Below are 72,089 nucleotides of genomic sequence, written 5' to 3'. Positions count from 1 at the left end.
GACGTTCGGCGGTGTATCTACAAGCATGGCTCTTCCGAGGGAAGAAGAGAACATGAAGGCGGTAGAGACTTAACACGTGGAAAAGAACGTCGACAAATGGGTTTAACAATGCGTTGTACACCCACTGACATAGACCAACCAATCAGAAGGGTACAAATTTTTGCTGCAAAATATACAAACTCAATTGCATAACCGTATATATATAAACTATAGATTTTATAATGGAAAATTTGATATTAATAATCCCAAGTATCAACTATTGGTCAATAATAATCACAACTAATAATGTGACCGGTAATAATCCTAACTATCAGTTTTGTTACCAATAACAATCCCAGTTAAACAACACAATTAACTCTGTTAATTATTGATGACATGGCGCGTGACATGGCATGTGACTGCTAAACAAGGTGGTTATTGTTCAAACTTGGTCGAGCCTGAAACTTCTGAACGGGTTGAAAAATATAAATACAAACTACCGGGCTAATTTTCTTTGAGAGGATTGAAAGATACAGAATGATTAGAAAAGCTGGCTGTAGAAAAGAATTTGATCTGTATATTTAAGATTTAAAATAAAATGAAAAAGTACACCTCACCCGCCAAGTAATCACCACGTCACGCGCCATGTCATCAATAATTAACAGAGTTAACTGTTTTATTTAACTGGGATTGTTATTGGTAACAAAATTGATAGTTAGGATTATTACCGGTCACATTGTTAGTTGGGATTATTATTGGCCAATAGTTGATAGTTGGGATTATTAATATCCAATTTTCCTTTTATAATTTTTTGAGTAAAGTGTCATTTTCGTCCTTGTGGTTTGGCAAATAATGCGAATTTAGTCCAAAAAGTTTATTTTTTGCATATGGACCCTCCACGTTTCCCAGTTCTTGCCAATTACATCCAAATCACTAACCCCGTTAAATTTAATCGTTAAGTCAGGGGTAGACATGTCTTTTCACCATTTCTTTATTATAATACTTATTTTAGTGAACTGCGGTTTTTGTCCTTGTAGTTTGTCCAAATCTGCGGTTTTTGTCCAGTACTTACAAGTTTGAAATTTCTGTACTTGTAGTTTCATTTCACTTGCAATTAAACCCGAATTTATTAACCTCGTTAATTTTGGTCGTTAACCTATTTCCGTGCCTCTCACGTGACAACCGGTTTTGTCGTTTCTCTCCCCAAATAAACCTCAGTCCTAATTCGTAAGCCCCCTCACGTGAGGGACTGGGATGTATTTGGGAAAAAAACAAGGAACAAATATGCCCCTCACGTGAAGGGCACACTGATGGGTTTAACGACCATGCTTAACGATATTAGGGAATTCAGGTTTAATTGCCAGTGAAATGAAACCATAGGGAAGGAAATTGCAAATTTGAAACTACTGGACTAAAACTGCATATTTGGACAAACTAGAGGGAAGAAAACCACAGTTCACTAAAATAAGTATTATAATAAAGAAATGGTGAAAAGACATGTCTGCCCCTGACTTAACGATTGAATTTTACGGGGTTAGTGATTTGGATGTAATTGGCAAGAACTGGGAAACGTGGAGGGTCCATATGCAAAAAATAAACGTTTTAAACTAAATTCGCATTATTTACCAAACCAGAAGGACGAAAATGGCACTTTACTCTAATTTATTTGTTTTTGTCTTAATATATAGTCTATTCATAACGTAGTAAGAGGTAAATACTATAAATAAATAAAAGAAAATCATATACAGTATGATTTTACATCATTGATGAATGATGATCACCAAATGAGTTATATTTTAAAAACTATGGTATATATCCGCGTGACACGCGGGTGGAATAAATTGTCACTAAACATAATCAACTTAAACATCAATTTAAACAAACATAATGTTTCTTTAACTATTAAAACTTAATAGATTTACATTGTCACTAAACACATCACCATACCAACCAAAAAGTAATAGATTTACATTGTCTAAAACCTTCAAATTACAGGAAGTTAATTTGAACACAACAAACATAATAAATTTAAACAACAAATTCAAGCAACACAATACTTCTTCAAACTTTCGGACCAAAACGTTAACCATTTACATTGTCTAGATCTTAAAAGTCAAAAGTTACAATAAGTTAATTTACATTGAACAACCAAAAAACATAAACAAAAGACATAAACATGTACTTTCATATTAAACCGCCATCAACTTTTTTAAACATTCTACCAAAAGAAACTCATTTTGCTTCACCACCTGAAAATATAATAAAACATTAGCATCAATATTAAGTATATTTAATAATGAGTAACATTTAAACATTAATAAAATTGTTTTTATAAAAACAAAATAACATACAACAACAAACAAAGTAAAACGACAACATAAAACATCTTTCTAACTTAAACCATTAAACAAAAAACATATATCAATAAAAATCTTTTTTGGCCGTAATTTTATACATAACAAATTTGATACTCATTTAAAACAACCCGTTTTGAAATATTTTCAAAATAGTTACAAAATATAAAAAAATTGGAAGTAGTCAACTTCAAAAAAATTATGATTTTTTTTTTAGTTTTGACCAATCTTGCAACAAACTTTTAAATCAATGACATTAATATTTTGTTAAACTTGCAAAACATAAAAACGATTTACAAGACATTAATATTTTGTTAAACTTGCAAAACATAAAAACGATTTACAATAAATGAATTTTCAAATAACTTTGGAAAGATTAAAAAAATTTATGTTGACTTTGAAAATATTTAAAGGTGAAAAAACATGATACAAAAATATATATACCATATATACATGTATTTTAATAAAAAAATATATTAAAAACGTGGAAATTAATTGTTATATTTAAATGAGAATATTATTAAAGATATTACTAACGAACATATATGAATATCCCGTACAAACAGAAAATGTAATAAACACGTATTTAAGATATTGACATTTTATGTTGAGTATATATTAGGAAAATGAATTAAATTAGAATATATTAAATGGTCGATCAACAATATTAAATAAAGTTATTAACTTTAAAAATTTTAGAAAAAACCGACCCACATTATAGTCAATTCCAAAAATAAATAAATATATTATACTCAACTTATTTATTTGAAATTCGAATTATTAATTTGAATACACATAAAAAGTAATAATTATAAATAATGACTTTAAACTTTATTATATGATTTGATTAAATTAGAATATAATAAATTGTTATTTAAGTTATAAATCGGTTTACCAAAATTGTTAAACGAAATTTGTTATAGTCAAAGATCCTAAATACAAAAAATATTACAAAAATCATGGCATAATGTAATATTGAAATTATTACTTTTTTAGTCGATCCATAATTAATATTATTTTATTACAGTAAAAGAAATATGCATTTAATTTTGTTAAAAACCCATTATCATTAATTGTGATATTTATGTCTAATTATAAATTGGTCAAACATATAAGATAGGAAAATTGTGGAGATTGAAAACTAATAAACAATAAATATTAACATTGGAAACAAAAATTTTCCATAACCAACTGTAATATATTTTTTTTAGAATTCAAATTCAAATAATATTGTAAGGCCCCGAACCCGGTGACCCTACTTTAGCGTCGGATTTACTCACAAACACAGTTCTTCAAATCAGAGTTTATTAAAACTTTTCGCGGAATATAAAACATCAATCATTTGTTACAAAATATTAAATCTTTTCTTTGATACCATAACACAAAACTTTATATTTAAAACATCTTTACTTCTTTCTTCAGATGCCAGCCGTTCAATCCATGCCGTGTGTCATCCTCATGCTAACTCTATAATCAGCTCACCTGCGTGCATACTAAAAGTCAGCTACGCTGAGTGAGTTCTAGTTAATCGAACGCCATACAATACATACTCATACATACATATCTGTAGATACATATCCATACTTCACTAGTTACCCTTCTGTTCTACATACATACTCGCTACCATACATACATATCTACAATCACTAACCTCAGTCTACCGAGAGTACGTTCATAGTTCACCGTCTATACCTGTACTCAAGGTCGTGAACACGTACAAGGTTCGCAGTCCTTACCTATGTTCACCATTTATGGTACGTACAAGGATCGCGGTCCTTCCCTATACCATAGTACATCCACAACACGTACAAGGTTCACAGTCCTTCCCTATGTTGCAACCTAATTCATAGCACGTACGAGGTTCGCAGTCCTCCCCTATGCTACAAAATCAGCACGTATAAGGTTCACAGTCCTTTCCTATGCTGAAATACATCCACAACACGTACAAGGTTCGCAGTCCTTCCCTATGTTGCAACCTAATTCATAGCACGTACGAGGTTCGCAGTCCTCCCCTATGCTACAAATACAGCACGTATAAGGTTCACAGTCCTTTCCTATGCTGACGCCTATTTACATTACGTATAAGGTTCGCAGTCCTTATCTACGTTTACATATATCATCTACTTCACGTATAAGGCTCGCAGTCCTTAACTACGCCATCACCAGCCGAGTCTATGTCCGACAGAAGCTAGAGGGATTTGCCATCCTAACTTACTATGTCGAACGTAGAACTCACATGCCATTCGTGTACCTATATACACATACTTACATTATAACATAAGAACACTCTAGGCATTCCTTACCTCATTCATTTAACAACCATACCCCTTGTCGTTACGTGCAATATCCGAAGATCGTTCACGCCCCGACAAGTATTCATTTGAAATATTCATACATCTTCGATATATAATATTCGTACCTTTATTTTTAACCTGACAGTACGCGCAATATCCGAAGATCGTTCGCGTACCGACAAACAATCATTCATATCTATCACACATATCACATATGACATACACTTATCACTTAGGATAAATGTATTAACAACACATCGAGTATGCACACAGCCCCGAAAACATAACAAGGAATGGGGCTAGAAACTCACCTGAACTCTGCTTCTTTCTTCTGATAGCTGTAAATCCCTTCTTTAACTGAGCTCGGCTGACTGTACAAGTTACACGTATCAATACTCGCCTGATCTAATCTGGTGGCCTAGTATTAGCTTACTTTTACTTATCGCTTTTAATTTATTTCCTAATCGAACTCGGCTTTAGGCGAAGTTACCAGCTAGGCGAACTTAGATTTACAGCGAAGTTGCCATCAGGCGAACTTAGCTTGCAGGCGAAGTTAAACCTTAGGCGAACTTAGCTTTAGGCGAAGTTAAACCATAGGCGAACTTAGCTTTAGACGAAGTTAAACCTTAGGCGAACTTAGCTTTAGGCGAAGTTAAACCTTAGGCGAACTTAGCTTTAGGCGAAGTTCATCAGGCGAACTTAGCTTGCAGGCGAAGTTCATCAGGCGAACTTAGCTTGCAGGCGAAGTTGTCGTCTGCAGGTTCTGTTCGCTCTTAAATCCTTCGTTCCTTAACCAAATAACTCGATTTAGGTACCCATGGAATCGTCTGACCAGCGCCTACAAACCCCAACTATCAAATCGACCTAACATCGATGTTTAGAGGGTGCGATTTAGGCATATAGGTTACGGGTCCTTTTTATCAATCGATTAACCCATCAAATCATAACCATTTTCAGTAAGTTTAGCTTTGTTGGATTCGTTTTTACCATACAAACTCAGATCTACCATTTCTCAAATCAAACCGAACCTATACGAACGATTTCTAACCATAAACGTACCTTGAACGAGTCGAACTTACGAACACGAGCTGGTCTTGTTGCTTTGGTTCGTCACGACGATCTAGCACCAACTAACGTTTACTCTCTCTCGGATCCTGCTCGTTTATGGTGTGTGTGTTTTTGAATGTGTAGAGATTAGAATGGAAAGAGATGAGGTTTAGGGTTTTATGGTGGTTTAGGGGATATTTATATCCCTTAAAGCCCATGGACCTAAGGCCCATTCTCATTTAGCCCATCTCAAATAATCTAACACTAGCCCGACTCATACCAACTCCTACTCTATTATTTATTTCCCGAACCCGAGTCAACTTTCCCTCTATTATTAAGTAATATAATTAATATCATTTTGGGAAATTTCGGGATGTTACAAATATTTCGAATTTTTATAGGCATTAATTGTTACAGTTTCCATAACCAAATGAACACTCATTAGCATTAATTGTGACATTTATGCCTCATATACATTGGTCAAACAAAAAAAATAGAAATTTGTAAATGTTAGAAAATATAATGTATCTTACAATATAATAAAATAATAATGTTTTAAGTCAAATATATTGAAATATAAACTTGGTAAGGAGTAAATATTTATTATTTATGTCAAAATAAGATGTAATAACTAATTAGAAAAGGTAATAAATTAATAATAACAAAATTACTAAAATTATAATAATTATTATAAATTATAGAGATTATCATTAATAAATAGATAAATATAAGATACAAAAATAAAATTTTTCTTTAATATATCGGTTCTGATTAAATTATATTAAATGGACAAAACCAACAACTATATATGATTGATTATATGAAAATCAAATAAATTACATAAATTATGAAAAACTAAATACATGAATAATAACAAAAATATACATCAATATTAAACAAAAAATAAGATATCTTATCAACAAATCTTCAACCCATGAAATTAGCTATATCAAGTTGGGAACATAACCTGAAATGAGAAAATTAAATATTAATATTCGTTTTACAAATAATAAATTTTAATCGTGGTAATGTTACATGTTATGAAATATTTACCCAGTAATTCATAAAATTCAACTTTAATTTAAATTTGAAAATTTATAAATTTTAAATTACATCATTTTAGAAATAATAAATTTTAGTGATGGTAATTTTAGACATTATGAATGTTTGTTTAATCAACCATTTAAAAAGTTCAACTTAAAGTTAAATTGAACTTTAATGTTTGACCAGACAATTTAAAAATGTTTGACCAACTTAAACGTTTGACCAACAATTAAATAAAAATACCAACTTTAATTTAAATTTGGAAATTTAAACTTTTTAATCAAATCGTTTAACTTACCAACTTAAACGTTTGACCAACAATTAAATAAAAAAATCAACTTTAATTTAAATTGGGAAATTTAAACTTTTTAAATCAAATCGTTTGGAAATTTAAACTTTTTAAATCAAATCGTTTAACTTACCAACTTAAACGTTTGACCAGCAAGTCAAAGCAATTAAATAAAAAAATCAACTTTAATTTAAATTTGAAAATTTAAACTTTTTAAATCAAATCGTTTTAAAAAATAATAAATAGTAATGATGGTAAGTTTAGACGTTTTGGAATATTGACTTACCATTTACAAATTTCAAATTTAACTTAAATTTGGAATTTAAATTTCGAAATTGTAATCGTTTTAGAAATAAAAAAAAGTAATCGCGGTAATGCTATATGTTATGGAATGTTAAACCACTGATTTACAATTTATTATTGGCCTTACCGGAAAAAGAATAATGATAATGTCCATGGATGAAACTTTTTAATTGGAACCTTGAAGAACAACATGTAAAAGAAAAATACATGAAAAATATAAAACAAAAACGGAAAACAAAAACTTACCGGAAAACCGTAATAACTTCAAAATATCAATTCAATCTTGGATTTTGATATACAACCTAAAGAGATTATTACAAAATCATATAACAATTAAAATAAATATAAAACCATATCGGAAAACCTTATCGGAAAAAGATATTACCTTGCCGGAAAATCAAATAACATTGTTGGTCATTACCGGAAAATGATTAATCTCGATCTACATCACCGGAATATAGAAGATGGTGGAGTTAGTAATTAAGCCGAGAGAGAGAGAGAGAGAGAGAGATTAAATACAAACAAAAACGAAAAACAAAAATCTTACCGGAAAACCGTAATAACTTCAAAATATCAATTCAATCTTGGATTTTGATATACAACCTAAAGAGATTATTAAAAAATCATATAACAATTAAAATAAATATAAAACCATATCGGAAAACCTTACCGGAAAAAGATATTACCTTGCCGGAAAATCAAATAACATTGTTGGTCATTACCGGAAAACGATTAATCTCGATCTACATTACCGGAATATAGAAGACGGTGGAGTTAGTAATTAAGCCGAGAGAGAGAGAGAGAGAGAGAGAGAGAGAGAAATTAAAATGATTAAAATGATGGAAATTTCTAAGGTTTAAATAGTGTGTGAGATGACACATGACAATATATTAGAGAGTCTTAGAATGGAAATGAGATGACATGGATGCCTAGGTGGACACCCTAGTAGAAGGACATGTGGCAAAATTGTGTTGATTTAATAGATTAGTAAGATGCAACAAAAATTATAAATTTTTATCAAAGAGCTGTCTAGTGAACAAATATTAAGATTATTAAATACTAGTCAAATGTCTAAGAATTTTAATGTTTACAACATCCTTGTAGCCTTTAAAAGTGAAAACCATAAGTCCAACACTTCAGAATTCCAACCATTTGAGAAATCGAAAACTTTAAGCTTGATTACACATCTGAAACCTAGAATGTTTGAAAAGTTTCCTATTCAAGTAAACATTGTCTTTAGAAAAGTTACCAAATTAGTGTATAATTTTTACTTAACCATCATTAATTCACTTCATGCTTGCTTGATTTATTCACTTGAGATCAGATCGTTGCTTGATCTAAATTTTGTTTCTTTTTGAAAGCATAATTGACGAAATTCTGGAGATTTCAAAGACGCCCTTATGCTCTGTATCGAATAGGATGGTAGTAGATAGCATATTCCTTGCTTCGCTTTGGTTCATATGGATAACGCGTAGCATTAAGATTGTAAACGACATATTGACATCCAAGTCGAAAGTATTGTATGAGATTAAGTCGAGCATATTTGTATTCTATAAAGAACTAGATTTCAACGCGCCAGGACGAACTTCAACGTTGAAACTCGGGTGTTGGCAGAACCCGAGCGTTACATCGGTGAGTTGACGTGAATTCAGTTAGTATCATTTACGTTCGTTACTATATAGACATCATTAGCATATAAAAAAAATATATTCGTCAAATTAACATATAAAAAATAAATTATTTAAAAAACAACGTTTACTTGGTCGGTAAACCCGGGCGGTAAAACCTAATCATTGTCGGTCTAGGACATTAAGGCGATGACTGAACACAAATTCGGTCGGTTCCGGCTATGCTACACTTGTCATGGTATCTGTCATACCCCAACCTAAGGCGGAAATGCCGGGGCGTGAGTTGATTGCTCACGGCTCTCAAGGTGCCATCATGCAATAATTTGAAAATGACAATATCTATTAATTTCAATTAAATAGTACAACAAATTCAAATAATCATAGTACATAAAATTTATAAATAAACAAGTAAAATAAACATCCAAAAATAAATGCTTGTATCTTCTTCTCTAACATGGATTCTAAGTTGCTTCAAACAATATTGATAATCATAACATGCGGTAACCTGCATATGCGTAAAGAAGACAATAGGTTTTGTCAACACGAGGTTGAGTGAGTAAAACACCAGATTTTGTGAATATATAAATATAAGTAAAAATGTGCAAACTGTATCAAGTGAGATAAGCAATTCAACCAATGAGCAAGTAAATGAGATGTCGACGTTTAGACTTGCGTTTGTTGAGATTGATTGTTAATTTGATTAACAACATATAGTTGACGTTTAGACTTGCGTTTGTTATTGTTGTGGTTATGAGAATGAGTAGGAGTAAATGAATTGAATTTATTAGCGAAGAAGTTAATGAACAAGATTGATTTAATTGCATTTATGTTTTGGAAATTGAGTTGATATTTTAGAGATCGTAGGTGCTATCTCCTTGACTAACATGTGACCATGAGACAGTTATAGAAAAATAAATGATTGATGTGGTTTAATGTTGAGAAAACATTATATGATTAATAAAGATGTGATTTAATGAGAAGTTTGGATAGTTGTGTAGATCTCATATGAGTTATTGTGTAAAACGAAACCTAAATATGTTATGATGATATTTATTCATAACTTAATGATAAGTTAGAATCTAAATTGAAAATCAATGAGTTAATCTGATGAGTGAATGAGTTTTATCAAAGTTTGATATGTTTTAACAAATTAAAATCTTGAGGTTGAATACTTGAAATATGTTTAATAGTTTATGTATCTGATACAATGAGTATAAGAAAGCCTTTCGATTATTAAATGGTACAATTATATTATTTAAATTACTTGTTGTTTTGATAATATAATAACGTAATGAGGTTATGTTATTATCTACTAACGATTATGTTATTTCATTTTAAGTTTTGATAAGGTAATTTGTAAGTTGGAAGACTATCAAATAAGGTTTAAAAATTAGAGAATATTTAAATTATAAGAAAAATCAAGATTCATTTATCTTTTGAAGTACCTGAAAAGTGTAATTATAACCATGCACAAATAAAAAAAATGTTTGGTTGATTAATAAACTGAAATCATCTGTTATACAAGAAATCTCATTCTTACTAAAAACCCCAAAATTATTCATCTATTCTTTCTTATATTTTTCTTTTTCATTCAATTTCCTCGTTAACTCTCCACCATTATCTTCCCCCTTCCATTGGCAGATCTACATTGCAAATGGGTGGTTCGCCGGAACCACCCGAGTTTTGAAATTATAGGGTATGATATATAGAAAGTTTTAGAAGAAACCACCTTATAAATTAGAAAGTAACCACTCTACAAACAATATGAGCGTTGGCCTAGTTAGTAAGTTGTTGGTTTTGTAAACTGAAGATCACGGTTTCGACTCTACATACCAGCTGTTTTTTTTTAATTTTAATTCAACTTTATATCATTTATACACTATAATTGTTCTTGATGTTGTTAATCGTTAAGCTCTTTGTTAAATTTTAGTTTTAGTTTGTTAGTTTTAATTTGTTGCTTTTAATTTGTTAGTTTGTTAGTTCTTAATTTGTTAGTTTGTAATTGTTGATAAAGGAACTTATATACATAAAAAACAATATAAAATCCGATTATATGCTTCGGCTAGACTTACTAAAGCATTGTTGAATGGTTCGTTACCTTTTCGTGGTCATTGTAAAGACTTTTGTATTTATATTATGTGTGTTAAATTTCTAATGATAACGCCTTTTTTATTATTTTATCGTATTTTTTTATGTAATGAACTTCGCCCGAACCATCGAACCAACCCGGAATTTTTATACCCGACTCTATAAAATTGAAGCATTTCAAAGTAGTGCCCCACCTGAAAAAATTCACTAATTAATAATATAGCAATGTTTATATGATTTTACAAGTAAAGATATATTCATCTTCTATTGTAAAACAAATTCTGATTATCTTTTAATGAGCAATAATGCCATATAGGGGTGTGCGCTGTTTGGTTCGGTTAATTTCGGTTAATAACCGATATCAAACATGAGCTAAAATTTTGCTTAAAAATACACGAAATAAATGTTTAAATACATGAAATAAGCGTAGAACTACATGAAATGAAGGTATAAATATATGAAATTGAGATATTAATACATGGAATGAAGATATAAATACATGAAAATAATAGTACTAAACTATTAGTACGTATAATACATGAAATATATGAAAAAAAAAGCTGAAAAATATGATAAAAATGAAGAGTTCGGTGCGGTTCGGTTAATTTCAATTATTTTGGTTTTCAGTTACTTCGGTTCAGTTCCGTCGATTTTCGGTTCGGTTTCGGTTAATGATTAAGTTATTGCTCACCCCTAATGTCATATTCTTAGGACATGCATGTTTTCATTTTGATACATAAGATGGAGATATTATCGTTCCATTAGGTTGAGTGTAAAGAGCTCTTATACAGAGAAAACATATTCACAATAATAAACCTATTCGCAATAATAAAATGACAAATGTACAATATGCCCCTGTAACACGAGGGCTAAAAACTAGTATATATACATATAAGATAGATAAAAGATCCAATACAATAATCCCTTATCATACAATAGGTACGCGAGTTTCTACACCATCGATTTAAAAAAACGCGTGACCGTCCACTGCACTGATCCTCTGCTCCATCAACTCTGATCCACTGCTCCCATCGATTCCGTCCACCTTCATCGTCATCGTCAAACGATTGCATCCACCTTCGCGACCGTCTACGGTAACATCGTGAACACCATCTTCCTCGTCACGCCTTTTTCACAGGTCAGTTGATAAAATTAACCAATTGAAATTGAAATTGAAATTGTTGAACTAATTGATCAATTAAACTTTGAAATTGGTCAAATTAATCATTAATTTGAAGTTTCAATTGGTCAATTTTGAGTTTTGAGTGATGAGTTTTAACTGAACGTTTAAAGTTTTAAGGGTCATTTGCAGAAACCCAGTTGCAGACGTTCCATATTTTGTTCATATGATCGAATCGATGATCAAATTGACGGTCGATTGATAATTGTTTGATGATTATGAGATTATATGAAGTGATTTCAGTGTTCAATTTCATGTTACAGATGTTTAATTTTTTTGTTAGTTTTAGAAGCTCTAAACACCCAGAACTTCTTAGAACTTCTAAACTTTTATCAGAACTTCTAAACTTCTTGAACACCCAGAACTTCTTAAAGCTTCTAAACATTATCAGAACTTCTAAACTCTTTTGAACACCCAGAGCTTTTTAGAACTTCTAAACTTTATCCAAACTTCTAAACTTTTTTAAACACCCAGAACTTCTTAGAATGTTTACACCCTGTTCTTGAGTTTTTTAAAGGAGGGAAAGGAAAGGAAAACTAAGGATAATTAAAAAATGGGTGTTCTTGTCACAGCCCCCGACCCCTATACCCCGAGATGGGAAGCCGTGAACATTGATTGGTGGTATCGGTGTTTATTAAATTATTTTGCAGCAGAAAATTTCATCAGAACCGTAGTTAGGAAAAATGATCAGAGATATAAAAACACCATAATTATTATTATGATAAAACCGGGAATTTAATCCCTTTTGATACAAACATAAGTTTTATAGGGTTAATCCCTAATTTACAAAACACGTTTCTTTATTCTGGTGACAAGCCACTTATTTAAGCTGGAAGCCCGCAGGCATCATTCCTTTGTCTCTAACAAGTCACCTGAAACATGTTTAAAATATTTGATCAGCAAGAAATACTGGTGAGTACATTCATTTGTAAATGACACATTTTACAGTTACAACATTAAGATGTTTTTACACCTGCCTGCTTACAAATTACCGAAAGGTACTTGTCACTCGACCGTATCTATGACTGTGGTCATATTACTTATTGGCTAACACTTGTCCAATAAGTAACGTGTAATAGCCCAGTAGGCAAGCCTTGTATACAAAACCCCACAATACAAGTAGTAACCATCCCGTAAGTCTACAGAGACTTAATCACTGTAATGTATTTAAAATACTTTTAAAAATATATTTAAAAACATTAAGAACATTTGCCATGAGTTTTATAGGTTTTGAAATCATCATGACAATGTCGGAAAAATAGTTGTCTCACGCAAATGTGAGTGATACAAAAACTCGAATGTCTCACCTTGCAAGTTTATAATTAAAGAACACCTCCTGGTATTAAGCACCTAGGATAAACACAATGTAGTATAACTAGATTAGTATAAAACCAATAATCATAACGATAATCACGAGAGTAGAAACTTTACACGATGGCACAATGTCATACCTTAACAGGCAGAGCTTTCGGTTTCGTGTATATAAGCTTCTTTCGATCAGATAGGATATCGTTACGACACTCGGGTATTATACTAAAATCTTAATATTATGTTTGTGTGTGAGAACTCAGAGAGAAAAGAAAGTTTTGAGCGAATTCTGAATGTCCCATTTCCTTTCTATTTATAGCAAGTTTCGGACCCCATCGCGGTATGCGATGACCATAAATAGAAAGTCGTCGCGTACAGCGAAACATCTTATAGCTTCGCTGAGTCAGCCCTAGGCCTGCTACGTGGCACGCCACATGGCAGGCTACGTGTCCACTGCGTAACCTCCACTTCATGGTACGCGATGGGTAACCTAAACCCGTCGTGGTACGCGATGGAAGGATTTTTATGCGAGCGTGCGAAGTGCAAAGTGCGCCACATTGCGCCCATCGCACTTCCCACTTCGCCCAAGCCCGTGCGCGTGGGCGTGCGCGTTCGGGTGCTTCGCACCCTCCGCTAGGACCACTGGATGTGATATGTCTTATAAGAACATTAACATAGAAATTTCCTTTCTTATAAATAGCTCACTAGTTTGTTAATCTAGCGATGTGGGACAAGAGTTTACAAACCTATTTATACTATGGTGGTTCCTTCTCCATTTCTTTCCTCCACCAAGGTAGGATGGAATTTTTCCTTCACTTATCTCTTTACTTTCATTTTATGGTTTGTTATAGTTTCCCCTCCTTATTTTAAATCTCGTCCTCGAGATTTGATTGGAATAAGTGTGGGTACTTTCGTTTCATTTCGGATTCCAATTCCCAAGTATATTCTGGTCCACGTTTTGAATCCCACTTCACTTTGACCAGAACTATTCTTTTATGCTTGAGATTCTTGACCTTTCTATCTTCAATTTGCAAAGGTTTCTCAACGAATTTCAACTTTTCAATTACCTTTATATCTTGAAGGGGGTACTTCTAGTGTTTATCAGCTAAACATTTTCTTAAGTTACTTACATGAAATACATCATGTATACCTGACATTTCCTCTTGTAATTCTAGCTGATAGGCTAATGGTCCAATTCGTTTGATAATTTGAAATGGTCCAACAAATCTTGGACTTAACTTTCCTCTCTTACCTAATCGGATTACTCCTTTCCATGGAGATACTTTTAGTAGCACTTTGTCTCCAACTTGGAATTCCAATGGTTTGCGTCGATGATCCGCATAACTTTTCTGACGATCCTCGTGCGGTCTTTAATCTTTCGTTAACTTGATTTATTTTATCAGTGCTCTCTTGTATAATTTCAGGACTAGATAATTGTTTTCCTTCTATTTCTGCCCAACATACTGGAGTTTTGCACCTTCGTCCATAAAGGGCTTCAAATGGAGTTGCGTTAATACTTGTATGATAGCTGTTATTATAGGAGAATTCTATTAGTGGTAAATGGTCATCCCAATTTCCACCAAAATCTATTACACATGCTCTTAGCATGTCTTCCAATGTTTGTATGGTCCTTTCACTTTGACCATCAGTTTGTGGATGGTATGCCGTGCTCAAGTTTAATTTTGTTCCCATATCTACTTGGAAACGTTTCCAAAAATGAGAAGTAAAACGGCTATCCCGATCCGATACAATGGATAATGGAACTCCATGTAATGAGACAACTTTGTCTACATACAGCTTAGCTAATTGTTCCATTTTGAAAGTTTTCTTCATTGGTATAAAATGAGCTGATTTTGTTAATCTGTCCACAATCACCCAGATTCTGTCATTACCTCTTCTTGTGGTTGGTAATTTGGTAACAAAATCCATTGTTATTAATTCCCATTTCCATTCTGGCATTTCTAATTGTTGAAGTAATCCTGATGGCTTTTGATGTTCTGCTTTAACTTGTGAACAAGTTAAGCATTTTGAAACATAACTAGTTATGTCCTTTTTCATTCCTATCCACCAATAGATTTTCTTCAAATCTTGATACATTTTATCTCTTCCAGGATGCATTGTGCATTTTGAGTTATGGGATTCTTCGAGAATCTTTTCTCGTAATCCTCCTATAACTGGTATCCAGATCCTGTTCCCCATTCGGAGAATTTCATCATTTCCTTTGACAAGTAGACCAATGGTACCATTTCTTTTCTCATCAGCAATATTATTCTCTTATATTGCTTGTTTCTGAGCATTCTTTACTTCATCAATTAAATTGATTTGAAGTTCTAACATTAAGGCTCGCACTCTTTTAGGTTTCTCATGCTCTTTCCTGCTTAATGCATCGGCTACTATATTAGTCTTGCCTTCACGATTTTGGATTTCACAATCATAATCGCTAAAAATTTCCATCCAGCGTCTTTGCCTCATGTTAAGCTCCTTTTGCCCAAAGATATATTTTAAGCTTTTATGATCTGTGAATACAGTAAACTTACTACCATATAGATAGTGTCTCCAGATCTTTAGGGCAAAAATTATTGCTCCCAATTCTAAGTCATGTGCTGTGTAATTCTCTTCATGCTTCTTTAATTGTCTAGATGCGTAAGCAATGACTTTCTCACGTTGCATTAGTACACATCCCAATCCTGATTTAGAAGCATCACAACAGACTGTGAAATCTTCAGTTCATTCTGGTAGCGCAAGTATCGGGGCATTTGTTAACTTTTGCTTCAAAGTTATAAAAGCTTCTTCTTGCTTCGGTCCCCATTCAAACTTGACATTCTTACACGTTAACTTGGTTAACGTAACTGCTATTCGGGAAAAAATTTGAATGAAGCGTCTGTATTATCCTTCTAATCCTAAGAAACTTCGAATTTCTGTAGGAGTTTTAGGAATTTCTCAATTAGTAATAGCTTCTATTTTGGAAGGGTCCACGTGAATACCTTCATGGTTAATCAAGTGTCCTAGAAACTGTACTTCTTGTAACCAGAATTCACATTTTAAGAATTTAGCGTAAAGCTTCTCTTTTCTCAATAGTGTCAAAAGTGTATGAAGATGTTTAACATGATTTTCACTGGTTTTGGAATAGATAAGTATATCTTCTATAAAAACGATTACAAATTTATCCAAATATGGTTTACATATTCGGTTCATCATATCCATGAATGCAGTTGGTGCATTGGTTAAACCAAATGGCATGACTGTAAACTCATAATGACCATATCTTGTCCTAAAAGCTGTTTTAGGAACATCTTCTTCTTGCACTTTTAATTGATGGTATCCTGAGCGTAAATCGATTTTAGAAAAATATCAAGCTCCTTGGAGTTGATCAAATAAATCATCAATTCTCGGTAAAGGATACCGATTCTTAATTTTGACTTTATTCAATTCTCTATAATCGATACACATATGCATCGACCCATCTTTCTTTTTGACAAACAATACTGGTGCTCCCCAGGGTGACGAGTTAGGTCGTATAAAACCTTTTTCTAGCAATTCATCTAGTTGTTTCTTTAATTCTAACATTTTTGTTGGCGCTAACCGATATGGTGTTTTAGCAACTGGCGCTACTCCTGGTATTATATGGATTCTAAATTCAACTTCTCGATCAGGCGGTTGTCTAGGTAAATCTTCTGGAAAAACATCAGGATATTCCGATACTACCGGAATTTCTTTTAGCTCTTTTCCTTTAGCGCTAATGATTACAGAAATCATATATACTATGCCTTGTTTCCTTAGATAGCTTGCCGCTTTCATTATTGATATGAACTTTCTAGGCTTGAGCATCTTATCTCCTTGGATTGTAATAATTTCTCCTGTTGGCGAGCGAATTTCAACAGAATTTGTATTACATAGGATTCGAGCATGATTGGCCGCTAGTCAGTCCATTCCTAATATAACATCGAATCCAGCCAGATTCATTGGGAGTAAATTTGCTTTAAACTGGTGGCCTAGTAAGTTTATATTTTCTTCTTGGAGTACTTCATGAATATGAATGGAATTTCCATCTGCCGTCTCTACTGTGCAGACTTGATTGAGTTTGGTTAATGGTTGATTTAAGGCTTGGCAAAACTTTGTGTTTATAAAACTTTGGTTTGCTCCGGAATCAAACAATACTTTAGCGTAAACATTATTGATAAGGAACGTACTCGCAATGACGTCCGGAATCATTGCTGCTTCTTGTGCAGTAAGCTGAAAGGCTCGTGCATTCTTCTTAGGTCCATCTGTGTTCTTTGCTTTGTTGTCAGGCGCCTTTATCAGCTTTGGACATTCTGGACGGATGTGGCTAGGTTCTCCGCAGTTGTAGCAAACACGACTTTCCTTTTTTCTACATTCTTCATCCGTATGTCCAGCCATTTTGCAATAATTGCAATATTTAGTTTTCTAAAAGCGCATCTCCCTGAATGCCTTTTTTTGCAAGTTCTGCAGAAAGGATGAGCATAAGATTGCCCTGTTCCTTTCTTCCGGAATTCTTGGGTAATCTTCTGGGCTAGATCTTTCTTTTTGTTTTCTTCCTGAGTTCGGACTAATCTGTCTGTCAGGGTATTTGCTAGCTCAACTGTTTCTTCAATAGTTTGAGGTCTAGCTGACTTTACCAGATCGCGGATTTCACTTACTAATCCCAAAATATAACGAGAAATTAGTACTGATTATGGCGAAGCCAAAGCCGGCACCATTCTCGCATATTCGAAGAATTTTGTCATATACTCACGACACTTCACACCCTCCATTTTGTGGTTTAAGAACATAGTAGCAATCTTTTCTCGTTCATGAGGAGGACAAAATTTCCTTTCTACTATTTCTATAAACTCTTCCCAGGTCATAGTATAAACAACGTTGTTTCCCTTTGACTGGAGGATTGTGTTCCACCATTCTATTGCTTCATTAACGAAGAGATTAGAAGCATATAATATTTTATCTTCTTCAGCACACTTGCTGATTCTTATAATGGCTTCCGTCTTTTCTAACCAGCGTAATGCTGCAATTGATCCTTCGTTTCCAGAGAATTCGGTTGGCTTACAAGCCAAGAAATCCTTGTAAGTACAACCGCGAACCTTTTGCTTTTTGGGTAGTGGGTTTCTACCTCCTCCATTCACACTGTTCTTAGCTATCATATTTTCAATAGCATTCATATTCAGGCGAGTTTCTTGATTGGAATTTTCACGATTATTCTCATTTTCGTGATTGTGCTCGTTTTCGTGATTAGAACTAGCTTCGTTTGACATCTGAATTTCATATAAGAAAGGAATTATTAATATCGTGATCAAATAATAAGGTAAACAAGATTTCAATAATACATAAACACATAGGCACAAAATATGTCAAAATCGTCGATCTTTGCGGCATTTACTCTTTTTATATATATGCATCACTAGATTTTACATCTACACACTATATATATGCGTCACTACACACCTTTATTACATACATACACTCCTTTTTTTATCAAAGAAATTATGATAATGAACATCTAAATATTATATATATATATAGCTTTATATATAAGGCTCTCGGTCGTAGAACTTCCAGAGTAGGGTCTCCCCAACATCCCTTAGTCTATTGGCGTGATCCACCAACTCTTCCCCATAGTGACGGAGTTCTGTCGTCATCTCCGGTGTCATGGTGGGGTAGTTTGCGGTTTCAGCTTGGAATGGTGCATAAGGATTTGACATCATTGTTTGATATTGCCAATCATTCGTCCACCATTCTTCCATTTGAGCTTGACTGATAATGTCGTCAGGGAGCAGTGTATTATTTGGGTCATTGGGTGGCATATTAGGGTTGCTAGAACTTGCTGCACCCATATCGTTGAATATTGGTTGAAAAATTTCACATTCATCTAGGCATCTGCCTAGTCGCTCCTCCATTGGTATTGTTGACATGGATGGTGGTAAGGTTGGTGGTGGTTCAATTGGTTGTGGTTGAGTTGGTTGTTCAGGTTGTGGTTGAGTTGGTTGTTTGACTATGGTTTTTCTTTTCTTGTTTCTTCTCAACCCCCGTTGCCAGTACTTGAGTCTTCTTCTTCTTTTAGGCTTTGGTTTTTCTACAGGTAGAGCTTAAAAGATCATAGGTTCAGGTTGTTGTTGACTAGCTTCTCCTTCTTCTATATCTGTGGAGTTAACGGATATGTGTTCAAAAGCTTCAACTAGCTCACTCATGTTGTTAATCAAAAACAATAAAACAACGAACTCCAAAAGAAAGTTGTTTTTATTTTCACGTGTGGTTAGAATCTTATCTTATAGTTAACACATAGGTTAATGCATGTATTTCCTAACATTAATTTTTAAGATTAGGTATTATTAAAATACCCATATTGCTTAAACCAGTGGCTCTGATACCACTTCAGCTGTCACAGCCCCCGACCCCTATACCCCGGGATGGGAAGCCGTGAACATTGATTGGTGGTATCGGTGTCTATTAAATTATTTTGTAGCAGAAAATTTCATCAGAACCGTAGTTAGGAAAAATGATCAGAGATATAAAAACACCATAATTATTATTATGATAAAACCGGGAATTTAATCCCTTTTGATACAAACAAAAGTTTTATGGGGTTAATCCCTAATTTACAAAACACGTTTCTTTATTCTGGTGACAAGCCACTTATTTAAGCTGGAAGCCCGCATGCATCATTCCTTTGTCTCTAACAAGTCACCTGAAACATGTTTAAAATATTTGATCAGCAAGAAATACTGGTGAGTACATTCATTTGTAAATGACACATTTTACAGTTACAACATTAAGATGTTTTTACACCTGCCTGCTTACAAATTACCGAAAGGTACTTGTCACTCGACCGTATCTATGACTGTGGTCATATTACTTATTGGCTAACACTTGTCCAATAAGTAACGTGTAATAGCCCAGTAGGCAAGCCTTGTATACAAAACCCCACAATACAAGTAGTAACCATCCCGTAAGTCTACAGAGACTTAATCACTGTAATGTATTTAAAATACTTTTAAAAATATATTTAAAAACATTAAGACCATTTGCCATGAGTTTTATAGGTTTTGAAGTCATCATGACAATGTCGGAAAAATAGTTGTCTCACGCAAATATGAGTGATACAAAAACTCGAATGTCTCACCTTGCAAGTTTATAATTAAAGAACACCTCCTTGTATTAAGCACCTAGGATAAACACAATGTAGTGTAACTAGATTAATATAAAACCAATAATCATAACGATAATCACGAGAGTAGAAACTTTACACGATGGCACAATGTCATACCTTAACAGGCAGAGCTTTCGGTTTCGTGTATATAAGCTTCTTTCGATCGGATAGGATATCACTACGACACTCGGGTATTATACTAAAATCTTAATATTATGTTTGTGTGTGAGAACTCAGAGAGAAAAAAAAGTTTTGAGCGAATTCTGAATGTCCCATTTCCTTTCTATTTATAGCAAGTTTCGGACCCCATTGCGGTACGTGATGGCCATAAATAGAAAGCCGTCACGTACCGCGAAGCATCTTATGGCTTCGCTGAGTCAGCCCTAGGCCTGCTACGTGTCCATTGCGTAACCTCCACGTCGCGGTACGCGATGGGTAACCCAAACCCGTCGCGGTACGCGATGGAAGGATTTTTATTTTATTTTAATTTCGAACAAAAATACTAAGGCGGCCCGCGGCGATGCGAAGTGCAAAGTGCGCCACATTGCGCCCATCGCACTTCGTCCAAGCCCGTGCCCGTGCCCGTGCGCGTGCCTCGCACCCTCCGCTAGGACCACTGGGTGTGATATGTCTTATAAGAACATTAACATAGAAATTTCATTTTTTATAAAGAGCTCACTAGTTTGTTAATCTAGCGATGTGGGACAAGAGTTTACAAACCTATTTATACTTTGGTGGTTCCTTCTCCATTTCTTTCCTCCACCAATGTGGGATGGAAATTTTCCTTCACTTATCTCTTTACTTTCATTTTTTGGTTTGTTATAGTTCTTGAGTTTTTTTTTAGATGGAAAGGAAAGGAGAAGGAGGAGTTAAGAAGGATTAAATTAATGTATTTTCCCAATAAGTTATCCTCCCAAAAATGGGATGATTACTAAGGATAACTATTTTTTAACATAGTTATCCTTTCATTTCCTCTAATTTCCTTCCAACTCAAGAACACACCTAATTAAAAAAAATTTCCTTCTCTTCCCTTCCTTTTCTTATCATTCCCTTTCATTTCCTTTCTTTCCTTGGTTAAAAAACTCAAGAACAAGATGTTCATTTTTGTTAACACCTAGAATTTCTTTGAATGTATTAGAACGTTTAAAGATGCTCATTTTTTGTCATAACGCTTTAAAGATGTTCTTTTTTGGTTAGAACGTTTAAAGGTCTTCAGTTTTGTTTCAGAATGTTTAAACATAATATTTTGAACCCTAATCAGAGCTCGATTGAGTGCATTATTTCTGTAATTCCATAATCGATTGATGAATCTAAATACTTCTACACATCAATTCGATTGATTAAAACATCATTTTGGTGTTTATTTTGGTCAGAACGTTTAAACTTTGAGCAGAATGTTTAAACATAAACCCTAATCATAGCTCAATTAAGTGTGTTAATCTGTATTTTCATAATCGATTGATGATTCTAAAGCCTCTAACACATCAATTCGATTGATTAAATCATTAATTTTTTATCAATTTGAAGATTTTTTATGTTCATTGACGTTCTATTTCAATTTTGGTTTTTGACTTTTGAGATTTCATATTGTAAGTTGTGATTAGAGTTTAGAAATTGGATGAGATAGATTAAGGAGTTCAGAATTTGGATTGGAATCGATTTTAAATCAATGAATTTGATCGCGAACTACTATTTGGGTTATTTACGAAACTGCCACCGCGTGAAATTAACATCGACTTTCAAAAAGCTCGCGTACCTAATGTATGATAACTGATTATTGTACGTTCAAAAAGCTCGCGTACCTAGTGTAAAGAGCTCTTATACAAAGAAAACATATTCACAATAATAAACCTATTCGCAATAATAAAATGACAAATGTACAATATACTCCGGTAACACGAGAGCTAAAAACTAATATTTATACATATAAGATATAAGTACACTAATTATGTAATTATATCATAAACTATATAATTTTCACATTTAGCACTCTAATTTTATTTACAACATCAACTTTTTTCGTAACATTAATAATAAGGAAAACTGGTTTTAAATAATCCAAACTATGGCCTATTGGTAAATATCGATCCCAACTTTACAATTGCCTGCTGGCAGTACCAACTACTTATGCATTTGTTTTTAATGGGTCGCGACTAACGGATGTTAACTCCGTTAGTCTTTGTCTGACGTTGCGATCCCAGCTGTCAAAAATCAGATTACATGGACGTCTACGTGGCTGCTGACTGTGTATTTAAAATATATGTATATATAGAGAGATTTACTCTCTCTCTCCCCCACCCCCTCTCTCTATCTCTCTTCATCTTCATCCACCATCACCCGCCCCACCTGTCACCACCATTTGCCACCGGACCACCGCCATCGCACCACCTGCCACCATCAACCTCTCTTACCGCACAATAAGAGTTGTACCACAAAAACTTAACTTGTATACCACCAATCCCCGTCTCCGGTAGAGAAATCGTCGGAAAAATCCAACCCTGCAGCAAGGGTTTGGTTGTTTATGATTTAGAGCTTCAAAATCGTCCGGTTATGGTTGTTTATGATTTAGAGCTTCAAAATCGTCCGGTTAGGGTTTGGTGACCAAAACATGGAGATTTGGGTGTTTATGATTTAGAGCTTCAAAATCATATTAGGGCTTATGAACATTGAATTGGGTCTTCAAAATCTGACTAAGGCTTCGTGAAGGTTGAACTTCAGTCTTTGAAATCTGATTAGGGCTCCGTGAAGGTTGAATTAGGGGTCTCGGAAACTGGGTATGGGTGGTAGTGGCCGATTGTGATGGTTTTCCGATCTCCTTTTGGTGGTGGCCGATTGTGATGGAGGTGGTGGCGGTCACAGATGGTGTGGGTGGTCGTGTTGGTGGTGGCCGATTATGATGGAGGGAGAAAGAGAGAGAAGAATACTTATATTAATTCTATGCATAAACCTTAATACACAGTCAGCCGCCACGTAGACGTCCACGTAATCTGATTTTTGACAGCTGGGATCGCCACGTCAGACAAAGACTAACGGAGTTAACATCCGTTAGTCGCGGCCCGTTAAAAACAAATGTATAAGTAATTGGTACCGCCAGCATGCAAGCGTAAAATTGGGATGGATATTTACCAATAGGCTATAGTTTGGATTATTTAAAACCAATTTTCCTAATAATAAAGTTATTTTTCTAATTTGTATTCTTTTGCCCTTTCTCCTATCTCTAGGGTTTCTAACCAACTCCCACCGGAAAACTCATGGCCAATAACAGAAAACGCCACCGTCGTGATCCACCACCATCACCGTCACCACCTCTATACTCAAGCCCAGATCCAAACCACCATCGAACCCACCCAGATTCACCACCCGCTAACCCACCCGTTTTCGCTTCATACACCGAAACCCCCAATTTACCCATCAAAGTCAAAACCCTATGCGAAATCGTAGCAAACACACCATCCTTACAAATCGATCGGTCCTTAGACGAAACCGGCATAAAGGTTTCAACCGAAGATGTCGAAGACGTCCTTAAACTATCCTACGCTCACCCGGCAGCCGCCGTTAAGTTTTTCCGGTGGTCTGGGTATAAATTGAACGATAGACACAGTCCGTACGCTTGGAATTTGATAATTGATATGTTGGGTAAGCATTGCTTGTTTGATGCAATGTGGGATGCGATTAAATCAATGAAGAATGAAGGGTTACTTTCGTTAGCTACGTTTGCTTCAGTTTTCGGTAGTTATGTTATGGCGGGTAAGGTTAAGGAGGCGTTGTTTGCGTTCGAGGTTATGGAACAGTACGGGTGCCCTGCGGATATTGTCGCGTTGAACTCGCTGTTTAGTGCGATATGTCGAGACGGGAAAACGGTAGATGCCAAGGGTTTTTTGAAGTTTGTTAGGAAGAAAGTTAAACCAGACGCGGATACGTATGTGATATTGTTAGAGGGGTGGGAGAAAGAGCAGGACGTGGTTAATGCTCGTGAGACGTTTGGTGAGATGGTGTATGAAATTGGATGGGATCCGAATAATTTCCCGGCTTATGATTCGTTTTTGAATACGTTGCTTAAGGGCTCGGATGGGTTGTGTGAGGCGATGAAGGGTTTTGAGGCTTTGAAGGTTAGACGGTGTTATCCGGGGATTAGGTTTTTTAAAGACGCGTTAAACGAGTGTGCGATGGCTAGTGATGTGAAGGCGGGTAAACTGTTGTGGGATTCGATGAGTGGGCTAAGTGATTGTAAACCGGATCTTGAGATGTATAATTCGATGATTTATTTGTGTTCGTTTGATGGGGAGGTTGATTTAGCTAGAAGTATGTTAGATGAGATGGTGTTTAACGGGGTGTTTCCCGATTCGCGAACCTATAATGTTTTGTTTCAGTATTTGGTAAAGTGTAAGAAAGTAAGAGAAGCTCAACAGATATTTACGGAGATGGTTAAAAACGAGTTTGTGCCAGCACACACGAGTTGTTGTTTGGCGGTTGGACTGTTTATTGAGGGTGGGGATCCGTATACTGCTATTAAAGTTTGGAAATGTTTGATTGAGAATTACGATTTTAACCTTGAGGAAACTGGGAATATTTTGGTTGGTGGGTTACGTGATCTTAATCGTGTTCCTGAGGCGGTTAAGTATGCGGACGATATGTTGGACCGAGGGCTTAAGTTTAGCTCTGTCACTTTGGCGAGATTGAGGCAGGGGCTTGCGAAAGCTGGAAGGGGTGCGGTTTATGATGAGCTTTTGAAGAAATGGGAGCATCAAACAGTTAGTTGTTCATGAGGTATTTGTGTATGATTGTTTGTGGATCAAGATAAGGTTTTGTCTTTACAAGATGTTATATGCAAAGTATGCATATGATGGAAAAATGTTGGGTGTTTATTAAGTTTGAGGATATTTAACTTTAGCCCTAGATTTAGTCTTGTATGGAGAATACATGTCTTGTTGGAATGAAATCTGCAGTTGACTTGAAGTCCAGATTGTTTGATTCTTGTAACATTGTTCTGTTTGTTTACAAGAGCAATGGTTAGAATGTTAGATAAAGTAGTACAAATGTATATGAATTGAATAGTTCACAAATGGATGATTGTTCCATTCACCTGTGTAATTCTACATCATCTCTTTATCAGAGCAAGGCTGCTTTTCTTTTAGACTGTTTTATATTTTTCATATGATTATACGAGTGTTACGATGTTTACATGTCAATCGAATGTCTACTTGTTCTGTAGTTAATAGATAAACGAAATTTACATATATAATTGTTCTCTACAAGTTTTCATATTATGAAAACGAGTTATTACATTTTTGTTCGAAACATTTTTAAGTATTTTTCCTTGTAACAATACACTTACCCGACTACATAGACTTCACAAACTTGAAGAAAACGCTCTTTTCGTGCGACGTGTAAAATTAGTGATCACTTCAATGATGGATAGACCATAAGATATGAAAGATGGTTTTTCAACATCAATTTTACAAGATTGGGTATATTGTTCGAGTTACCTACTATCACGTTATTAATGTAGTTGTGAAGTTTATGCACAAGTTTATTTTTCTCATCGGGGTCGAAATCCCCATACTAGAGCAATTTAAATGTTACAAATGTTAAAGTGAAGGTCAAACTCTTCGATTTGCATATCTACCGGTATGTTTAATTTGTCATGTTAATAATAATAACATTGATATTACTTCTTTATTTTTTGTTATTCGTGTTAAGTAATCATAATCCATCGTGTTCTCTTTTTTCACAAAAATAATTGATTATTTTCAGAAGTCAATCAAACCCTACTGCATTCTCGGGTTTAAAATACAAGGAAAAGAAATGATAAGATTGGATAGAGGATGAAAGGAAAAGAATTTATATACTTAAAAGGCATTCTCGAGTTAAAATAAAATAAAAGAAAAGAAAGTGTTTATTACATTCTTGAGTTAGATTGGAAGAAAAAGATAGGAAAAAAATTTGTAAAATTACAATTATGTCCTCATATCAACAATGAAAAGAGAATTAAGATAGGGTAAATTGGTAATATGGTAATGAGAAATAAACTTTCCTTCACAATCCGGTCATATTTGGCAGGAAAGTTTTGAAGGAAAAAAGACTTAACTTTTTCTTTCATTCTCTTTCTTTTCTTTTAATGAAAAAACTCAAGAATGAAAAAAAAAAAATTTCTTATCTTTTCTTTTCAAAACCTTCAAATAAAAAACTCTAACCTTTGTGATGACCCTTTTGTTTATTTTTTTGGAAGAGCTTATAACGATACATTTATAAATCCTAAAAATGTTAAACATAAGTATTAGTAAAACACGAAATCAAATTACTTGAAAAATACAAGAAGACTATTTGTTGTATTTTTGCTAACAATATTGATACATGTTTTTTCAACATAGTCAAACAATTAATGAAATTAACTAACTTTATACACAAGTGTTCTATAATGAGAAACCCAATATGTATATTGTATGTCCAACTCGTGTCAAAGAAATTTCAACTTTGAACCGTTCCAAGTTTTCTTTTCGACTTTGTCGATCATTATTTTCAATTGGAAGATGAACGAACCATATTCATTGAAGCCAATATTGTGCTAAAGAGATTCCAAACACACATGATTCTTTGCAATCACAACAACTAATTAACGTTAATGGATAAAAACAATGTATACCATAATGTGTCATGATCCGAAAATACACTTTTATATGATTTTGTGTTTTACCTATCTTAAAGAGTTTAAGGTGGGGGAGTCCTAATCTACTAAAAATCCACTTTTATACGACAAATAAAAAAAATTAACTAGAAATTGTCGTGACATAACATGAAACGGTATCACCATTGTGGAAGAAATAAAAATTTTATATTTAATTTCTTATAAGTTTAGACAAGTTGCTGGAATAGCTCAGTTGGTTAGAGCGTGTGGCTGTTAACCACAAGGTCGGAGGTTCAAGCCCTCCTTCTAGCGGTTTTTGTTATTTTTAAATTTGTTTTATCTTATTACAAATATAATTTTTAAATGTTATCGTGTTTTCTTTTTGTCAAAATATTTGCTTAGCACGGTTCATGTATACTTTCAGGTATTAAGCATCTAATCAAATAACATGAGTTTCATTCGTGATCAAGTCGCATGGTATTTAAAGGAACCGAATTATCTACATCTTGTCGGCTATCAATAAGATGTAACAAATTACATGGAGAAAACAATGAAACTTTCGTTAGAGCAATTGGTTTGAGAAAACAATCTATACGATCTTGGCAACATCCCTCATTAATCCCTTATTAGCTTTACAAAAATCCATGTACTCCTGATAAGAAATAAACCCATCTCCATTAGTATCAATTTTACCCATCATACGTTGCACTTCTTCGGTTGACACAGATCCGAGTGTCTTCAAAGCTTCTCCAAGCTCTGTTGACGAGATCTGCCCGTCTCCATTTGTATCAAACCGCTTGAAGATTCTCTCAAGTTGCGCCTCATCTAGATCATCTGCCATCTCTGTTTCACAATCGAGCTTTCGGTCTTGTCTGATTTATGTGTGGAGGTTTTGTTTTCGGTTGGAAAAGGTTAAGGATGATGTTGGCTAATAAAATGACAATTTAAGGTCAAGTTTATGGATGGCCTTAAAGTTTGGAGTGTAACAAAAAATGCACCACTAAATTGACCGAATAACAAGGGTTAAAAATTGTCCTTACACTTTTTAAGCTATTTATGATTTGTTTATTTACTTTTTTTAATAACAAAATTAAGGTTTAGATTGTTATAAAATAATATTCTGTTTCTATTTATGATGTATTCATTGTCTAGGGTCCATTTTTTTTTTTTTTTTTTTTTTTTTTGTCTAGGGTCCATTGCTCTTATATGACAGCAAAGGTTGCAGAAAATGAAGTGACACACAATTCAAAAGCATTGTAATTATTGAGTTGATACACGACAACAATCAAATCTATTATGATTTTGGTTTTATCCTTTCTTGAAACAATTTTATACCCACAAATGTCTTTAATACATTTACATTTAAACTATAAATTTTCCGCTCGCTCATCTTTTAACTTTAAAATTCGATGTTAAATAACCCAAAAATGGTGTATCACGAGTCATTATCGTATAACTAGGAGGATAATTAGCCAATTAGGCATAAAAGTTAGGAGAAATAGCAATTATTAGCTCATAATTATGAAAAATGAAATGTGTTTATGAAAGTGATTAATATACATCTTGAACTTGCATATATAACTAATTATGCAACAACCTTGAGTAAAGCATTCGTGACCGCTTCCGAAGTCGGTAAAGCTGGAATCGCACCTCTTTCGGTAACAGTAATCGCACCACAAGCATTTGCGAAGCTAAGAGCTTCTCTTAACCGGTGTTCATCCTATATAAATAACCAAATTAATTACCATCTAATCAATATTTTGTTGCCTTAAAGCCATACCTTGAGCAACGACACATCAGCAGCAAGTTTTGATAATACTCCAGCTACAAAAGCATCTCCAGCACCTGTTGTATCCACAGGCTCAACCTTTAAACCTTTCACTCTTCCACTAAACTCCTATATAATTAACAAATTTCCCAATAAAAAAAAGTTACATAAATCGTTGCATAAATGATAAATTATTCTAACTATGCATATTACCTTAGTATAATATCTGCAGCCATCTGGTCCTTCGGTCACTAGTAGCAATTTAAGATTTGGATGGTATAATTTACGGACCACATTGTCATCATACGGATCTTCTCCATTTGTTAGAAAAACAATCTCCTCTTCACTTATCTAATTATGAACAATAATCAAAACCGTTAGAATATTGAAAAATGTTTCACGAGAAGTTAATTAATTACCTTGATGATGTCAGCAGTATCCCAAATGCTCAAGATTCCTTCTCGAGCACTCTCGGCAGATGGCCATAAAGGAAGCCTTAGATTCGGGTCATAAGACAAAAGAACACCAGCTTCCTTTGCAGCTTTCGTTGCAGCAATATGAGCCGACTTGCATGGTTCAGTAATCAAACTTATGGAACCATAATGAAATATTTTCGCCTGCAAGAATAAGAATAATAATATTAAAGTATGTGAACAAATTAATAAAAATCAAGGTCATATTGACATACCTTTCTTATTAAATCAAGATCAAGTTCAGACTCCTCTAAAAGCATATCGGCACTAGGGTTTCTGTAAAACATAAATTCACGTTCACCGTTGTTTTTAAGTGTCACGAAAGCTAGAGCAGTACGCGCACCAGGGTCAAACCGCATTCCTTCATTATTCACATTATTTTGTTTTAAAATATCTGCAAGCATGTACCCAAACTCATCTTCTCCAACCTGCCAATCAAAATATATGAAATCAGTCAACAAGAAAACAGTCAACCAAATCATCGCTTACTCTATTATTATTCACATTACCTTCCCAATGAAAGCAGATGAACCACCAAGGCGAGCAATGCCAACTGCAACATTTGCAGGCGCACCACCGGGTGCTTTTTTGAAGGCAGGGGCTTCGGCTAATGCAAGTCCATTGATTGTAGGGACGAAATCTATTAGCATTTCCCCAAAACACACCACAAGTGAGGACTCATCGGTTTGTGACACCCGGTAAATTTCTCAATCCTATAAACTAAGTAATCAACCTAATAATTAGGTGATTGTAAATATTAAGCGCGCTATGTTAGAATCAGCGCGGGCACGTTATGTGCGCCCTGCGCGAGCGCGCCATATTAGTCAGCGCGGGCATGTTATGTGCGCCCTGCGCGAGCGTGCTATGTTAGAATCGGCGCGGGTATTTGTTATGAGCACCCTGCGCGAGCGCACCATGTTAAGAACCTGCGTGGGCATATGTTATATGCGCCATGCGCGAGTGTATTGGTTTTATGTTTCTATAACTTAATGTTGTCTAATGGGTTGACCGTCTCGCATGATGCTAAGGCGGGTGCATCCCAAATCGTTTATGCGCGTGCGGAAGGGGAACTAACCTTCCCGCATGGCGGGAACATTGAGAACTAGTTTGTCTGAAGCTCCAAGATGGAATTGACTTCAACATGACTGATCACTATGTTGAAATACCAAGACCACCTGGAGAATCTACAAATGAAACTCAATGTCCCTGACTGCGAGAAGGTCACGCACCTACCCGCAGCAAAGAAATGTCCTTCACGCAGAAAGCTATGCGCACAAAGTAATACGCGCAGAACACTTAGTCTATTCTCCAGTTGTAAGGAGATTACTCCCGCCCAAAAAGAAACGGTAGCGTGTTTCAGAGATTTTCCACTCTTTACTGTACACTGACAAAGTACCTGAAAAAGCACACTGTAACATGAAAAGTCAACTGTCAGCCACCCTACTCCCACCAACCACAGACCTGCATGTCCTGTCCAAATCAAATCAAAATCTTTTATCCACTACTCCACTCTTAAATAAATAATAATAATTTCCATACTTTATCATCATTACACCTAGATATGAAGAGATTACAATCCCCTAAAGCAAGGGATTGTGTTTCCTTGAGTTTGCCTATAAATATGTAACCTAAATTATCACCCAAAACACACTTCAAACTTCTCTCTTAAGAACTGCAACTTGCACTAATCATCTCCCAAGCATCCGTTGTTTTCGTTTCCGATCCTGTTACCAGGTAAGCCAAGAATATAACCTTGAGATCTGCTTTCCAACCCTTATATTCTCCTAATTCTTGATCTTAATATATATACTTCTTGTTATTTAATCGCATTCTAGACCTTCAATTCCGAGGCCAACACCAAGAAAACCCGAATCTCGATTAATCCCTTAACAAGAACCACAGGTGAGTCTCACAGCCCCTATTCTCGCTGTTTTCACTGTTTTTAAACTGTTTTCGGGGCGAGGGACACGTACTTAAATAATGTTTTATCATGGTATACTTACAAGCTATGCAAGCGATTATGTGTTTAAATTATATTTCATGATGAGCAATGCGAACGGTTATCTAAGGTTTTCGATGTATGTGCGCTAGAACTCGAGTAAGTGATCACTTTACCATTGGAACTCTAAGGGTAGGGACTGCTGGTTTGATCCACCCACTCGTAGGGGTCGCACCTCTTTGCATGGACGAGTGCCTAGTATGGTCATGGGGCAGTACTATGGGTTTGAGCCCGCTCGTAGGGGTCGCGCCTCTTTGCATGGACGAGCGCCTTGTTTTCCGGCACAACGTCCGCGCGTAACCCGCCGGACGGAACTATTGATTAGCTCGTAGGGGCAGCGCCTCTTTGCATAGACGAGCACGGTTTTTCAGAAATGTCCACGCGGAAACCGCGGGACGGCATTATATTATTTAGCTCGTAGTGGCAGCGCCACTTTGCATGGACGAGCACACTTCCAGTAATGATCGCGCGTAGCCGCTGAACGACTTTTATCAGAAATATGTGTCAGATCTATGTTTTCATACGGATTACCAAGTATATGTTTAGACATGAAATCAGAAATGTGTTTCAATATGATTTTATCAAGACTATGATGCAATGCGATTTATATAGTTACTAAAACTTGTGAACTCACTCAGTTTATACTGATTCAAATGTTTTTACGTGTCTTTCAGGAGATAACTAGGTAGCGCATGGAGTCACACTTAGAGCACCTCACGCTGAACATCTAAAACTAGCTTTTTGGAAGATTTTAGTTCTATCCCTTCGATGCGCGTGGTTGTTCCCGCCACGCAAGGGGATATGGTGTGGAAATCTTCAACAGTTTTATACTTGGATGTTTTTATGAAATTTTTAAACAATGTAATGTATTTGTATTAAACATTTCATGCGCAATGAAAATCTTACTATAAATGTTTGCAATGGCCCGTGCTTAATTATCAATCCCCACTCGCGCGCGCCCGGCTGTTTCCGCCGCTCAGGGCCGGGTGTGACAGATTGGTATCCGAGCACTGGTTATAGCGAACTAGGAAAAGAAGTTTTAACCTAGACTATAACCGTTGGGGGAAATCGCATGAAATATTTTCAAAAGAAACTATACACACACTTAGGAACACGGGTCACACAGTGTCTAGTAAATAATGATAATATTATGTACTCAGAATACATGCGCTAAGATTGATATCTTTTCACTCTTTTAAAGCGAGAATGCCTCCAACTAAAGCCAAGGGAATTACCATGACACCCGAGGAACTCGCGGAAATAATCGCGCAAGCAATCGCAACACATGAGGCCAGCAAGGCCGAATCAAGTCAGGGTCGTCAGAATGAGACCCCAGAACCCGAATCAGGAGCCTTGGACAAAGGATGCTCCTACAAGACATTCATGGCCTGTAAGCCTTGGCCATTCAAGGGTACCGAAGGGGCCATTGGGCTCTACAACTGGATTGACAAGATGGAGACAGTTCTCTCCATTAGCGGATGTAGTGAGAACCAGAAGGTCCTTTACGCGACCTGCATGTTCCAAGAGGCAGCTTCGTCTTGGTGGAAGCTTCAAACGAAAACATTGGGGCGAGAAGTTGCTCTCCACAGGACCTGGGAGGAGCTGAAAGAGAAGATGATGAAAAAGTTCTGCTCTCGCGCAGAAATTCAGAACCTACAGCAGGAATTCTGGAACCACACCATGGTAGGAACGGATATCGACGCCTACAACAACCGGTTCAACGAGCTTTGCCAGTTGGTGCCAGACATGGCAAACACGGAGGAAAAGAAGATCGAGAGGTATATCTTTGGGTTACCTCCTGTTGTTAGGGTTCCGCTCAATACCGCAGCGCCTCCAACCTTTGATGAGGCGGTAGCGCGGGCCATCACCCTTACAAGAGATACGGTCCGTGCGGGTATGTTAACTACGCGCGGAATCGAGCCGCGAACCTCTGATCCCAAGAGGAAGTGAAACTCTCACCACCGAGGGTCCGACTCCAAGCAACCACCGTTCAAGAAGCAGGAGAGCGCAAGGGCTTACGCGATCCAAGCCGCGGAGCCATCAAGGAAAGGATACAGCGGGCCTCGCCCATGGTGCAACAAATGCAAGTATCACCACGAGGGTGAATGCGCAAGAATCGAATGTGCCAAATGTGGCAGACCAGGGCACAAGACGATGAATTGCCGTGTCAGAGAAGCTGGAGCGAGCGACAACTGCTACGCATGCGGGAAGCCAGGGCATTTTAGTCGGGATTGCCCGCAAAAGGGAAACCAAGCTCGCGGGAGAGCTTTTGTGATCGGCGCAGGCGAAGCTAAAGAAGAGCCGAATGTGGTAACCGGTACGTTTTTGCTTAACGGACATTTTGCATCTGTCTTATTTGATACTGGCGCTGACCTAAGTTTTATATCCGCTGAGTTTAAAGACTCCCTAGGCCTAGCAACCAGTAGGCTAGACACACCTTATACTATAGAACTAGCCAATGGTAGGCAGTTATGCGCAAACGAAAGAACTGAACAATGTGTAATAGTCATGGGAGGTCACGGGTTCAATATTAACTTGTTGCCAATAGACTTGGGAAGTTTTGACATTGTGATAGGTATGGATTGGTTAGTCGAGAACCACGCGGAAGTTATTTGCCATGAGAAGCAGGTTCGGGTCCCACTGTTGAACGGAGAAACCTTGGTGATTCAAGGGGAAAGAAGGGGAGTTGCGACGAAACTAATTTCGTGCCTAAAGGCGCGCAAGTGCCTAAGGAAAGGGTGCTACGCCTTCCTGGCGCATGTAGTAGAGAAGAAAGGAGATGAGCGAAGAATTGAAGACTTACCAGTAGTGCGCGAATTTCCAGAAGTTTTTCCTGAAGATTTGCCCGGATTACCGCCGCCGCGACAAGTCGAGTTTCGTATTGATTTGTTCCCAGGAGCTGCGCCAGTAGCTCGAGCGCCTTATCGACTAGCTCCATCTGAGATGCAAGAGCTATCCAATCAGTTACAGGAACTATTGGATAAGGGTTTCATACGCCCAAGCTTTTCACCTTGGGGAGCTCCAGTACTGTTTGTTAAGAAGAAGGATGGTTCGTTCAGAATGTGTATTGACTACAGGGAGCTGAATAAGCTGACAGTCAAAAATCGGTACCCCTTACCGAGGATTGACGACTTATTTGACCAGTTGCAAGGATCCAGTTATTATTCGAAGATAGATCTACGGTCCGGATACCACCAACTTAGGGTCCATGAGGAAGATGTGCCGAAAACAGCCTTCCGAACTAGATACGGCCATTATGAGTTCTTAGTGATGCCTTTCGGGCTAACTAATGCGCCGGCTGTATTCATGGATCTGATGAACCGCGTGTGCAAACCATACTTGGACAAGTTTGTGATTGTATTTATAGATGATATTCTGATTTATTCTCGGACCAAGGCCGAGCATCAGCAACACCTGAGATTGGTTTTGGAATTGTTGAGGAAAGAAAAGTTGTATGCGAAGTTTTCCAAGTGCGAGTTTTGGCTTAGAGAAGTTCACTTTCTCGGTCACGTTGTAAACGAGAAAGGAATACACGTTGATCCTTCCAAAGTCAAGGCCATCGAAAACTGGGAAGCGCCAAAAACCCCAACTGAGGTGAGGCAATTCCTAGGACTAGCTGGCTACTATCGACGCTTCATTGAGAACTTCTCCAAGATAGCTCTACCTCTGACCGCGCTAACTCAGTAAGACAAGAAGTTTGTTTGGGGCGAAAATCAGGAAGCAGCGTTTCAAATGTTGAAACAGAAGTTATGTAGTGCGCCAATTTTGTCTCTGCCCGAGGGGACGGACGACATCGTCGTTTACTGCGACGCTTCACATCAGGGACTCGGATGTGTCCTTATGCAGCGAGACAAAGTCATAGCGTATGCCTCGCGCCAACTCAAGACCAATGAAAAGAACTACACAACGCATGATCTGGAACTTGGAGCGGTTGTCTTCGCGCTAAAGATTTGGCGCCATTACCTCTATGGTACAAAGTGTATAATCTTTACGGATCACAAGAGCCTTCAACATATATTTGATCAAAAGGATTTAAACATGAGGCAACGAAGATGGGTTGAATTGTTGAACGATTATGATTGTGAAATAAAGTATCACCCTGGAAAGGCGAATGTGGTGGCAGACGCGCTAAGCAGGAAGGAGCGAATAAAAACGCTACGAATCAAGGCTCTAAGGCTGACCATTCGCGCAGATCTCTTTACCAGCATCCGAGACGCTCAGCAAGAAGCTTTGAAACCAGAGTTTGCTAAAAACGAATCCCTTGGGGTATGATTAAGAGTTTGGAACTTAAGAACGGCAATCTATATTTCGCTAACCGCATATGGGTCCCTCTCAAGGGAGGATTGCGCGAGCGAGTATTAAACGAGGCTCACAAGACGCGGTATTCCGTACATCCTGGCGCAGACAAGATGTACCAAGATGTTAAAGCGCTGTATTGGTGGCCCAATCTTAAAGGCGCCATCGCGACGTATGTCAGTAAGTGCCTGACGTGTTCAAAAGTAAAGGCTGAATATCAGAAGCCGTCGGGGTTACTTCAGCAGCCAGAAATTCCCATGTGGAAGTGGGAACAAATCTCTATGGACTTCATCACCAAACTGCCAAGGACACCTGGGGGTTATGACACGATCTGGGTTATTGTAGATCGGCTAACTAAGTCAGCGCACTTCCTGCCGATCAAGGAAACCGATAAGATGGAAAAGTTAGCCCGACTGTATATTCGAGAAGTAGTTTCAAAACATGGAGTCCCAGTGTCCATCATTTCTGATAGAGATAGTCGGTTCACATCAAGGTTTTGGAGATCGTTACAAGGGGCTTTAGGTACTCGTCTTGACATGAGTACGGCATATCATCCCCAAACGGATGGGCAAAGCGAGCGAACAATCCAGACATTGGAAGATATGCTGCGCGCGTGCGCAATCGATTTCGGTGGTAGCTGGGATACTCATCTCCCATTGGTTGAATTTTCTTACAACAACAGTTATCACACAAGCATCAAGGCTGCGCCGTTCGAAGCTTTGTATGGGCGCAAGTGTAGATCCCCACTGTGCTGGGCTGAAGTGGGTGACAAGCAAATGATGTTGGAATACCGTATGCCGAGACACATAATTAGGTTAATATGACTAGTTGTGTTTGATCCAAGTCGGGTCATACCCAATAACGAGTTAGACACACACCAATTATGTATTTGTTAAGATAAGATCTATAAGACAAATACAGAACACGACACATTCAGAAAATCGGGTTTCTGAATATTTACTTGAAAGTATTAAATAAATTAATTGGTTAATTTATTTATTCAAATAATTATTATTGGAATGATTATTTAACTATGTATTCTTTTATAAAATGGTTTATAAAAGATGGGGTGTTTATATATTTTATAAAGTATAAAATAAAATAAAAAAAAAAAAAAAAAAAAAATTAAATATATATTGGGGCCGGTTTTAGGGTGGGCCCCACACCCCATATCTTGGTCAACATTATATCATGAGAAGGTTGAGTGTGGACTTGACCTTGAACCTAACATCTTGTATGTATTCATGTGTAATGATAAAAACCAAAATAATAGAAAAAGATCAAGTAGAGACTTTCAAGTAACCAACAACTTTTTCCTTTCTTTCTTTCTTTTCTTGATTGTTCACGGCCAAAAGAAAAGAAGGGATCGGGTTTCGGGTTTTTCGTGTTCAAGCTTCCTAGCATAGCTCGGTGTGTGTTGGAGGCTCGGGGTATATTCCGTTTGAGGATTTTCCCTTTGAAGGTCTAGCATCAACATCATCATCTTCTTCAACATTAACTACACTCTTAAAAGGTTAAGGATGTAAGTGTTTATGGCTTTGATAGTTTAGTTTTCCCGCATTACTTGATCCTTGCCTCGGGTTTCTATTATATAGATTATTGGTAATCTTATATCATGAATAAACTAGGTTGTTCATGAACATATATTATATAGACTTGTAATATATAGACATATATAAACACATGTGTACATAAGTTTCGTTTGTCTATCACGCTTCCGCCTTTATTTTAACTAGTTAAACGGTTAACTATGTTTATAATATCCATAGAAACCCAACAAATGGCATCAAGAGCCGGGATACGGGAAACTAAGCTTCGGGTTCTCGGTTTTATTTTTTTTCCCCTTGAAAGATTTTATACAAAAAAATTAACATGCATGATTTTTCTTTGTATTTAATCTTGTTATTGTTTTTGGCTTTGTTCAAAAAAAAAAAAAAAAATAAAAAAAATAAAAACCGAGTATATGGGCCGAAGCCCAAATCGGGTGATTTTGGGCCGAAGCCCACTTGGATATGGTTATTGGGCTAACCGGACATAAAAGGGAAAAAGGTATATGGGCCGAAGCCCATTTTTGGTTAAATGGGCCGAAGCCCGTGAGCCTTTTAATTGGGCCGAAGCCCATGTGTTTTGCACATGTGGGCCGAAGCCCATAATCACGTTATTGGGTCAAGCCCAAAATTGGGTTGGGCTAGGCCCGATAAAGCCAAGGGGTTTTGGAACGGGTTCCTAAGACATAAAGGGTTATGTTTGTTAAATACTAGACCGAGCCGTAGACCAAGTGGATGTTTGTTTGTGGTTGATGTTGTGATTGTAATTAATTATTCAAGTTTCGGTTTGTAATAATTAATTAGGGGCAATTTTGTAATTTTGTAATTATTTATTCATATGGGTATGTAATAAATAGGTTATTTGTATTATCTTTATTTTATAGAAAAATGTATTAGGACATTTATTTTGTAAAATAAAGAAGATTGCAAAATTGGAAGTTTGGGCCTAATTGGGCCGGGTATGGTGATAATGGGTCTCACAAGCCCATTAAAGGGATTCAAACCCAAAAGGACCTAAGCCCACCAATTGAGCCCAAATGGAAGCTTATGGAAGCTAAGGCCCAAGTTCAAGCCCAATGGATCACAACGGGGTTGAAGAAGATGCTCGAAGCATTTGGATGCGGGATCGAGTGGGAGCTACAACATCCATGTGTCATGTGTCCCTTAGGATTGGACCTAAGACACACACTTGTTTCGGCTAACAAGTGTGGTCTAATTTAGTGGCTCGTGTCTAGTATAATTATGTATGCTTGTTAATTGATTGTTTGATTGTGTGGTTGTTAGATATTAGGATATCAACTTCGTCACATAGAATTAATTAACAAAGCATAAAACGGGTTCTAATAATTATCGGTAATTACGTGACACATAGGTTAATAAAATGGATTTATTAACTAGCCGTCTCACGCCCATAATAAAATGGCTTTATTATAAATTAGAATTTTGAAAATGGTTTCAAAATATCATGTTACTAAATGCATGTTAGAACATGATTTAAAGTTTTACAACTAGAATTATTAAAACTAAAAATCCCTTTTAAAATTAAGGATAATAAGTTAAACACCATCCTTTTGTATAACGCTTAACATATTAGTAAGCTCTTAGTGGGAAAAAGGTCACCTAACCGCGTAGAGTAAATTAATATGTTGAGGTAATATTGGCATATAAATGGGAAAAAGGTCACCTAACCGTTTGTATGTTAATATTACAAGTTGATACAAGTAGGACGACTTAAATTAGAACCATGTGAAGAGGGTCACCCAAGCATGGGGTCTAATAGGTGTTGATGGGATAAACATGCCGACACGAAATATGATTTCGAACCGGTCCCATAAACTCTAGAAGTTGCAAAAGGGTTTGCAATTGTTATGAATAACTACCTTGATAAATCGACAATGGGAAAAAGGTCACCTAACCGGAGTCGGGTTTATCGTTGGATTCTAGATTTTAATTATTAATTATATTTGGTATATATATAAAAGGGTATTAATAATTAAAAAGGTAAAACACTAAAATGAACTTAATTAAAATTCTGCAGATGGCCGCACACGTCGACGACAACATAATCCCTAACGTCCAAAATGTCTCTCTCCGATCTATTCTCGCTAAAGACCGTCTTAACCACAATAACTTTTCGGATTGGTTCCGAAATTTAAGGATAGTTCTAAAACAAGAAAAATTATATCATGTTTTGGAAACACCTATCCCCGAAGAACCGGAAGAGGGTAGTGAGGTCGAATATATGAATTGGGTCAAACTCACGGAAGATTCCATTCAAGTGTCATGCCTCATGTTGGCGACTATGGTTCCCGAAATCCAAAAGGATTTCGAAAACCATAATGCGTACGACATGATTACTCAACTTAAGGAAATGTTCCTTAAGCAATCGAGGGTTGAAAGGTTCGAAACGGTTCGAGCCTTGCATGCATGTAGAATGGATGATAATCAACCAGTTTCAACTTATGTACTTAAGATGAAAAGTTACATTGATCGCCTCGCCAAGCTCAATTGTCCCATCTCAAAAGAGTTAGCAACGGATTTGATCCTTAACTCTTTGTCGAAAAGGTTCGACACTTTCGTATTAAATTATAACATGAACGGGTGGGACAAAACCATTGGAGAACTTCACTCAATGCTTAAAACAGCCGAGGCGAGCATGGGCAAAAGGGTTTTACCCATGTTTGCGATCAATGAAGGTAGATCCAAGAATCGATCTCAACCCAATCTTAAGGCTAAGGTAGCCAAAAGAAAGGGTCCTCCTATGCATCTTAAGGGTAAGGGCAAATCACCGGTTATGGCAAAGAAACAAAAGGTTATGGAACCGAGGGGTCATAAGGATGATCCTTGTTTTGGTTGTGGGGAGACCGGACACTGGAAACGCAATTGCCCGGTCTACCTAAAAGAGCTAAAAGACAAGAGGAATGCGGCGCATACCTCGGGTAATGTCTTTATGATTAATGTTGAGCTAAATCTTATTTCTTCTAACACATGGGTATTGGATACCGGATGTGGAACTCATATTTGCAATTGGTTGCAGGGGTTCAAAAAGAATGAAGACTTAAAGAAGGGCGAAGTGAATCTTTTCATGGGCAACGGTGCAAGGGTGCACGTGGTCGCTAGAGGAGACTTCACTTTATCGCTTCCAAGTGGTTTGGAAGTTGTTTTGAGAAATGTTTTGTATGCTCCTAGTTTGACTAGGAACATTATTTCTGTGCACCTTCTTAGACAATGTAATTTTGACTTTAAATTTGTAAGATCAGAAATGCATGTATCATCTAATGGTATCTTTTATTTTAAAGCTGTACCAAACAACGGTATTTATGAATTGGTTCATGATAATACCTTAAATAGCTCATTATATCAAACTTCTACTAAAAGACTCAAAAAGGATTTGAGTGATTCCTACATTTGGCATTGTCGCCTTGGACACATAAACAAGAATCGTATAAATACTCTCCAAAAGAAAGGTCTTTTGAAAACAAACGAGTTAGGTTCGTTTGATGAGTGTGAATCTTGTATTCAAGGCAAGATGACCAAAGAGCCTTTCAAAGGTACAAATGAAAGGGCTAAGGATTTGTTAGGTATAATACATACGGATGTATGCGGACCTTTCAAGCCAACTAGTAGGAATAGTGAAAGGTACTTCATTACCTTTACCGACGATTTTAGTCGATATGGGTATGTTTATCTAATGAAACACAAACATGAAGCCTTTGAAATGTTCAAAGAATTTCAAAATGAAGTACAAAATCAGCTCGACCGAACAATCAAGGTACTCCGCTCCGATAGAGGAGGCGAATACCTAAGTGATGCTTTTCAAAGTCATCTTAGAGATTGTGGAATTATTTCACAGCTCACTCCTCCTGGAACTCCTCAACATAACGGAGTATCCGAGAGGAGGAATCGAACACTGTTGGACATGGTTCGATCAATGATGGCACGAAGCTCACTACCGCCATCATTTTGGGGATATGCGCTACTTACAGCGGCTCGTATTTTGAATATGGCCCCGACCAAAAAGGTGGATCGAATACCCTATGAAGTGTGGCATGGAAAGGTTCCATCCTTTTCATATTTAAGGGTATGGGGATGCATAGTTTATGTTAAGCGTGACACCCCAAATAAGCTTGAGGCTCGATCCATCAGGTGTATCTTCATAGGATACCCAAAGGATGATATAGGATATATATTCTATGATCCTAGTGAACAAAAGGTGTTTGTTTCACGCAAAGGATACTTCTTAGAAACTAGGTTCCTTATGGAAGGACCTAGTGAAAGGAGAGTGGAACTTGAAGAGGTTCAAGAATCACTGGATGATACACAATTGGTCGATACTAGCTTTCAACACGAGGATGTTGAAGATGATCAAATGGTTGATCATACACACGTTGCTCGCAGATCTAATAGGATTAGTCGACCTCCCAAGAAATATGGATTTCTTGTGGATGATTGCTACTTGGTCGATTCGGATGAACCGATCTCCTACAAAGATGCTATGTCACAACCTGATTGTGAAAAATGGCTTGAAGCCATGAGCGCCGAGATGCAATCCATGCACGATAACCAAGTTTGGGAATTGGTTAATCGTCCACTTAACTCCAAACTGGTTGGATGTAAGTGGGTCTTCAAAAGGAAGACTGATATGCATGGAAATTTAGATACTTACAAAGCACGACTTGTAGCAAAAGGTTTCACGCAAACTCAAGGGATTGATTATGATGAAACCTTCTCGCCGGTCGCGATGCTTAAGTCGATCAGGATATTATTTGCCATTGCAGCTCATTTTGATTATGAGATATGGCAAATGGATGTCAAGACCGCTTTTCTTAATGGATATCTTGAGGAAGATGTCCATATGGTTCAGCCTGAAGGTTTTGTCGATCCATCTAATCCTAATAAAGTTTGTAAGTTAAAGAAATCAATCTACGGGTTGAAACAAGCATCACGGATGTGGAATCATCGTTTTAATGAAGAAATCAAAGCGTTTGGTTTCGTCCAAAACGGTGATGAGGCGTGTGTGTATAAATGGGCTAGTGGGAGTATAATCATTTTCCTTATTTTGTATGTCGATGATATACTTTTATTTGGAAATGATATACCAAGTATGGAAAACGTTAAAGCGTGGTTAAGTAGTCGTTTCTCAATTAAGGATCTTGGAGAAGCGACATATATCTTGGGAATAAAGGTCTATAGGGATAGACAAAGGAAATTGATCGGACTCAATCAAAGTGCGTACATTGATAAAATCCTGAAAAGGTTCAGGATGGAAAACTCTAAGAAAGGTTTGGTACCTATTCCTAGAGGAACCGTGTTGAGCTCATCCCAAAGTCCTAGCTCTAAGGAAGAGCAGGATAGGATGAAGCATGTTCCTTATGCTTCGGCAATAGGATCTATTATGTATGCAATGATGTGCACCAGACCGGACGTCTCGTATGCTTTAAGCATAACGAGTAGATACCAGCACAACCCAGGTGACAGTCATTGGATGGCTGTCAAGAATATATTAAAATACCTTAGAAGGACTAAGGATATGTTTTTAATATATGGGTCTGGTGAGGAGGAACTCGTCGTAAAGGGTTACGTGGATGCGAGTTTCCAAACTGACCGAGATGATTCTCGGTCACAGTCGGGATATGTCTTCATTTTGAATGGAGGCGCTGTCTCTTGGAAGAGTTCGAAGCAGGATGTTGTCGCGTTATCCACTACAGAATCTGAGTACATCGCCGCTTCAATGGCAGCCCAAGAGGCTGCATGGATGAAAAAGTTCATCATGGATCTAGGGATTATCTCTTCCATTCAGGAGCCCCTAGAGATATTCTGTGACAATGAGGGTGCTATTGCACAGATCAAGGAGCCTCGTGCTCATCAGAAAACGAGGCACATTGAGCGCAGATTCAACTACATAAGGGATGAAGTTGAAAAGAGAAAGATATGTATTCATAAAGTTCATACCGATCAAAATATTGCGGACCCACTCACGAAGCTCCTCGATAGGCCAAAGCATGAGGGTCATGTTTGTGCATTAGGACTTCGGTATTCTAGTGAGTGGATTTAATCTGTGTTTAGTGTTTATATAAGAACGAATGTAATGGGTATCTCATGAAAATTAATTATGTTTTAATTATTCAATGATTTATGTTCTATATTTGCATGTTTAATCCATGAATGACTTATGTTGTTCTAAACGTCCGTAGTCGATTATGCTTGTGGGAACAAGTATGAAGGTAAGACTATTATGAACCCGGATTGGTTGATATTCATGTGATGAATATAGGGCATAGGTTTGCCACCAAGGTTCATAGATATTTGTGGGATACAAATATTGGACATGATCCGCTCTCAAGGATCACTGCATGGAGTTAGTGCAACTGATCATAAGTAATCCTTGAGTAAAGGCGAGTATCATTGTGTCCTTTGACCTGAGATGCATATTGGATCTGGTTTTTCATCAAGTCTGATAACTTGACTCTCTTCTTTGTTTTTTGGTAACACGATGACGTAAAAGAAAGAGCTCAGATATCATACGAGATGTCAACAAGGATGTATGCAGTCAAGATGGGATTTGTTCCTCTTATGTGTTGAGAGTTTAGATGTCTAAGGCCTGTTAAGTTAAATCATTGAGAGAATGATCACTCTGTGTCTCTTCGATTTAACAGGACATCTAGTAACAAAGGGATGTAATGATAAGACTTACCTATATCATATCAAGTATGGACTTGAAGGGGATGATGTTATTGAATGGCACTTAGTCAAACACACTAGGGGTGGTGACCTGTTGTTAGGCGGTATTCACCATTAGCATTAACTTCTTATGAGTCACGTGCAAGTGGGAGATTGTTGGAATACCGTATGCCCGAGACACATAATTAGGTTAATATGACTAGTTGTGTTTGATCCAAGTCGGGTCATACCCAATAACGAGTTAGACACACACCAATTATGTATTTGTTAAGATAAGATCTATAAGACAAATACAGAACACGACACATTCAGAAAATCGGGTTTCTGAATATTTACTTGAAAGTATTAAATAAATTAATTGGTTAATTTATTTATTCAAATAATTATTATTGGAATGATTATTTAACTATGTATTCTTTTATAAAATGGTTTATAAAAGATGGGGTGTTTATATATTTTATAAAGTATAAAATAAAATAAAAAAAAAAAAAAAAAAAAAAATTAAATATATATTGGGGCCGGTTTTAGGGTGGGCCCCACACCCCATATCTTGGTCAACATTATATCATGAGAAGGTTGAGTGTGGACTTGACCTTGAACCTAACATCTTGTATGTATTCATGTGTAATGATAAAAACCAAAATAATAGAAAAAGATCAAGTAGAGACTTTCAAGTAACCAACAACTTTTTCCTTTCTTTCTTTCTTTTCTTGATTGTTCACGGCCAAAAGAAAAGAAGGGATCGGGTTTCGGGTTTTTCGTGTTCAAGCTTCCTAGCATAGCTCGGTGTGTGTTGGAGGCTCGGGGTATATTCCGTTTGAGGATTTTCCCTTTGAAGGTCTAGCATCAACATCATCATCTTCTTCAACATTAACTACACTCTTAAAAGGTTAAGGATGTAAGTGTTTATGGCTTTGATAGTTTAGTTTTCCCGCATTACTTGATCCTTGCCTCGGGTTTCTATTATATAGATTATTGGTAATCTTATATCATGAATAAACTAGGTTGTTCATGAACATATATTATATAGACTTGTAATATATAGACATATATAAACACATGTGTACATAAGTTTCGTTTGTCTATCACGCTTCCGCCTTTATTTTAACTAGTTAAACGGTTAACTATGTTTATAATATCCATAGAAACCCAACAAATGACTGGTCCAGAATTGATCCAAGAAACAACAGACAAGATTTTTCAGATAAGGGATCGCCTTAAGACAGCGCGCGATAGACAGAAGAGCTACGCAGATGTGCGAAGGAAACCATTGGAATTTCAAGTAGGGGATAAAGTACTTTTGAAAGTCTCTCCATGGAAAGGAGTCCCCCGTTTCGGCAAGCGAGGAAAGTTGAATCCGCGCTTCATCGGACCATTTGAGATCCTGGAAAGGATCGGTCCGGTTGCTTATAAACTCCGTTTACCCGCCGAACTCAGTGGAGTTCATGATACGTTTCATGTGTCCAACCTCAAAAAGTGTTTATCTGATGAAATGTTGATTTTACCGTTGGAAGAGATTCACATCGACAAACAACTGCACTTCGTAGAAGAGCCTATAGCCGTAACCGATTGGAAAGAACAAAAGTTGCGCAGAAGTCGAATCAAGTTAGTAAAGGTTCAATGGAGCTCAAGGCGTGGGCCTGAATTCACTTGGGAAAGAGAAGATCAAATGCGCCAGAAATACCCACACCTCTTTCAGAACATGGCTTCTGCCAGCAACGTCTCCTAAATTTCGGGACGAAATTCGCTTAACAGGGGGAGAATGTGACACCCGGTAAATTTCTCAATCCTATAAACTAAGTAATCAACCTAATAATTAGGTGATTGTAAATATTAAGCGCGCTATGTTAGAATCAGCGCGGGCACGTTATGTGCGCCCTGCGCGAGCGCGCCATATTAGTCAGCGCGGGCATGTTATGTGCGCCCTGCGCGAGCGTGCTATGTTAGAATCGGCGCGGGTATTTGTTATGAGCACCCTGCGCGAGCGCACCATGTTAAGAACCTGCGTGGGCATATGTTATATGCGCCATGCGCGAGTGTATTGGTTTTATGTTTCTATAACTTAATGTTGTCTAATGGGTTGACCGTCTCGCATGATGCTAAGGCGGGTGCATCCCAAATCGTTTATGCGCGTGCGGAAGGGGAACTAACCTTCCCGCATGGCGGGAACATTGAGAACTAGTTTGTCTGAAGCTCCAAGATGGAATTGACTTCAACATGACTGATCACTATGTTGAAATACCAAGACCACCTGGAGAATCTACAAATGAAACTCAATGTCCCTGACTGCGAGAAGGTCACGCACCTACCCGCAGCAAAGAAATGTCCTTCACGCAGAAAGCTATGCGCACAAAGTAATACGCGCAGAACACTTAGTCTATTCTCCAGTTGTAAGGAGATTACTCCCGCCCAAAAAGAAACGGTAGCGTGTTTCAGAGATTTTCCACTCTTTACTGTACACTGACAAAGTACCTGAAAAAGCACACTGTAACATGAAAAGTCAACTGTCAGCCACCCTACTCCCACCAACCACAGACCTGCATGTCCTGTCCAAATCAAATTAAAATCTTTTATCCACTACTCCACTCTTAAATAAATAATAATAATTTCCATACTTTATCATCATTACACCTAGATATGAAGAGATTACAATCCCCTAAAGCAAGGGATTGTGTTTCCTTGAGTTTGCCTATAAATATGTAACCTAAATTATCACCCAAAACACACTTCAAACTTCTCTCTTAAGAACTGCAACTTGCACTAATCATCTCCCAAGCATCCGTTGTTTTCGTTTCCGATCCTGTTACCAGGTAAGCCAAGAATATAACCTTGAGATCTGCTTTCCAACCCTTATATTCTCCTAATTCTTGATCTTAATATATATACTTCTTGTTATTTAATCGCATTCTAGACCTTCAATTCCGAGGCCAACACCAAGAAAACCCGAATCTCGATTAATCCCTTAACAAGAACCACAGGTGAGTCTCACAGCCCCTATTCTCGTTGTTTTCACTGTTTTTAAACTGTTTTCGGGGCGAGGGACACGTACTTAAATAATGTTTTATCATGGTATACTTACAAGCTATGCAAGCGATTATGTGTTTAAATTATATTTCATGATGAGCAATGCGAACGGTTATCTAAGGTTTTCGATGTATGTGCGCTAGAACTCGAGTAAGTGATCACTTTACCATTGGAACTCTAAGGGTAGGGACTGCTGGTTTGATCCACCCACTCGTAGGGGTCGCACCTCTTTGCATGGACGAGTGCCTAGTATGGTCATGGGGCAGTACTATGGGTTTGAGCCCGCTCGTAGGGGTCGCGCCTCTTTGCATGGACGAGCGCCTTGTTTTCCGGCACAACGTCCACGCGTAACCCGCGGGACGGAACTATTGATTAGCTCGTAGGGGCAGCGCCTCTTTGCATAGACGAGCACGGTTTTTCAGAAATGTCCACGCGGAAACCGCGGGACGGCATTATATTATTTAGCTCGTAGTGGCAGCGCCACTTTGCATGGACGAGCACACTTCCAGTAATGATCGCGCGTAGCCGCTGAACGACTTTTATCAGAAATATGTGTCAGATCTATGTTTTCATACGGATTACCAAGTATATGTTTAGACATGAAATCAGAAATGTGTTTCAATATGATTTTATCAAGACTATGATGCAATGCGATTTATATAGTTACTAAAACTTGTGAACTCACTCAGTTTATACTGATTCAAATGTTTTTACGTGTCTTTCAGGAGATAACTAGGTAGCGCATGGAGTCACACTTAGAGCACCTCACGCTGAACATCTAAAACTAGCTTTTTGGAAGATTTTAGTTCTATCCCTTCGATGCGCGTGGTTGTTCCCGCCGCGCAAGGGGATATGGCGTGGAAATCTTCAACAGTTTTATACTTGGATGTTTTTATGAAATTTTTAAACAATGTAATGTATTTGTATTAAACATTTCATGCGCAATGAAAATCTTACTATAAATGTTTGCAATGGCCCGTGCTTAATTATCAATCCCCACTCGCGCGCGCCCGGCTGTTTCCGCCGCTCAGGGCCGGGTGTGACACGGTTTCATGTGATCCCTGAACACTTGCTAGCACTTTTCCTAGAAAGAAATTTCATAATAATTACAATTAAAACAAGTGAATGAGCTAACATTAGCTTGTAGTTTACAATAATAATGTTTAAGCTCTCTCATAAATCAGCTAGGGGTGTAAAAGAGCCGAGCCGCTTGTGAGCTACTCTAGATCGGTTTGTTAGATTGTTGGAAACTCGAATCGAGCCGGGCTTCACATATAGAGAGCCTAAGCTGGCTCGCGAGCCTAAACAAGTTTTTTATTTATATAACTTTTATTTACTATGTTTATATAAAATATAAGAACTATTGTTATATATAACTATAAACACATTTGTAAATAATTATAAAAATAAACAAATACATTAATAACTAATGAATAATAAACAAGCTGAGCACAAACCCAGCTCGAGCTTTAAAATACTGCTCACGAGCTTTAGAAACAGAGCTCTAAACATAGCTCGCCTAAATTAAAACCCAGCTTAGCTCGTTTACACCTATAAATCATAGTCGGGACTAATTAGGGGAGCAATTTGATGCTTAACTAAAGTAAAAAACTTGATGAAGCTACACCTTCTAAGTCAAACCTAGTAATTCAAATGCAAAATTAACTAGATCAAAATCAAAGTAGCACGCTTAAAGGAAATATAACACGGAATTTGATCTCAAGTCTCAACCAAGATCAAGTCTTTATGTTATTATATATCATTCTTCCCTAACTCATGTATTTATCACTAAAATAAACCATACTAATCCTAGTCAAACTAAACATAAAGTCAACATTAATTCAAACAAACTGTATTAATTAAATTCTAACTAAACTTGTCACTTTAACCACCTTCAACTTTATTTTAACTCGTTTCAACGATACAAGTCGTACCTGTCCGTGCGCAAGGCGGAGAAGAAAACTGCGAGGAACCGATGCTAAGCGGGAAGCTTTGACCGGAAAATTAGACGATCTAGAATGGGAAGTTGAGAAGCGAGTGGACCAAGAAGAGGGTTTAAAGTTAATGGAGCCAAAAGAGAGAGCAGATGGTTGAACCAAAGCCATACAACAAATTAAACAGCTGATAGATATATATATATATATATATATATAGATGGTTGTCAGATTGTGTATGAAAGAAGTTAACAGACAACTAATGAAAAACTGAGATGAAGTGAAAGTAAGTTAAGAGTGAAGATGTGAGGTGGAATGAATCTTTGTATGGAAGTTAGATTCGCGTTGAGATAATCGTTGAAAAGCAAAACTTAATTAGAGAGAGAGAGAGAGAGAGAGAGAGGATACAGTTTACAGGAACCACTGACCACACCAACACCAACACCAACACCAACACCAACACCAACAAACTTGTTGTTAACGGCAATAACATTATTTTAAGTTATAAGACTTTAGTTTAGAAGCCTTCCCTTGTGATTCTCGCCTTTTTTGTTTTCTGTTTTTTGTTAAAATATATTGAAAAATCTTTTTGTACCATGAAAATTATAAGGTTAATATGACATGCTTATTTGAAGTTGACAATTATGACTTAAGATAATAATTTTTTTTCATGATCAAGCTACAAGCATGTACGTATGACGTACATAACGTATTGAGATTCTTTTCTACGTTTTTGATATAAAAGTCTAGTTTTACATTACGTATGTAAGGCAAAATTGTTGGATAAGTTGGATTGGGGTGTCGGGTGAGAACATGTTTGAGTGAAAATGAGTTCAAACTCTCAAGTCAAAACAAGTCATTATAAAAAAGGATTACTCTGGTTCGGATGAAAATCAAATTTCATATTAAAGTGAAAATGGTTTAGATTATTCGTTTAAAAAAAGTATCAAAATGGGTCCATCTAATATATTTAATTTTATGATGGCTAGTAGTGATGGGTGCTAGTGGCGCCATGGGCAACAATAATGATGGTTGCACCAGTGGGGAATAGGTTGTCGTCTTTGACAGCGCGACAACTCTATCTGAAAAGATAGTGGTGGCAACGACATCGAGGGTGGTTGTGGGTGTCGATGGTGGTGGCAGCGATGTCTACAACGATTAAGCGAGACCAATATGTGGTGGCGAAAAACAATGGTTTTAGCCTTTTAGGTGTGCTCCAGTCTAGGGGCAGATCTACCTTATGTAGAGGTAGCCTCCGTTGCTCCTCAACTTTCTTGGCGAAATACATTTTAGTGTAATTTTTTTTCTTCATTTTATGTATCCGCTAGCCCTAGACAAAAAGCTTTTAGTCCATGCTACCGCTCAACTTTTCTTTTAGATCCGCCAATTTGCTCCACACTTAAGTTAGCAAATGATGGAGGAGTGACTTAATATGGCCGGTTGTTTATTTAGTTTTAGTTGAATGGCACCCAAATCACCCCTAAACAAAAGGAGAATCCAAAAATCAAATAAGGAAACATTATGAATATAATCACACACATAATTCACGACCATAATTTACAGTATGAGAGCTGAGACACTTAAAAAATATCATAGACCTTTAGAACCAGGAACATTAATCCATCCTAACTGAACCTCAATTTCACCGGATGCCACATTTCGTAACCTAAGAACCATATTCTGGATAACCTCTCCTTTGGTCCATGTTATGTTGCTCTCTTCAGCTAAACAATTTGTTCTTGTCGGTTTTATGGCCGTGATAATTGTTTCATTCGGGAGATAATCTAAGCGCAATTTTAAAACTTCTATCAACGGTTTAATGTCTAATTCTGCATCTCCCATATGATCATCGCGCGAGAACGTATCCTTATCGTACACTTCCTGTACAATCACAATTTGTCATTGTGTTAAATGACAAATATAGATACTAATTTAAAAATATGAATTAAATAAATTACCATTTTGATTGGTAAAGGTTCAAAAATTGGTAGAGTTAAAACTTCATCCCAAACAGGATTAATGCTATTCTTCACCACGGCGGTTTTCAATTCCTGTGTATAAAGCTCTTATAAAATCAGTATCTATTTGTTTTTTATTTTTTTAAAATTTTCTACCCCTTTGTTTATTTTAAGAAACTAAAACACAAATGAGTAAAATTTTTATTAAAAGTTAATAATCGATGAATATAATGCATTTTTGAGAATAAAAGAATAGTGACCTGATTGCCTAATCGGAAAAGGACATAAGGATCACTGCATCGGATATCCGCAGCGACAAGGTTTACTCCTTTCTGCACACGAATGCTTAGCAAACCCAACAAACGATCCATTCCAAATATCGTTGTGGGTGAAATTAATCGTGTGGTTTTTATTATAAACAGAACAAGAGGAATGCAATTTAGGAACAAACAAAAACAAGGATCTAATTGTTTTGTTTCCTGTCTTGATTCAGTTTTATTAATTATTTTTAATAGTATAATAGTTTTAACATACGAAAACAATGTCAAACTATGCTCGGCAATAATTGATCTATATGCCAATTTAAAAGTATGGAAAACACACTTTAATTGATTCTCAACTAAAATCCCTTTTTACAACTCTAGATATATTCTGTCATGATATTCTTAGTCTCGTCATATTTGCACTTTTGTACACACAAAAGGATAGTGATGCCCGTGTGGGTTTGGACTAGGGGTGCGATCATGCGATATAGCCTAAAGTGGACTTTTATGGAGTACATAATCCGTATTATATGCAATAATGACTTATACAGTTATACATTACATCTATTTTTAACTTTAAATAAATTTTAATGTAATAATCCGGTAAAATAATAAAAAACATAAATATTAATTAATATAAATTTTACAGTAATTTTATTTTTGTTTATACATTACATCTATTTTTAACTTTAAATAAATTTTAATGTAATAACCGGTAAAATAATAAAAAAACATAAACATTAATTAATATAATTTTTACAGTAATTTTATTTTTGTTTTACAAAACGTTAATTTATATAATTTGTACACACTATAAGTTATTTAAATTGTTATAAATATAAATAATTTGATCTATTACTATACACTATCTAGGGGCTGAGTGTCTGAGTCCAAGCTCGGCCCGTGAGTAGTTTTGTAAGTTTACGCTCAACTTGTTTGTTATTACTAATTAGTTAATTTTAGAGTTTTTATAATTATTTTATGTATTTTACTATTATATTATGTATGTATGACATAATATCTTTTTAATCACACTTTTATGTATAATATTAACTATGTTTATAATTATATTTTCTGACATTTAAGCTCGCACGGATAGTTAAGCTTGATATGTAAAATTTGAGGCAAACTTGTTTATTAAAAAGGTTCTATATATGATTAACTCAAGTTCAGTCTCATATAAACTCAGCTAGCTTCAAACATTCGACAAGATGATTTGGAGTAGTTTACGAGCTCTTTTGAAACACTTACGCCTCTATTAATAATGATAAACGATAGGTCAGTTCCGTTAGATGGATTTCGTTGGTTGTAACTTAAAATGGCACGGACCCATTGGCCAATGTAATTATTTAGGGTGTTTTTTTTATATATTCCTATTCTAAATTACCAATATTTTTTTCTTAAATTTTTGTACGTGTAATTAACCCCTTGAAATAATTGGTCTTATAAGTTATAGCAGTTTCATTTTATAATAATTATAATAATTTTTTTTGAAGATTAATGTTTTTAACACACCTTTTTTTTTGAACGACCAACTAAGTAACGCCGGGTACCCCGTACGCGGCCCCCATTGGCTAAAGGTAGCCCGAGCCGGTCACTAGTCCGAACGAACGAAGCCCCTAGCGGTCCACCTGTTGAGGGATTCACCGGATAAAACTGGACCCCCACGCCCGCCAAACGGCACGACAGCGAGGAGCCGATAAAACCAGGTGAGATCAGGACTCGAACCCTGGCAAGCCAGGGTCATCCCTCATATCTCTCATATAAGTTGGTGGTAGTGAGGTTTGATCCCCCTACCTCTCACTTGTAAAATGAGTGCTCTACCATTGAGCCACAACCAAATTATTATGTTTTTAACACCTAAAATTTCACCTTACCTTACACTTGCAAGGATTTATATTACACTTAGTAGAATTTAACCCGAATACCATATTTGTTATAACTTATAATTCCTTAATAATTTCACCTTACCTTACTGTTGTTGACTTGCAAGAATTTAGCCCGACTACCACATTTGTTATAATTCCTTAACAAGGATTTATAATTCCTTTTTTTTATTTTTTTGTTTCCTTTTATATATATTGTTCTTGAAGCATTCAACCCATACCCGTTATAAACCTTAGGAAATAATATTCGGTTTTATTAACCTTTCTTTTTCCAATTATATAGTATTTAACCAATTGGGTCCGTTGATCTGTTTTATTTTTACATCATTTTCTTGAAACATCGACCCATTAGCCCGCTTCATTTTATATTGCTTACTTGACACCTCCTACACACATTTATTTGGGCCTTGATAACAAAATATATATATGTGGGTAGATTTGGTAAATCACAGTTTTGGACACTGAGATTCCTTATTTTACCTTCTTATAACATTTCCAATAAGTTTATAAGTTACATTTTTAAAGCTCAAGTTGCTTAAAATAAGCAATTCCAAACACCCCCTAAGACCTAGTTTTGGCAAAACATAAGAGTAATAACTATGAAAAAACATAATTAACCATTTTAAAATTGCATACCTTTGACACAGCTTATTTAAGACTAAGGTAGCAATAAATAGAAAAGGAGTGAATATATAAGCCAAATACCATATCAATTTTGTTGTTTCGGTATTGGTATCATTGAAAATATCTAAAAGTACCAAGACAAATGGTATCGGAACCGGAAATATGAAAAATGAATTGGTACCCATACCAATGATGTTCCATCGATATCGTTTGCTACGTACCAAGACGGATACTCGGCACAACTCTAGTGGCAATAAATAAACATTCAAGGATTGAAGCCAGTTAGCCAGACCTGGCCAAGGGCTACATTTATGATACTCTCTTCTTTATATAAAACTAAATTCTGTGTGAGGATGAAAACTTTGTAATATGATTTTGTTATAAAGACTCGAATCAAACCCTTGTTTAATTTAAGAAAGCTTGACTTGAGCTCAGCTCATTTTAAACTCGGCTCAGCCTTTTCAAGCTTTATGTATGAAGCTCATCCTGACTAGTGGGTAATGTTTTAAGCTTGATATATAATTTTTCAGCTCGAGCTCGACTATTAAGTGTGCTTTAACTTAGGCTCGATCTCAGATTCATGCTTGTTTAAGCTTCTCTTGATTCGTGTTTAACAAGCTGATCTCAAGTAACTTGAAACAATTTAGGAGGTTTATGATTAATACTGAACGTATCAACATAAGAAACAAGAAACAAAGCAAAAAACTAATCATTGTGTACCAAACCCTAATCAGTGCTTCTTTTACAACCATCATATTTAGATCGCCTTAATATAATATTAAACCCCTAAAGCAAACAACAAACAAACATCACCTACTAACATAAATGTTTTAGACTCGTAAACCTAGAATAATACAATTCAACGTTACAAGTTATCAGGATTTCGTTTAAATCTACAAACACACACCTCCGATTTAAACACACCTCCAGAAACCGATCATAGGTGCAAATCAAGCTAATTAACTACTTATTTCTACAACCAGGAACATCAATCCAACTCAACTTTATTTCAATTTCACCACATTCAACATTTCTTAATCTTAGAACCATGTTTTGGACCACTCTTCCATCTATCCATGTTATGTAGCTTTCCTCGGCCAAACAATTGGTCCTTGTCGGTTTCACAGTTGTAATGATTGTGTTGTCCGGGATATCATCAAAACGCATCCTGACTGCTTCCAAGAACGGGGTGAAGTCGAATTCTGCATCACCCATTTTATCATCAGCAGAAAATAGATCCCTGTCATAGACCGCCTGCATAAAAATCATCATTTAAGGTTGCAAATTGATCACTAATTGATTCTCATAAATAAGATTACTTTCTATATCACTCATGTTCCAAAATTGTTGGTAGTTACACTTAATAAGAACAGTAGAACACTATGGAGCAGAACACTCATCAATGGCTGCAATTAGGATTGAAAATGAACCCTTGTTTACATTCATTCATTAAATGAAATACGAACAAAAGTTTTTGTTCGTTTAGTTAAACCAGCAAACATGGACACATGTTGCATATGTGCATTTATGTTCGTGAACGTTCGTACATTAATTCGTTTATGCTCGTTCTATTAAAACGAACATAAACAAACACGAACACAATAATTTTCTTAACAAACAAACATAAACAAGAAAACCCCGCTCGTTCAATTATCCGTTTTCGATCCCCAGCTCAATTAAAAGCAAACAAATGAACACGAACCGAACCACTTACAAGTCTAACAGGGAGAGGCTCTACAACCGAGAGTGTCAAATCTTCATCCCACACAGGATTTAAGTTTTTCTTCACCACTCGAGTTTTCAATTTCTGTACACAAAATATGTCAAAATCAGTCCTAAATCTCAACTTTTTATAATCTAGAACCTTCTAGAACACCAACAAACATGTTTTCCGACCACCACAAACATATTTTCTAATTCATACCACATTCGGCGGACATAACTAAGTCGGCGATCTAAACCCACTTAATTATATTTACAAAAAAAAAATATAATAATCTGACCTGTTTACCCATTCGAATAATAACATAAGGATCACTGCTACGTAGATCTCGAATAGCTAGATTGACACCTCTGTGGATACGAACTCTGAGTAAACCCAACAACTGTGACATCGACATTAATTTGCTGTATGTTGAAATAGATCAATAATTTAGGTAGTTTGTCAGAATGGTATGAAAATAGTGGATCGTTTAATTGAGAGAAGGGTTGAGGATTTCAATGGAGGTTTAGGTTTAACGTAAGTTGCTTTCGGCTACAGACAAAGCTTCTGGTCTGGTTTGAACTAATATAGAAGAAGAGAGAGGCGTTATGTTTTTCTTATATAATATTTTGTTTTTTCTTATTTAATTTTGGGAAATAAATGTGTGCTGTTTTTATATTATTTATTCACATAACTTAATTGATTATACTTTTGATTTTTTTGAGTCGTGATGTCTGTTCTGACCGGACTATATTGTTTTAATATGTTGGCTTCAGTTCAGAGTTTGGCTTGAGTTTTCCTCAGGAAACCATATTGCCGACTGCCATTTGATAATGGTTGTGTTACCACAAATGCAAAACTCTCTGGCGTAACACACTGTGGAACGAAAACCCGAGTAGACTCAGGTTTCGAAATGATAACATTTGCACAAGGTCTAACTCAAATAATTTGTTGCCAATATCCACCCAAAAGTGACACAAATGAGATTCAAACTAGAGTCTCCATTGGAGAACCCAAACTTCCTACTACTATGTGGGGGATATTATACTTATGGATTTAATTTATATTTATATTTATGTAGCTATTAACAAAATAATTAAGTATTAAACTAATTTATTTTAATAACCTTATATGCATAACCCGAGGTTTTTATCTCACTTGTGTTACACTAAGAGTTATATTCCTTTGGCGACACAACGACTGTCAAGTGACAGCCGGCGGTATGAGTTTCCGAGGGAACGCTTAAGCCAAACTCTGAAGTTAACGCGGGCTCTATTAAGACAACATAGCTTGGTCAGAGGACATCCGGCGGTATGAGTTTCCGAGTGAACGCCTAAGGCAAACTCTGAAGCTAACGTGGACCCTATTAAGACAACATAGCTTGGTCAGAGTGGAGAAACAAAGCTCTTCAAATTGAAGAGTGCGGTGGCATAAAAAAAAGTCGCAATTCTAAAAAGGAAAAAAAGTGATTATTTATCTGTTCCAGTTAAATAGTTTTATGTTAAACTTCTAAAAACACTTCTAGTTCTTTAATTTTAAAACAACACCGATTTTCTTTAATAAAAGCTAAGACCAAACGTAGTCGAGCTTTATGGCCGACGTTTTGGGTTATAACGCCGGGGGCAACCCCCCCCCCCCCCACGGCGTTTTGGGTTAATTTTTTCGGTTCAGCATCTTACATATAACGCATAAAAAAAATTCAAACTCTTTCTCCCAACGGTCATATGACCGTTCAAAAAATAAAACTTATTTTCTATATATTAACCAACTTCATCTCCAATCAAAATTCATTAAATTTATAAATTTTTCTTTCTAATCTATATTTTCTTCACACCAACTTCTCTATAAATGGATTCTCCCCATTCTATATATAATCAGTTTTCGGGCCCGACCGACAAGCCGAAGACGAGGTGGAGGAAGAGGCGGTTACAAGTGCGATTGTGCTCGCGACAACTTATATGAGTTCTGTTAGCTCTCCTCCACCCCACGTTTCAAAAAGAGCATATATCGAACGAGATCGTACCGAAGCCAACAACCGGTTGATGGCGGATTACTTCGGTGACTCGCCAAGATACATGAACCCGAAGACTTTTAGGCGTCACTTTCGGATGTCTAAAAATTTATTTATGCGCATCACCAATGATTTGGAGCGTGAGCTTGATTACTTTAAGAAAAAGTCGGACGGTCGAGGGACGCTAGGATTCACGGCTATTCAGAAGGTTACGTCAGCCGTACGCGTGCTCGCCTACGTAATCACGGCCGACATCAACGACGAGCATTTAAAGATGACCGATAAAACAACTCAGGGCACCTTGGAGTATTTTTGTTACAGTACGTTTCATTTTTTTTAAATAATTCTATCATTTGTTTACTTTAATAAGTTATTTTATAAAAGTTGTGTAAAATATAGGAATATTGAAACTATATGGACCACATTATCTGAGAGAGCTCAACTGGAACGATCTTCAACGTCTTTACGAGGCACATACAAGGGTGCATGGTTTACCCAACATGATAAGGAGTGTAGATTGCATGCATTGGGAATGGGCTAATTGTCCAATTGCATGGCGAGGTCAATACACACGAGGTGACCAAAAGGGACCAACGATAAGCCTTCAAGCGATTGCTTCATACGGCCTTTGGATTTGGTCGGCATTCTTTGGTGTTCCCGGTTCCAACAATGGTATAACCGTCTTAGAACAGTCGCTTGTGATGGAGAGTTACATATCTGGGACCGTTCCCGTCACTTTGTTTTGGGCTAACGATAAATGCTACCATCATGGGTACTATCTGGGTGATGAAATATATCCAGAGTATGCGATAATCGTGAAAACATTCAGAGACCCGTTGGTTGAAAAAAAAACAGTATTTTAAGAAAGTGCAAGAGTCTGCGAGAAAGGATATCGAGAGGTGTTTTGGTGTTCTTCAACAACGATCTCATTTTGTTAAAAATATTTGTCATCTATGGTCTTTAGAAAGAATGAAATGTGCTATGTATGCGTGTATCATAATGCATAACATGATCATCGAGGACGAGGAAAGAGCAATATGTCCAACCTTCATACCGGACTCAGATCCACCACGAACTCCAGCAAGTATGGAGCAAAGACTCGAAAACTCGGATTTCGTACGGTTAAGAGAGATACATAACGCACTAAAGGGGAATTTGGTCCAACATCTTTGGATGAATCGACGTTTGCCTGGTGAAAACGAGAATCAAAACGAGGGCAACAATGAAAACAATGATGAAGACGACGAGGGCGAAGACGATGAATACGACGAGGGCGAAGACGACGACGAGTAGTTTTTTTTTATTTTAGTGTAATATTTATTTAATAAAATATTGTTGTTATTTGATTATTATTAATAAAAAATTAATAAAAAAAACAAAAAAATGTAAAAGTGACTGAGCGTCACGTGGCGCATAACGCCCAGAGGTAGGGCTTTATGACTACTGTCACACCCCGACCAAAGGCGGCGGAACATGCCGGGGTGCAACGTGATTGGACAAATACACAAGACACTATTTAAAGTGACAATATTTATTCAACTCATTTTAGTTCAACAAATCAATAAACAACACATCTCATTCACACAACCAAGTTAAATACAAGTAGCAAATATATTGTTCGTTTTACTAATATCCTAATAGTCTTGGTAACGTTTTCGTCAACAATAGTCAAACCTGTAACATTTCATAAAATAAAGTTTGTCAACACAAAAGTTGGTGAGTAATTCATAAGTTTGAGCAACAATAGTATATAGTATGAAAAGCCACAAAACTAGTATACAAAACAATAAATAAGAGCTATAAACCTGGATAAAATAGTTATCGCTAAACAAGTTAGAGACACCTAGCTATTGGCAATTAGTCTAGGATTTTATTGACGATTGCTAATAAGCTTACGTTAGCACCACCTAAATACAAGGGGTTGCCAAGTAGTCTAGGATTTTATAGTTATCGTTAATTGCATTACGTTAACGACACATTGCCATTGCCAAATGGTATAGGATTTATAGTTCCACCATCCAAAAGCTGTAAACACATAGGCAAATATGCATAGAACACCAAATCGAGCAATTATTCAAGTCAAGTATACAATCACGTTTGTGGGTTTAAGACTCAAGTAAATAAAGCATTTAGTTTGATAAGTATGAAATGTCACCCCCAAAACGAAAGATGGAAAAAGGGGTATGAAAGTACTCACCTTGAAATAATAAAGTTAACGAGAAATTTAAGGATGCGGTTAAGCGAGCTGACTGGTCAGAAAATAAATAAACCTGAAACTTTGAGGGAATAATATACAATTAAAAACGAGAACGTAGCCGCTGAAATCAGGTCTAACGGATGTCTAGAACTTGAGTTATGAAATAAACAATATTTAAGCGAGCTGGTACTGTTCAGAATCCGATCTGCGAGTCTGGAGTCGGGCTCTGACCACAACACTCAAAATATTATGACGAACAGAAAAGTCTTCTGGTCCGAAAGCTAGTTCTAACCAGAAGATAGAGTATTCGAATTATTCCAAAATTGACTAAAATGCCCCTTAAAGATGGTGTCGGGTTTAAATAAGTTAGAGTTTGTTATTTGTATATTTACGATATATACATACATATATATATATATATAGATATATATACACATATATACATATATAAACACGAAAACCTTGAAACGAGATCGACATAAAAGTGTCGGTTTTTTTTATAAGTTTATTAGAAACTATTTTTAATATTTATTATGATTTTTAGTTAATTAAAACGTATTTATTAAACATTGTATAAATATATATTTATACATATATACACATATATATGTATAGATAAAATTAGTTTAACGAGTCGAGCCTAGAAAACAGGTTATAATGATGTTCGGTTTTAATATGAAAAAGTTTATTTATATTTAATATTAACTTTTATAAGTTTTATAACCTTTAAAATACTTAAAAATAGATTAACAAAAAAAATAACGAAAATTTGAGTTGAGCCGGACTCGAAAACGCGACCTGAGCCGTGCAACCCAAGTGCACTGACCAACTGAGCCAGTGGCTAATTCAGTAAAGAAATGGAAACTAAACTTTAAATACATTAACCCAAAAACCCCAAATTGATTAAGAACCCTAGAAAATCAAATCGATCAATCCGTTTATAGTTAATCAAAACGAGTTTAGGGGTTTTGATCCTCATGTAAACGTGATCAAAACCATGTATTTAATTACCTAAAACGATGATGGATTGATGGTGAACAAGGTGAAGAACGTCGCGGCTGGAAGTGGGTTCAAATCGATATCAAACGATCTTGTTTGCATAGATTGGTTATAGGGTTTTTGATCGTTGGCTTGAGAGGATGTTGTGGTATCAATTAATTGAGTTATGATTGAGAATAATTAGTCAAACGGCTCGTTTGTATGTTTCCGACGAGTCCGTGATGTCGATCCGCGAATCCCGGCTGTGTAACGTGTTAAATCACGTGAAAACTGACCTAAACTAGCGGACAAACGTAATGGAATCGTTGTTTGGAGTTTATTACATGTGATAAGGGGTTGCCGGAGGTGTGGTGTTCGCCGGAGATGGTGGCCGGAGGTTCGCCGGAAACGACGGCCGGCAGGGGTGTCGGGTTAGAGAGAAGAGATGGATGTTGTATGTTTATGTTAGGGTTAGGTTTTGTGTTGGTGGTATATGTAATGCATATTTTCAAAACAAGCCCTCCAAGTTTCAATCGTTGTTTAACACGAGTTTAAAGGTTTCCAAAGTTTATAACGAGTTTACGAAAATTCGTTTGAACCTCTTATGTTTTTCTTAACAACACTAAATTATGACAAACATCAGTTTATTTAAGATCGAGGTCTTTAATAATATTATACAATAATTAAATAAAGTTCTAAAAAAAGTTGAGTCGGGTTTGCATGATAAAAGTTTTCGACACGAGTACAAATCGAGATTCGAATTTTGACGAATGTCACAACTACACCATGTTTTTGTAAAAAAACATAATTCTGACGGGCGCCATGTGACACATAATGCCCATGGATGAAGCTTTATGACTACACATGATCTAAAAGTATGTAAAATAACAAAAAAATAGTTGTTTAAATTATTTTTTTAGGTGGCATTTTTTCTTTCAAGAAACTTATTAAAACACTTCTAATTCTTTAATGGGGTGAGTAGTAATAACATTAATACAAAAAAAAAAATAGTTTCTGTATTTTTGGTAAATTAAGTTACTTTTAAAAACTTGCCTTTGAATAAAAGTGGGTTATTATATTGTGTTAGGCTATGTGTAGTGGATGGACTATAAATTGGGGCGTTTTGCGTCATGCGACACCCAGTCAGCAAATGATGGTTTTTTTTTGGTGTAATGGTGTAGAGGCTACAAATAGTAATATATATATATATATATATACAAATACATACATACATATATATCTATATATATCTCTCTTACACACACATATATAATAATAATAATAATATACACAAACAAAACACACAGACATGTTGGGCGAGAAGAACTCATCGCCCGCGCCCCATTTCGCCTGAATATCACCCAGGGGTGGTGTTCGCGCCCCTTCTCGCCCAAACCCAAACCCCACTACACATGATCTTGTATGAGATAGTTTCTAATATAAATAAAATGAAATAAATAAGTTTATATGCAATTTACCTAACAAAATTTTCCCGTTAAACTACAAGTTGGATATTAGGTCATTGATGATCACGATTGGATTATGTGTAGTCAAAACTAGACACATCTGGACATTTTGCTTCATGTAACATCTAGTAAGTTTTTAAACATTTTGTAAGAAATAGGTATATGAAAAAAATGCCCCCAAAAGTCAAACGTATAGTTCTCCTCCCCCTCTCTCTACCTCTCTCTCACAAGACCCTCAAAACTCGTGCCACAACAATGTTATTTGCAAAATTCCGGTACTAAAAAGTCACCCCCAAAACGCTGAGGGGAAAGGGGGGGTGTTCCCCCGACGTTTTGGCTTCAAAACGCCACCATAACTCTGTGACTACGGACTGTCTGAGAGAGTTCTTGTGCATTAAATCATTATTTTATAGGAAATCTTCTCATACTCTATATTTGGGCTGTTGTAAATTGATTATTATTACGGCTTTGTTATAATGATTTTTGAGTATTTTTCTTTTTAGTGACAGTAGACTCCTCGACCTATAATATCATGTAAAACATATAATTTGCACTTGGTGGCCGGTGGATGACCTTTAAACATATTAAAGGCACAAAAGACTGAGAACTGGATTTATTAATGATATATTAATTTATTAAATTTAGGGATAATATTATTCAATAGTCACCCAAGTGGGTTTTCCCACAAGGGTTGGTCGATCTTCCTGGCTTTATAGCCTAGTGGTATTTTGATGGTGGGATAAGGTTTAGGGACTAAAAGGTCCTGGGTTCGAATCCCACAAGGGGGTTTTCCCAAAATTTGTTGGGTTTTCTTCTGAATTGATGGTTATGCATTATTGCCTAGTGGAGATGGATATGATCGCGTGGTTCTGCTGGTGACACGATGATACTCCAGTGGTCCGTGAGTGATCATAATTTGCCGTTAAAAAAAAAAAATAGTCACCCAAGTATTTTACCAGATGTTATCATGTTACCCACACAAGTATTTGTTTCGTATAATTCTAACAGTTTATGGTAAAATCATTAATACGATATGAAAAATATAACCTTAAGTTTAAAAAAGTTATTAACATTTATCTTTGATGAAAGGCTGGCATATTTAAAATTTTGTTTTGAAAAATAACTAAAAATATTGGTGTTATTGTGAAACATTTTATTATTAAAACTAATATAAAATACACAAGAAATAACCTAAAAGAAGGTAAACATCTAGTTCCCGACTTTTTTATATGCAAATACTTTTTCCTAAACAGATTTTGATTTGAACGTTAAAGAATCTCATGTGTAAACTAAAACTTTCGAAACCATGTCAAGGTCGACTTCTCGACCATTGCAGTACCTCCCTGATGCGTGAAACTGAATGAAATCCGTAAACCCTTACCCTTATCGGGTTCAAACCCGGGATTAAAACCCTAATCCATCCCTTCACCTAGATTTCCTCGAAACCAACCCTAGTAAAATCGAACATGCGTCTCCACTTAAAGAGGACATGCCTCTTACCGCTAGACTAAATTCTTAACGCAATTTTTATTTTTTGTTGCTAGTAATTATTTGTGCATGACTTTCTTAACGAACAAATTAAAGAAGCGCGTCCAGATGACTGGAACCCATCAAATGCCGCGTAAACATAATTTCATTAATTTGGTTGGTCGTTACCAATTTAAAATATTGAATATTTCTTCAGCAAAAGGTATTAAATTATTATTTTATTTTGTCCATTTAAAAGTACTTAACGTCTGAGTCACTCACTAATCACCATCCTAAGCAAATGCTAAATATATAGAAGCTTGCATATTATATACTAAATAAAAAAATGGTGACACAAACGATTGTAACTTAATAAAAAGATAGTGTATTTATTGAAAAGAGCGTCACTATTATAAAATTTGTCACGTTGTATGTTACAAGCCCATATGCCTTTCAGTTACATTAAACTACCGTCACCGTGACAATTGACAACTCACATCCCCACTCACCGTCACTTTAGTAAGATAGTATAAATGTTTTAAAAAAAAGTTATTTTTCTTTCTTTCTTTCTTAAGCCTAGTTTTTCCTTTTACAAGATAAAACAAATTACCTCAATTCAAAGAATTTGACAACTTGGTTTTGTTATAATTGTTTCTTAACGCAACATCATAACTCATTAACTACATTGAAATCTCAAATCCATGTCTGCTACCGTTAGGGCTTTGTGTGGGTTATTTAATACGTATTTTTTTAAAGAGAAGGAAATAATTGTATATTATTTACTGATTAGTACTGTAATTTATATAAAAAAAAAGTAGATGGAATGAATATACTTTATTAGAGTTGTTGAGAATCGAAATGATATTAAGTTTAAGTGGTTAGACACCTAAAAATTTTCTTTAAAAAATAAGAGGTCTTTAGTTAGTCTTAATTGTGACAGGATAAGGGTTTCAGCCTTTCAGGTTAAGCTATATATGAATGAAGAAACACCAGTCGAACCCCGACAGATTACGAGTAACCTGAGGGTTAGATAGACGTTTCCCACGAGGGGTTAATTCCGGCAAGATGGTTCTTCCGATAACCTGCAAAACAGACACCGTGAGCTCGTCACTAAGAAAGGGGGGGGGGGGGTTCCTCCTTGTGACCACCCTCCGGCGTGAGAATCAGTCTATATTACTCTTTGAATATAAAAGTATATTATTAATACTAGAGCAGTTATCAGGTAAATTATACAAGATATTAGATGATGAAATGATATTACCATTTGATGTCTTTTATAGCCGAAGGTGGGTTTTCAAGAAGGTTTAGCCGGCCTACTACTCTGCCAACTGTGGCCTACGCACGTGCTCTGCTGGTAATTGGTGGATAGGCAGCGGCTGACAGTGACCAGGCGTGCTGTTCACTTTTCCTTTTCCACCAACTACAGGCTAGGCACGTGGTGTGGCAGGAGTTGGTGAGCAGGCGGCGGCTATTGGTCACAGTGCTGTGGCGTATTGTCTGCCATGCTGCTGTCAGTGAGCTGTCGTATCGTTGGTCAGATCTTTTGTCCATACCTCGTCAGGTATCACACAAAAGATCCTCCATTATTATACGGACTGGCTCATTTAGGCGGGAGTTTTCCCCCTCCCGCCTTTATGCGGGAATGTTCCCGGCTTTGCTCATTCCTTCTTCAGGTGACTACTGAATTATTATGAGTCTGAGCCTTATGCGTGTAGCCATGCTGCGCGGGTGGTCAGTCCCTAATGGCGGGTATCCGCACCTGCGGGAACAGGCGGATACTTGGAAACCATAGGGAGGCATTTCCTGCGGGACCAGCTTGCGTACCGCATGTGAGGTCGTCACAACTATGAGCGTGGTGGGTCCTGCAGGTTTGGTAGGTCGCGGCGCAGACGTCCCTATGGTGAAGTCTGCGGGTTCAACTGCGCAGACGTCCGTTTAAGGAGTCTTGCGTGTTCAACTGCGCAGACGTCTCCTTTTAAGGAAGTCTTGCGGGTCCTAACCACCTCTGCTGGGACCTACCTCTTCAACGGGCTTCCTTTTAAGGATGGTCTCCGATACTCAGGGAGTGAAGATGATCGAATAGGAGAGGCCAATCAACGATTTAAATGACCGTTTAAAAAAGTTAATCAACATTATAAAGGGTCAAATCATTATACAAAGGGGAACAAAAATGATAATGATAAGTAAAAATTGTAGCACACAAAAAAACCCCTAAACAAAGTAAGAAAAAATTAATAAAAAATCATAACTCAAAATTTAATAAAAAACAAAAAAAAGTAAAAACACAAAAATGTTTTCTCCATCTTTCTCGTTCTAAAATAAAAGACACAATGGTGAGTGAAAAATATCATTGTGTCTTTTTGTTTATTATTGCATTTTTGTGTTTATTTCCGTCATTGATTGTGTTTTTTTTTCCTTGACATTGTGCTATATTTTGTTCGACATTGTATTATATTTTACGATCTATTGTGTCTTTCATAGTTATAATTGTGTCTTTGATCTCGGCATTGTGTCCTTTTTTTTATGTTATCACAAATCTTTCTCCCACTTCTCATTTTTGTCTTTATTTGTATTTTAATTTTACCTATTATAAAATAATACCTTTTTTTAGTTTATATTTCTCTATTTAGCTAAATAAGTGTATTTATCCAAAAGTTAATCTATTACTTAAAATAACGTTTTCTATGACATGCTTGAAAAAAATATGTATTATTTTATATGTTACATACTTAATAATTAAATATGTAACAAAGTATAAAAGACAAGAATCTCCATATAATTTACTTTTTTGATAATATAAAATAGGCTAAGGAATAGAGTTGTTGAATATAGAATTTGTGTTGGTGATTGCCGGCACCATCCGAATCTTTTAACAAGAAAATTAAAACCAAAACCAAAATCGAATAAACTAGATTCATTCTGTCCACTTGTTCACATACCACTTCAAAGAGACTTAATATCGGGGCAATGTTTAATAACCTTGTATAAATATATAATTATGTCTCTAAACATTTTTATTTATTATCTTCTAAATTTTAAAAAATATCTGTCTAAGCATTTAATTAAATACAATATTTTGACGGTGGTTTTCAACTCACCTATGAGGCGCGCTCTAATATGGTGGTAACCGCTTCCCAGATCGATTTTGGAAAATACCACTACACCATGCAACTAATCAAGCAAATATACAAAATGATCTAGGAATAAAGAATCAATACTTAGCTGTGATCTTGTTGACTGTACGACTACCAATACACCTTTGGTATGTGCCCCCATGTTTTAGAACAAGTAATGCGGGTACGATACTTGGGTTCATGCTTTCACGTATAAGACCTTTTTGTAACAACTCTGTTACCTAGCTATGCAACCATTTTGTTAGAAATGCTAGCTCTTGATACAAAGAACAAATTGTATGATCATTAGAGGTAAACCTGCAGGAATATCATCAGGAAATACATCATGAAATTCACATATAAAGGTTTGTCCTTGATTTGGGATATTGGTTACGACAAGGACAAACATGAATGGTGTTTCATGTATAAAGGCTTGTCCTTGACCTGGAATATTGGTTACGAAGACTTTCGTGCCATGACACATGACATGCATCCATCGAGGGTAACCTCACACAAGACTTCATCAGTGTACCTTTTGTCAATAGAAGAATGTATTAAGCATCGTAGATAATCTTTTAACAATGTTACCTTTATTCAGCCACGTTGGTTGATATGGTTTTGAAGGGTTTTCCAGTGGTAAACCTAGTTTCTTGACCATGCTAGTTGCCACCATGTTCTCACAATTACCAATCAATAATGACAGTGTAAACTTTCCATTTCATGATGCATTTGGTACGGAAAATATTGTTATGTAGCCAAAGTTGTCATAAGATGTTCTTCTAAGGAGTTGCCGGAGTATCAACATTTCCCCACGATTCAACTACACGACTATGTGAAAATATTGTTATTATCATAGGTTATATTTTCATAAAAGACTAAAACCTATGTGAAATGGATTAAAGCCAATACCAAAGTGGAAGATAACTTCCCTACTTTACAAAATACGAAACACAAACTTACTATTTTAATATATATTCTTACATTTCAAGTAATGGTTCAAATGTAACGGTTGGTAAAGTTAAAAATAAGGTTTACATGAGTGGAAGTTATTGTGGGTAGAAATTTCAAGAATCTCGACAGACAGAGTTCTGAGGACAATTCTCGCAATTCATCAGGATCACAGACAGACATGATCTTCAGTAAGTATCGTTATTAACTATCATTATCCTTTCACCTTTGACTTGGTCTTGCATGCAACGATCAACAATTAATGCTCGGTTGAAAACATGGTCAAACATTGAAGATTAGAGACGTTGGAGGCTGTTACTGTTAAACTTTCACAAGTGGATCAACAATCACAACCAAAGAGAAACAAGAGGTTTTGCTCAACAAGCGACTCTTTGTTTTATTAACTCGACAAATGAAAAACACAAAACAAAAACCACACTCAAATAAACCATGTACGTGGGGTATATATATACCCATACAATTTGACTCCTAATCAAACTAGGACTTTGGCTACTGCCTTATCACAAAACCAAAAAGATAGGACAAAACTAATTAACTTAAACATAAACAAATAGATAAGATAATGATAACAATTAATTTAATCGTTATCCCGATCTCCTCCAAGCCACCCCATGAGATCAAAAACCGAACCGCCCTTGAACGTCAAGTAAATATTGTTTACGTTTAACACTCCCTCTCAATATTTGCTTCGTCAAGACTCCCTCTCAATCTTGACTTATTCCACCAAGGTCTCTAATCCCCAAAAGTAATTGAACTTCTTCAATCTTAATTTTCGGACGACTTACTTTACTTGTGTTCACCCAATTAATTTCACGGTTACATAAACCTTTATTCTTCCGTTTCTTGGGTTTGATATGCACCTCCAACCAACTATCTCTAATTATTTGACTACCATCAATAATACTCAACTCATCATTAGCACACAATAGCCAAGCACTTGCAAACCCACTCAAGTAATTATCTTTCACATACGTCATGAGTGTATGCATGAACTGCATGCAACTTCCAACAACTATCATCTCATCAGCCCTTTTAAAATTAGAATTAGGAATTCTCACCTTAATCCCTGACATTAATTCTTTCCAAAGCTCACGCCAAACATGACCTGATTTCCAATACCTAAGTTCCCTACAACCATATTCATCATCCACATTTGAATCATGTGGCATCCAAGACCAGAAAGTTAAACCCTTAATATCCAAATTTTTAGAATTTCCAAATCCATGGGATCGTTGCTCTATATTCAACGTCATGGTGGTTTCAATATCCACAACCGAAACATCAGCTACGACACCGATATTCATCGTCGGACCACCGCTAACGACCGGTGCATCTTCTTCGGTCACCGTATCATCACTATCAACTACCGGATCGTCCGCGACACCGCTATTCAACACATCGTTAATGACTGTTGCATTACTTTCGGCCACCATTACATCGTTAACAATCGATGCCTCATCCCTTGGCGCCGTACCGTCGCCGATAACTATCGTATCTCCTTCCACAGCCGTTGTATCAACAACGGTTTCAACGATAGCCGTAAACGCAACGATATCAACTTCTTGGGCGACATACGCCTCAACATCCCAACCTTCTTCTTCTTTGACTTTAGCAACGTTGCCTTCATCCTTCCGAACGGATGGGCAGTCCCGAGCCATATGACCCCTACGTCCACAATTATAGCACCTATATGGAAACCAATTCGATCGGTACCTTGATTCCTTTTCACGGTTCTCTTCGTCCGATGAATCTTCTTCAGAGTTGTCATCCCGACCCTTTCTGTTCCATTCTTTCTTCTTGCTTGACTCACTGTGAGTACTTGATTGTTTCTGATTCTTATGGAACACTTGCTTCTTGAAGCGATCATTATTGTAACCCTTTTGATTAGAGCTTCTGTTGAACCCCACCTTACTTTTACCTCGCTTGGCATACAGTGCCGAGTCTTCTTTCTTAATGTGGTCTGCACTTGAGACTTCTGCAAGTTGTTTAGCCAAACCCTCTTGGGCCGATAACAGGTTTTCAAACTCAAACAAGGGTGGGTTGTGTGGGCCACCCTTGTATGGCTGCAACATAACTTCTATATTCGGGCCTAAGACCATGAACGATTATCCTTTTCATTCGCGCCTCACCGATTCTTGCTTCTTGGTCGAGTTCACCAATTTCCCGGCACAACGTTTTCACTTTATGAAAATATTGAGATATCGTGAGTTCTTTTTGACTTACAGAAAGTAACTCGTTCTCAAGTAGTTGCAACTTGGCATCGTTCTTTTTCGAGAACAAAGCGGCCAGCGCGTCCCATGCTTGTTTTGGTGTTGCGATATCTCGGATGTGCTCCAACAATTCATCCTCCACCGTTGTCTTTAGGATGAACATAGCCCGTCCGACTTTAACTCTCCACTTGTGAATCGCCCCGTTAGTATCAATCCTAGGCTTCACCGTGCTTGCACCGTTGACAACCTCCCATAGGTCCGAACCCTGTAGAAACGAACTCATACAAGTAGACCACATGTTGTAATTCGAGTTGTTCAACTTTTTCACCGCACCAAGACCTTGGAATTCTGCCATGACTAACGAATTTGTTTCTTTCTTCTCTTCACCAGTTTGTTCTTCGATCTACAACCGATTAATCGCTGGAAGCAATCAACCGAGTAATACTCCAAGGGATGGACCACGATCGATGAACACGTACGACGAACGTTTTGGTGAACCGGCTTTGATACCACTTGTTAAACTTTCACAAGTAGATCAACAATCACAACCAAAGAGAAACAGGAGGTTTTGCTCAACAAGCGACTCTTTGTTTTATTAACTCGACAAACGAAAAACACAAAACAAAAACCACACTCAAATAAACCATGTACGTGGGGTATATATATACCCATACAATTTGACTCCTAATCAAACTAGGACTTTGGCTACTGCCTTATCACAAAACCAAAAAGATAGGACAAAACTAATTAACTTAAACATAAACAAATAGATAAGATAATGATAACAATTAATTTAATCGTTATCCCGATCTCCTCCAAGCCACCCCATGAGATCAAAAACCGAACCGCCCTTAAACGTCAAGTAAATATTGTTTACGTTTAACAGTTACAACATGATTAAAACAAAGATATGCAATCCGTAACCGCTTCAGGATCCTCACCAGGGCAATTAATGCTCATTATTGCTAGTTATTATTAGTTATCCTTCTTGTAACTATATATAGAAGCTGTTTAGATAGCATAAGACACAATACAGAAACCATACTACACACTCTTGTACTCATAGTAACGATCAAGCACTTCCAACACTTGTAATCATCATTTTTTATTAATATAATTGAGGCAACGAGATAGTTTTCCCCTCCTGAGGTTTTTTTGCCTGAGATCCATTAAGTATCAATGGTTTTTCCTCGCTAAATCGTTGTGTCACGTGAAACATTTACTTACTATTTCGATTACATATCCAAACATCCTACCTCACATACAAAGTTTGGTTACTTGATTATCCTTGTGTAGTTGTTCACCAAAACAGAAATAGGGGTGTTCCGAATTTGATTTGAATTCGAAACATTCGAAATTCGATTCGAATTCGAGTATAGTAATCGAATTCAAATATATATATATATATATATATATATATATATATATATATATACATGTCCATTACAAAATATTTAAACCCAATAGCATATATTATTATTTCTTATCTAATACTATTTGTATTTTAATTTTGAACTTATTATCACATGGTATTGTAACTACTTTAAACTAATGTTTTTGTGTTTTACAATTATGATTTTGGTTTTTGAAATTGTTAACATAGGTGAACTTGAATCAAATCAAATTTATTCGAATTCGGTTCGTATTCGATTGGAATTCAAGTTTCAAATACGAATTGAATTTCAAATATAGCATATAATTTGAATACAAACACAAATAGAATAATTCAACTTTTATTCGAATACAAATACAAGCAAAAAAATAAATTATTCGAATTATTCGATTCAATTAACTTGAAAATTTGTTATTCGATTCGATTAATACCCCTAAGTGGAAATGACCCAAGATTGGAATCGCATAAGTTACAACGTTCAAAAGATTGACCATAATTTTCCAGCTCACCTACGGTTGTTTCCAACTTTCCATGGGTGGACTAGTAGGGTTTGGAACCTGCTTAATGCTTTGTTTAGTGACAATAAATACAACTCCTGTCCATGCTTTATGATGTAATATAAAATATAGGGTTATTGATTTTAGTAACTCTAACTATTACATGTTGGCCGCTGCAACTCTCAACTAGCGAGTTAACCACAATCATTCTATAGTTTAAATTTGTTTTCTTGTGTCACTCCTCAAACTAGGTAAAAAGTGTCATTCTATTAAGTTGAGGGGGTAAAACGGAAATTTTATTTCACACCACATCCAACGAGTTGCAGGTTGCCCAA

General features: G+C 36.3%; 4 protein-coding genes, 1 non-coding gene and 1 pseudogene across 6 annotated transcripts; 2 read left to right on the top strand and 4 right to left on the bottom strand.

Moving 5' to 3' along the window:
* The first annotated feature begins 23,846 nt into the window (after positions 1–23,846).
* LOC143539257 (pentatricopeptide repeat-containing protein At5g15010, mitochondrial-like) lies at positions 23,847–25,715 on the top strand. Its single transcript, XM_077032616.1, has 2 exons — positions 23,847–25,440; positions 25,476–25,715. The coding sequence occupies exon 1, from the start codon at positions 23,925–23,927 to the stop codon at positions 25,437–25,439; it is 1,515 nt and encodes a 504-aa protein (XP_076888731.1). The 5' UTR covers positions 23,847–23,924; the 3' UTR covers position 25,440; positions 25,476–25,715.
* A 1,821-nt stretch (positions 25,716–27,536) lies between these two features.
* On the top strand, positions 27,537–27,610 carry TRNAN-GUU (transfer RNA asparagine (anticodon GUU)). The gene has a single exon. It is a non-coding gene; the product is annotated as a tRNA-Asn (tRNA).
* Positions 27,611–27,787: 177 nt separating this feature from the next.
* On the bottom strand, positions 27,788–28,358 carry LOC143539241 (polcalcin Syr v 3-like). Its single transcript, XM_077032607.1, has one exon. The coding sequence runs from the start codon at positions 28,137–28,139 to the stop codon at positions 27,888–27,890; it is 252 nt and encodes an 83-aa protein (XP_076888722.1). The 5' UTR covers positions 28,140–28,358; the 3' UTR covers positions 27,788–27,887.
* Positions 28,359–28,805: 447 nt separating this feature from the next.
* On the bottom strand, positions 28,806–49,245 carry LOC143539258 (putative fructokinase-6, chloroplastic). Of its 2 annotated transcripts, none has more exons than XM_077032618.1 (8): positions 49,021–49,245; positions 48,138–48,170; positions 30,049–30,227; positions 29,755–29,967; positions 29,486–29,683; positions 29,358–29,417; positions 29,079–29,195; positions 28,806–29,018 (listed from the first exon to the last, which is right to left on the bottom strand). In XM_077032618.1, the coding sequence occupies exons 3-8, from the start codon at positions 30,187–30,189 to the stop codon at positions 28,884–28,886; spliced, it is 864 nt and encodes a 287-aa protein (XP_076888733.1). In that variant the 5' UTR covers positions 30,190–30,227; positions 48,138–48,170; positions 49,021–49,245; the 3' UTR covers positions 28,806–28,883. The 2 variants fall into 2 exon arrangements, with proteins under 2 accessions (XP_076888733.1, XP_076888732.1); XM_077032617.1 differs by having other exon boundaries at positions 29,280–29,417; positions 49,021–49,232.
* A 1,365-nt stretch (positions 49,246–50,610) lies between these two features.
* On the bottom strand, positions 50,611–51,349 carry LOC143539220 (protein C2-DOMAIN ABA-RELATED 4 pseudogene; annotated as a pseudogene).
* A 3,186-nt stretch (positions 51,350–54,535) lies between these two features.
* On the bottom strand, positions 54,536–55,966 carry LOC143539239 (protein C2-DOMAIN ABA-RELATED 4-like). The gene is made up of 3 exons (XM_077032606.1): positions 55,755–55,966; positions 55,466–55,558; positions 54,536–55,005 (listed from the first exon to the last, which is right to left on the bottom strand). The coding sequence occupies exons 1-3, from the start codon at positions 55,869–55,871 to the stop codon at positions 54,715–54,717; spliced, it is 501 nt and encodes a 166-aa protein (XP_076888721.1). The 5' UTR covers positions 55,872–55,966; the 3' UTR covers positions 54,536–54,714.
* Positions 55,967–72,089: the final 16,123 nt, after the last annotated feature.

This window comes from Bidens hawaiensis, unplaced genomic scaffold (assembly GCF_021521415.1).
Source record: "Bidens hawaiensis isolate Kalapana, Puna unplaced genomic scaffold, B.hawaiensis_p1.1 tig00011830_1, whole genome shotgun sequence".
In the NCBI taxonomy this organism is placed as follows: domain Eukaryota; kingdom Viridiplantae; phylum Streptophyta; class Magnoliopsida; order Asterales; family Asteraceae; genus Bidens; species Bidens hawaiensis.
Note: the sequence above shows the minus strand (reverse complement) of the source record. Positions and strands in the feature narration are given on the sequence as shown.

Coding starts and splice junctions, on each gene's coding strand:
- LOC143539258 (XM_077032617.1), bottom strand. CDS start 30,189: ATGCTAATAGATTTCGTCCCTACAATCAATGGACTTGCATTAGCCGAA. Junction 29,968..30,048: donor CATCTGCTTTCATTGGGAAG/GTAATGTGAATA, acceptor TTTGATTGGCAG/GTTGGAGAAGATGAGTTTGG. Junction 29,196..29,279: donor GCTGCAGATATTATACTAAG/GTAATATGCATA, acceptor TTAATTATATAG/GAGTTTAGTGGAAGAGTGAA.
- LOC143539239 (XM_077032606.1), bottom strand. CDS start 55,871: ATGTCGATGTCACAGTTGTTGGGTTTACTCAGAGTTCGTATCCACAGA. Junction 55,559..55,754: donor TTATTCGAATGGGTAAACAG/GTCAGATTATTA, acceptor TTTTGTGTACAG/AAATTGAAAACTCGAGTGGT. Junction 55,006..55,465: donor AGCCTCTCCCTGTTAGACTT/GTAAGTGGTTCG, acceptor ATTTTTATGCAG/GCGGTCTATGACAGGGATCT.
- LOC143539241 (XM_077032607.1), bottom strand. CDS start 28,139: ATGGCAGATGATCTAGATGAGGCGCAACTTGAGAGAATCTTCAAGCGG.
- LOC143539257 (XM_077032616.1), top strand. CDS start 23,925: ATGGCCAATAACAGAAAACGCCACCGTCGTGATCCACCACCATCACCG.